Source organism: Molothrus ater, chromosome 5 (genome assembly GCF_012460135.2).
Source record: "Molothrus ater isolate BHLD 08-10-18 breed brown headed cowbird chromosome 5, BPBGC_Mater_1.1, whole genome shotgun sequence".
NCBI lineage: Eukaryota > Metazoa > Chordata > Aves > Passeriformes > Icteridae > Molothrus > Molothrus ater.
In genome coordinates this window covers 21,893,484-21,963,384 of record NC_050482.2, presented here as the reverse complement: position 1 = coordinate 21,963,384, position 69,901 = coordinate 21,893,484, and the positions used below count along the sequence as shown (strand labels likewise).

General features: G+C 39.8%; 1 protein-coding gene across 1 annotated transcript; it reads right to left on the bottom strand.

Moving 5' to 3' along the window:
* Nucleotides 1-10,846: 10,846 nt before the first annotated feature.
* On the bottom strand, nt 10,847-64,203 carry WASL (WASP like actin nucleation promoting factor). Its single transcript, XM_036400930.2, has 11 exons — nt 63,788-64,203; nt 38,430-38,564; nt 37,085-37,171; nt 36,482-36,578; nt 31,528-31,551; nt 26,461-26,629; nt 20,433-20,475; nt 19,881-20,034; nt 16,266-16,786; nt 15,049-15,157; nt 10,847-13,636 (listed from the first exon to the last, which is right to left on the bottom strand). The coding sequence occupies exons 1-11, from the start codon at nt 63,899-63,901 to the stop codon at nt 13,575-13,577; spliced, it is 1,515 nt and encodes a 504-aa protein (XP_036256823.1). The 5' UTR covers nt 63,902-64,203; the 3' UTR covers nt 10,847-13,574.
* Nucleotides 64,204-69,901: the final 5,698 nt, after the last annotated feature.

The following is a 69,901-nucleotide window of genomic DNA, read 5'->3' as shown; positions in this document are numbered from 1 at the left end:
AAGTGACTAAAATCAGTCTGAGATCCAATCACTCCAAACATCCCAGTAGCTGGATTTTAGGTGCAACACCAGCTGGTGCAGCTCCAGGACAATTTTGCAGATCTGGATGTGCACTGTAGGAAAAAAAATCAACCAACAAAAAGGAAGACTGTTCCAGTTTTCTTCTCTAGATGTCTCACTGCAGTTTCAGAGCTGTGTTGCTGGTGGAAAGGAGATGCTGGGAACCTCTAGCTAGGAACAGAGGGAGGACAGTATTGGGCAGCATGGGTTTAGCTTGGATTTAATTTTTCTGGATCAGTACCCTAAGCTCTCAGTGACTCCAGAGCCACAGATGTTGATAGTTGATAGGCCAGCACAGCTGAGCAGCCTGAATAACCCCCCGTGCCACTGGCTCCCACTCTCGAATTCCCACTGCAAAGAATCCCACAGGTCACATGGAGAACTGAGCTCACAGCTGGGTGCCAGACAATCCTGAGCCCTAATCCTGCTCTGACAGCTCCCTGTTACAAGACATGGTGTTACCTCAAGGGCACTGAGCACGTTTTGTCAGCTTCCTGTCTGCAGAGCATAAAAACTCCTCCAGACTGGCCTTTGCTCCTAGAAAACATCAAACATAATTAAACTGGTTCTTAAAAATACATAGTAGATGGGGCTCCCAGTCTCCCTAAACAATGTCCATTGGGAAGTCTTAGTTCTTTGTCATCTTCTTAGGTGAAAATTAAGGTCATTGATATCAACCACACTGGACATGGAGGACCATTCACAACTGATAGCTATTGTTTGACTACCTCAGAGTGGCAATGAATGGCCTTATCTGTGAGTGACTGAGCAGCATGGCACTACTACAACTTGCTGTGTCTCGTTCTAATGCCTAATTAAACGCAGGGTGAGCAAACCTGTTCAATGCAGGGGGCACTAGGTCCTCAGACAACCACCCTCAGGGCCCTCAGCTCCCTGCCCTGTCAGCCAGCTGTGATCCCACTACAGACTGATCCTGAGGCTGTCACACTGATCCTGAGGCAGTCACACTGATCCTGAGGCAGTCAGCTTTCCCCCCTGCAGCACCTTTCTCCTCAGCTTTATTCCTCACCAGAGGAGATGTGGTGCTGAGTAACTGGGAATGTGGGGTCCTCATCCCATTTGGGGGGATGTGGGGTCCTCATCCCATTTGGGGATCTGCATTACCCAAGACTGCTCTCCCATCACCTGCTCTGCCTGTTGACTGTCTGATACTGTCTCATCATTGCACTGACATTAGCAGTGCCACCTGGGATAAAGAGGCAATGGGGTGATAGATGCAGAGGTTCTTTCATTAGAGATGGGTCAATTCATTACTTCCAAGGTGGAATTTCTGGGTCTCCAGTGCTGCTGTTGTGGTGAGACTCACATGCCTGAGATGGTTCGAAGCAAAGACCTGAACTTCACTGTCATATTTCAATGAATGTTTAAACACCTGCTTTCCAAATCAGCTTCTTTCCAAGATGATAAATATTTAACCCCTCCTCCAAATGGAGCAGTGGTCTCAAAAGATTTTCAATTTGACCATAGCTTTGTTTATAGGATATTTTCTTCTTTGAAATTCGAGGTTAATGAATCTCTTGGGCAGACTCAGGGTCTCTCATTTGATTTGAAATGAAGAAGTCTGGAGAGTTCATTACTTCTGGGGCAAATGGTAAAACTGCTCAGTTCTTCAACAAGCCATGAGGTGGAAAACTGCAGGGCTGTTCAGTCCTCTTTCTGAGTCTGGGGGAGCTGCAATGATCTGTGAAAAGAAGATTCAAATGTGTTCACCTTGTTCCAGTATTTGTCAGCAAAAGATGCAGCCTCCTGTCCTGAGGTCATGGGAGGATTCCAGGGCCCTCCCTGGCATTTAAAAGCAACCAGTGGGCTTGAGTAGTTATTTCTGACACAGAATCCCATTCTTTAAAGCAGAACATCTGGTTTAGTTGAAACCAGCTGGGGATGACCTGAAGGCAAATCAGGAGTTGCATAATTACACTTAGCTTCTAAGTGAATTAGGGATTTAGTCTGGAAATTCTGTTGAAGCTCTCGCTCTACTCTGATCTGCCTCTTACACCAGTTATATTATAATCCTTCCAAATGCAAACACTGAGCTAACGAGTGCTGGCAGAATTTCCTTCACAGTATCTGTATAGCTGCTTTTGAGTTGGGCCCACACTGTGCTGCAGAGGGGAAGGCTGCATTCAAATATATGAGGAGGAAAAGATGCTACAGTAAGGACATCTACCTTGAAGCGATTCCAGATGAGGCCATCAAGTTGATTAGAGGGATGGAACACCTTTTCTATGTGAAAAAGCTGAGAGAAATGGGATTGTACAGCTTGGAAAAAAGGTGGCTTGGGGTGACCTAATTGCAGCCTTCTGAAGGGAACCTATAAGAAGGTTGGAGGGGACTTTTGTAGATCAGGTAGTGACAGAACAAGGGGAATGGCTTCAAACTGAAAGACAGCAGATTTAGATTAGATATTAGGAATAAATTCTTTACTGTGAGGGTGGTGAAACACTGAACAGGTTGCTAAGTGGATTATTATTTGTGGATGCCCCATCCCTAGAAATCTTTAAGGCCAGGTTGGATGGACCTCTAAGAAACCTGGTCCAGTGCAAGGTGTCCCTGTCCATGCCAGGGGGCTGGAACTAAATGATCTTTAAGGACCCTTCCAGTTCAGGCTCTATGACTCTGTGGTTTTATTTGCCTTTCCCCCAAGTGGTGTGTGAAGGATCACCTTGCTGTGGGGCAGAGGTGAGCACCATCCTGCCAGGGACCTGACTTCTCACTTGAAGAGCTTTTTCACCAGCTTGGCCTCCTTGCTGCAGAGCACCAAATAACGCTTGACTGTGGTCAGCTTTTCTTTTTCCTTTCCATATCTCTTGCCATTCCTCCAATAAACACTTTTAAAATATGGAGGAATATCTCCATCCCTTCCATTTTCTTCTGCTGACCCTTCCCTTCATTGCAGTGTTTTACATAGAAGAAGCTTGATTTCTTTTCCACATTTGCTGCTTTGGGTCTGTTTAGTAACTCTCTCAGAGACAAAATCAGTGTGATTCAGTGTTATCAGCTTGGGCTCAGGGGCTCTCATCAGTGTCAATCCTCACATGTCTCTCTGCTGAAGTCCACATTTTCATGTCAAAAGACACCCTACAACTATTTTTTCCCCTCTTTAATCCTCATCTGGCATTGCTTAGGTAATGGGAGATGAAAGCAACTGAGGTAAGGAAAAGCCAAGCCTAACCCATGAAGACAGTCTGAATCAAAGCTTCATCACACTGCTTTTTCCTTCCCACTGGCTCTGAACAAAAACAAAGAATAAGACATCTTTTCATCTTATGTCTCACTAGTGATGAAGAATATTCCCTCCTAGTAGATATCACACAATCCCTCAGTTGACATCCCTCACTGTGTTTCAGGTAAAGGGTCGTATCCTAGTGGATATCAAGCCCCCCAAAATTTGAATCAAATTGAATTTTTTTTGTTGTTAATCGGTAGCTAGAGCTGGACATTTATGATTAAGCAATTGCATTGTGAACATTGTGTGCTTGACTAATCAATCTTTCAAGGGAAAGGGAAGACAGTCCCAGGCTGAATGGGCTGTTTGGACAAGAGCCACCAGGAATGAAGTCAGCAGAACTGAGCAGTAACTGGGGGAAAGGTAATTCCAGCAGTGGGAGATCCTGACCACCAACCCATCGACCACATACTCAAAATGAACCAACTCAAATGGAGGGAAGAACTGTGCATGCAGCCTAATTAGAATGAGAATGAGAGGTAAAACTTGGCAATAGGTGTTTCAGTACTAATTAATGAAAAAGTTATGTAATCTGTAACCAATGAATGCTGATGCCTTTGTGAAAATGTATAAATAGCACAATGTTTTGATGATTGAAGAGCCAGCTTTTTGTGAGTTATGTCCCACCTTCATACTTTGCACAAACTAGTATAAAAAATAGAAATCACACCTCATCTTGGTGTGAATTGGTACTGTGCACCTGATAACAAGCCTGTGTTTGAGACAACAGCTGGAAATGTGATAAACATAAATGGGAGACTTCCTTGGTATATAAAGATAAAACTGAAACTTCCACTCTAAGTAAATGTTCTTCAGCATTAATTTCTCAAAAGCAAAAAATTCACAAAGCATTTTTAATATAGATTTGCTTCTGTTCTGTATTCTAAAAATCTTTTTTATAGCTTTTATTGGAAAGCAGCAGTTAAAACACCTGCACCACATTTAAAACATGTGATTGTATCTTGGAGGACAAAATAGGCTTGTTCTGGTAATAAAAATTGTCTATCAGTAGAATTTTATAAATACAATGCAGCATGCAGAATCAGCCTTTTTTTAAAAAGCCTTCTCCAGTACTACAGAGGTACGTCCTTTATACAGCTCCAGTCTCTGGTCAGCCTGACAATGACCAACCCCTGTTACTAATGCCAAATGCTTTGCCAGTTTGCAAGAACCACCAAAACTGTAACAGGAGCTTGTGGAACTCTTGATATAACCTTGTACATACTGATATCCTTCTGTGTGATGGGGCACTGCTTCAGATAGCCTAGCAAACCCCTTCTGAACTCTGTAACTCCAGTCTGTTTTGCCCTGTGCATTCTGCCACGCCCTCGTGTGCCATGGCAGAGAGAAGGGGGCTTTGTACACACATTGCTCCAGATGCTCCCATCTGCAGTGTCAGCTTGTGTCTTGTGCATCAGCTACGTGCTTCTCTGAGCTAGCATACACTTCAGAGGAGAAACAGTGATGAAATGCAGAGACAACCTCGTGGCACAAGTCCCCAGCAAGGTAGCTGTGGCACAGGAGAGCTGCTCGGTGGTCATTATGTAAACTAATCCTACAGGGACTCTCTCTCTGCAGACTAATAGTTCTATTCCTGTGTTTGAAGTACCACACCAATTAAACACATATTCTTCTCTGGGACTGAGACTGTTGCTAGGGCAGTACAACTGTACCTCTGCACTGGCTGCTGTACATCCTGTACATCCTGGCTGTTTCCAGGACATCCCAACAGCATGCCCATGCATGCACAGGACAACCAATATTTAAACTAAATGAAAAAATTTGGTGCAAGTACCTCTATGAGCTTCTGCTCAGCAAGACCTGAAGAGATTTTGTAGGGCAGAAACATTTTGTCAGTTTCACTCAAATTAGCAACACAAAGGACAAAGATTTTCTTTCTTTTTTCCTTCTTTAATGCAACAATATAGATGCTGCTAAATAAGCACCCATCTTCATAGTAGTAAAACAGGAGGTCAGATTTTAAGAGCTGTGCTTGCCCTTGTGTTTCTTAGAAGCCTTCTCTGTCTCCATGTTGACAGTGCAGCTGTTCACTGAAAATTATGCAGAAAGATTAATAAAATCTTAGATGGAATCTAAAAATGTATGGCAAGTCCAAAAGTTTTTTAAGTAAGCATGGATCGTGTTGTTCAGATGCAATAGCTGACACATTTTTACCTTATGGCTGTAGTAGTTATCAAGTGCAAATTGTAAAAAAAAAAAATTTAATAGGGGAAAGTAAATCAATCTGACTTCAGCCACATCCTGTCACAATTTCTCCTAATGTTCCATGATGATCCAAGGGACTGGGGAATAAAGTGTGACTACCATCCAGCAGCAAAAATATTATCACACACTTCAGAGCTACTGGCTGCCTTTCCTCTAACAAAGTCAGAGCTCTAACGTGCACCCTGATGAAGACAGGATGGCCCCTTTCAAACTGAGATGACAGACGAGGCAGTAAGACGAAACCAGCCGAAGCCAGCACACGCAGAGCTGCAGTAAATCTAAGCCATAAACAGAATGCCTCCTGCACTTCAAATCCTCCAGGGGCCCTGCACTTTCTGAAAGCACCGCAGCAGCACTGCTGCACCTCTGACCTTGCAGACCTATGGGCACTCAGAGAAGCAACGATTCTGGAGATTTTCAAATGACTCACACCCATGAAACTGTCGCTTTTCACAGTTTGGGGAGGACCGTGTGGCTGTCGCTGGGCAGCTGGGGAGGCAGCCTGGTGCAGCCCAGGCACAGCCATCCGATAGGGCTGCCCACACACTGCTGCTGCAGCACTCCCTGTTCGGGATCAGTTAAGCTTCTGACACCGTCACTCACAGCAAAGTGCTCCTGATGGGAGCTGTGCTGCAAACCTGGCTTGCAAACCAGGGGATTAGCAACTAGGCTGTAGGTCCCAAACCTCATGTCTTTCACACAGCGTCTTAAAACATTTTTAGTTTATTAAAACTAAATCCATGGGGAACTGCATGCTGTGCCTGGGTTTCCAAAATATTAAATCAAAAACCAGTTTGATGCAACACTAGAGCATGACCCAATATTTGCACACACAAGTAATCAAACTGCTCAGATTAACTGCTCTACAGACATGATTCATTGTTTTGGTTTTCATTTTGAGAACTTAAAAATGGCTACTGATTCTGAAAACTAGACCTTGTAGAAATGAAGAAGTCTTACCTAATGTTCTTGTTCTGAGAACTGAGATAACTAAATTTGAACAAGAAAAACCACATTTAAAAATATTTTAAGTGTCACATGTCTGGACTGCAGTACATGTCTGGACTAGATGTATTTATATGCATTATGCTATTAGCACCATTAGACAAATGAGCAACTGAGGCACAGGGCAAAACAGATTTGGTTTCAGTTAAAACACCTGCATCTAAGCGCCTGAAGTGCAAGATGGCACCTGCTCAGTGTCTACACGCTGGTTACAGGGGGTGGAGATGAGCAAGGGTCAGAAGAGTGACTGAGTTGGACAAATGCAGGATTCCACTTTGCACTGCATCCCTGATTGCTCAGTTACACATCACATATTTCTGAGGGAGCACAGCTTCCCCTCCTGAAGGCTGGGCCATGGGCCTGGTGCATGGGACACAACCCCCACGCTGTTCTACTTTCTGTGCACACCACTGACATACCCCGTGCAGACCATCTGCCCTGATGGCCTGGAGACTCTTTGAAGCCACCTTCAAAAGAGCACCAACAGAGAGCCTGCTTGAGGTTGGACAAGATGCTTCTGTCACTCACAGCAGCAGTTTCATTCAGGGCTCTGTCCTCCTGCTAACAACCTGAATTTGTTTTATGGCAAAGAATGGACAAGACAGCAAATGTACAGATAGCTTGACTTTTCTGTGTCTTTCAAAAGGCACTAGTTCTATCTAGGCAGAGAAGGAGTATTTGAAGAATGGGCCAAAGGCTAAGAGGCTTACTGCTGAAAATGGCCTGGGGAAGGACAGAGGGAAGCATATAACCTAGTTTTGGTGGAAATTCAGAAACTACAAAGATCTGTAATAATTTCATACTGTAATGAATTCATATTGCATCACTCTTCTGGAGGATTTTAGGACCAACAGGAAGGCTGTTGTGACTGAACACACAAGGGATGGAACTAACAACTTGATCTACCACAGCATTTGATTTCAATTGGGAGGCTGAAATTACAGCCTTTCAGAAAACAAAGATACCTTGTGTCTACAAGTAACACTGTGACAATTCACTTCTGCTTGGCACAATACACAGGTCCCACCAAATCCTCCCCACTGCAGCACAGCTGAAGATAACTCAGGTAAAACCTGTCATCCAGGGCACAAAGTACAAGGGATCTGCTCTAAGCTCACTCCCAATCCAGGTATCATCTCTAGACTGCACAGGCAGCTTAACTGAGGATCCTATATATAAAATGTCAGAATGATGATGATCAGCCTGCATGGCTGCTGCCCGAGGTGTGCATGGTTTCCCGAGGTTCATAGCCAGCAGAGTGAGCACACACAATGAATCAGGCAATGTGCCCATTACCAAAGAGACTGTAGTGTTTTTTTGTTTTCTATGTCAGCAGTGATCTATGTTGGGTTGATTCCTGGAAAAATGCTTCTTGGATTACATCTATCCTTTAATCAGCCACCCACCTCTCACAGTGCTTTTGAGAGCAACCAGCATGGTGTTTTCCCAATTGGTCATTTAGGATCTCTGTTGTTCTTCACCTTGACACATGAGTAAGACATTATTGTCCCAAAGAGGAATCCACATCAGGACCACTTGTGTTTCCTTGAAATGTGCTGAACAACAGCTGTGTGCTGTAAGCTGCTGACGGTATTTGTGCTGACTGTATTTCTACCAGGAGGTTTAGGGGCACTGTTAGTGAAGACAAGAATGGTCAAATAGTAAGGGCTGAGATGTGATAACTTCTGAGTTATCCAGGACATTAGTGCAGTAAGAGTCAGAAGAGTATCACAGCTCCTGTAAGGCAAGCATAGAAGATACTACCGTACAAAAGAGATCCTTTAACGTTGCAAAATTATTTGATACTGTTTTTCTTCTAACCACTGCAGGCCTGAGCACTGTGAGCACAACTGAGAGCAAAGAGATTTGCTCTCCAAAAACTCCTACACTTCTTACCTGACACAGCAGGTGCATTTCAGTAACACCTCTAGGGATTAGGTACTAGTAGCTACTACAGGTAAAAAAGACTACTACTAACTAGCAGATTTCTGCTTTAACCATGGGCCTTTCTCATTCATACACAGGAGATAAACCACAAAAAACACATTTTATGTTAATTGGGTGTAGTCTGCTTTTTCCATTTCATTTTGAATTTAAAAATAAAGCCATATTCTCTGCTGACAGTTGGAGAGCCATAATTCTGAGTGACTATATTCTGAGGATTACTTCTTCTCTTATTAAATAAGCACTGCTTTGGTCCAAAGGACTACTACTCTGTAGTATTAGCCAGAAAAGAAAGAGAACATAAAATGTGCAAGCTTCTCTGCAATTTGTCAGTCCATGCTCCTTGAATAACAAGCATCTGGGAATGACCCATCTACCAAAAAAGTGCTCCAAATCCAGCTCAGATGCTCCAGCAGTTCCTTGGTTCTTGGCATCAACATCCAGAAGAGCCAATTCCCAATTCTCTGCTCCTGCCAATGTCATTTAAGCAAATACTTTGTGTCTGATACATGATACAATCATTATCCTATTTCTTAAGCTTTAAACATCAGATTTCAATTGTGTTCCCAAAGTGGTACATACAAAAATATAGTAGCTGGTAATGGCTGTTTTTAAGCAAAAAATACCCAGCTGGTAATGGCTGTTTTTCAAGCAAAACTTGCACTCCCTCATCTAGTCCTTAAGTAATAAATTTAGAATTCATACTGCACAAGTAACCAAACTCAAGATGATTAAGCTTCAGGGAGGAAAAAGCACACACATGAAGTAATGGCTCAAGAATTTCACTCCAGAGAAACTCCAAAAACCCTTCAGAGCACAAGGAAAAAGACCTTAAAGTATATTTGTTGAAAATAATAGATCAAAAAAACCCAAACCAACCCCACAATAATGTAAAATATAAAACTTCCTAATTTCACGCACTCTTTATAAATGGGTAAGTCTTACAGTTATTACTTAAAAGTATGTAAGAGAAAAATTTGAGTAACAGAAAAATTACTAGTCTAATTCCTTTTAGCAGGTTACACCTGCAAATACTGTAAAATTCAGCATAAAATAAAATTTGTCAGAAAAACATCCCACTACTTATATTTGGGCAATGATTCTATTCCTCAACATGTATCTGAATTGTTTCCAAACCTGTGATTTCAAACAACCAGTGTTTTATTTTTTTCAAGCACAATATAACAGACAAGCCATAGCAATTTGGCCATTAAAAAAACAAACCAAAAAGGCTCCTTCACAACGGGATAAACATCCTCAAACTTTCAAAGACTGTCTTAGACTTGTCAGGCTAGAGTCACTGACAAGGTAGTTAAAACATGGTGTTAAACCTCCCCAGCTCACATTCTAGTTCTTACTACCCCATCCTTTCCAACTTCTCACTCACAAGACAATTCCAGGCAGGAAACAAATACATAGCAACAGGAGTCCTTACTGCAGTGCTAGAGGATGACACTGGTCCTTTGAGAGACAAAGGCTGAGTATCGTCTAAGCTTCCCTAAACCATTTTCACTTTTCTATAAATAAAGCTACTTATCACTGTACTTAAGCTTCAGGAACTTTAATTAGACCAAGAATTCCTCTAATGATTAGATAAAGGCTGTTGCAGTGGACTGCTAACAGTCTTAAAAGCAATAGGATCTTTCCTCCCTTTTCCTCCTTACAAGAATGTTGGGAAAGTAACCACTATCAAATAAAAAAAGGCTCATTTCAAAAGCATATTTTGACCTTCTGCTCATGAAGTGGAAAAGAAATGATTATATACCTCAGCTGATCCTGCAATGAACAATTCCAACTTTGCCCCATGCTTAACACTGAGAAATCAAATAAGCACTAAACCCCAAAACAAAGTATTGTACATCAGGTAAGTTTGAAATGCTGGACTCAGATGCTTTAGGAGAGAGAAGCAAACTTCTGAAGTATCCTGATCTCAAACTCTATAGCATGCAGGACAAAGATTTACATCTGTATAATCCAGGTTCAGTTAGAGCATCCACCAACAAGAGTTAATTATTTAGAACTTCTTCTAGAATGTTTATTAATGATCCCATGTTTGTTTGACCTTGAAATGTTGCTGGTTTATTGCACTTGCCTGCAGCAGTGGCTGTTTCCAAGGAGGCTGCTTAGCAGCGGTGAGATCTGCCAGGAGGACGAGGTGTCACATTCTTACTCATTGTGTTTACTCAACAGCACAATCCAACTTTCCAGAGACATGAAACTTCTGCGATTTGACAGTGGCTATTTACTGCTTTGTGAACTTGGCCAGGTGGCCAAAGTCACTTTTAAAGTGTGTAATCAATCTACAGATCTATTTTAAAACCCGTGCCACAATCAGCACTTAAAAACCACACAGTTTTACACTAGTTGGGTCAAATTAATTTTATTATGCTTCATGATGAATTGCCACCAGTGCAACATCCTATTCACTGTACATTTCAAAAATTCACATACTAAAAATTTCAGTTTGATAAATGGAAAACTGAATGATTGAGAAGTTCTTACGAATTTCATACGTACAAGTGGCTAGCTGATATTGTCTATGCACATAGAGTGTTGAGATACAAAAGCCTCATGCTAGTTTGTTAATTGCTAAGGCTATCTGGACAGTCAATTAACCAGAATATATAAGAGGCCTTCATTACAATGTTTAGCAACAATGCACCAGTATCATGAAATGCTGTCTTCTGCTTGGAGCAAAAGTGGCAGAGTGCTGAAGCATGCAGCTATGACTAACTTAACTGCCATTGCAGTCTGTATGCCTGAAATTTATCATGAACAAACACTACTTGAAAGTAAATATTAACCTGGACACCACAGGTGTGAGTGTACTTTTTATATGAAGAAACAGAAAACCCAAAAACTTTCTTTGGCCAGTATCTACAAATCAAAGTTTTATTCAATAATGCAACTTCAGAGCTCCCAAAATCCAGAATAGAAATTTGATTAATGAACTGTGATGCCTAATTATTAACTATATTACAGAAATTCCAATCCTGGGAACATAACAGCTAAACATATCTAGTAAGTAGCATGTTAAGAAAACCTCTAGGCCTCATCTGCTTAATTTTAAAATGCCCTATATGCAATAAAAATAAGAGTGCAGTGCCAGAAGTTATATGAAAGCCATACAAATATTTTCCTTATACACAAGTTGCTAACTCCACTGCCATTAGCTACACCAGGCTGCACTTGCACTTGATCCAAAGCTCAAGCCATTACAGCAGCAAAGCTAGCAGGAAGTGTTTCCAGCAGCAGAGGCCAATGAGAAAGTTACTGCAAGAAAATGAGACCACTTGGCAATTTTTTTCCTCAAGTTATGTGCTTAAATTACTCTTGGAAGGAAGTTAGCATCCTATGAATAATTTAACTACAACCTTACCTCTCCCACTACTTTTCAGCAACTTTCTTTTCTCCTCTACAACTAAATTAATTTGCTAAAGACTAGGTTATAACTGGGTTAGAAATCCAAGCCATATCATGCAGGTCCAGCCTGTCAAGATCAGGTCAACACTGGGTTTCAGTCAACACTTTTCTGATAACTTAAATTTTGTTTGATACCCTGGACTACAGTCAAAGACCCAGGACACTATGCATTAACTACACTCCAAATGTAACTGACTTTAATGAACATTCTGTGTCCGATAATGTGGTTTTTAAAAAGATTTTCTACCTGAAAATTACAGTAAGTACAGTAATTAATGCTGCAGATATTAAATACCCACTTAGCATAGATTAGTATTTCATAATAGGCAGATGTGCCAATGTTTACTGCACTACAAAGTACAATGTATATAAATGTGCAAGCTGTGAAATGAAAATCCCATGTTCTGTCCACTTATTCAAATACTATTCTTGTGAATCAGGTTCTTGATCTTCATCACAACCCTTGGTCTTAAAGCCAACATATGAAGACAAAATACTGCCATAAACTTCAGTACTTTACACTCCATAGTGTATAATTCTGAGTTAATGAGACTTTCCAACCTACAGGATGTAGGATTGGTGTTTCAGCATCTGCTGTGTACCATAAAGCAAAGACTGCAAAGTAATACCATTTGTGTTTATTAGTACACCAATGTCCTACAAATTTTAAAAAGTAATTAAATGCTATTGAAGCAAGCCTTAAATGCAGCCCTTCAGCCTAAAAACCACAAAAAATTTATTTTAAAAATAGATCAAACTGCAGCGATTGCCAGCCTCCAGTATCGCCCCCAGTAATTTAGACATCTTCATTCTGAAAGTAAGAGCAGGGAACGAAAAAAAAACCAAAACCAAAAAAAACAGTGAACCAACAAAACCCAATCCCCCCAAAATCCCCCAGAAACCCTCCCTAAAACCCCAAACCAAAACCAACTGAAAGTTGAACTTGTTTGCATCAAAGTTGCCTTTACCACTATGACAATACAGAGCCACCCTGTTTAACTTCAGTTAGAGGTCCCCATTGAAGAATTTGATTTCTACTGCTGTTCAAGAGCAGTCAGTACTATAGTTAGGACAGGTAATTTTCACAACTAGCTGTGCATTTCTGCAGTGCTTTTGTGTTATGTAAAGCAGACTGCTAACATTTGACCTGCAATGTTTTGATGTATTTGAAACCATGCAATAGTATAAATCAGCCTCAACATTCATACAGCATTTCATTTGAAATCAAGGGGCTAAATAAACTAAGAGCTGCATCACTTAAAGAACATAGTGCTATACTAGGCTTTAATAAGAAAATTTAGATACAGAAAAAGTAGGGTATGAAAATAGTGTTTTCCTTCTTGCATTATAACTAAATTACATTAAGGTTTTTGTCAGTCTCACATATTACATTTAAACTCCCTTATTGATGGAATGGAAAGTATTCACATGTACATTATCATCCAGGTGTAAACTTGCACACATTAACAGGGAGTAGCTTTGTAGAGGATTATGACAAACCTTTACAGATTAAATGAGGTATTGCACAGATTAATAAAAAAGCAAAAGGCAACAAAAATATACAGCAAATTGGTAGAACATTTACATGATAATTTTACAGAATCCATAGACAGAAAGCAGTGTTTAGTATATCATTCACCTTAAAAAATATATATATAATAATATATGATCAATCATCCCATTCGTCATCATCCTCAAAGTCTTCTTCATCATCTTCATCCTCATCTTCATCTGTAAGATAGGAAAAGCAAGTCACTTGCATGCACAGAATTAACATGATCAAAGTATTACTGATTTCTATCACAATTTTCTGAAAAGAGAACCATCACTCAAGGTCGTCATGACAATACATTTAGTAATACTCTATTTTAAGATTGCTAGACATGACATCCAGTTCAGATAGTTACTAGCTGGAAGTTAAATCTAATTTGTTTCTTTACTCACTCCTTTCTTCACAAAGGAAAAATGTGTTTTGTTCACAAAGAGAACAAGAATCAGAAGTTCTTGTTTAACAGTTACTATTTATTACTGTTGCTTAAAGAATGTGCAAGTTGCCAGCTTGTTCCAGACTGGGTTTTAAACTTCAGGAACAGATTAATTTCTGGAATGTAAGAACTGCTTCCCCAGGTTTGTTACATAATGGAATTTGTTTACTTTACAAGCAGGTAAAAAACCAGCCCTCCAAAAAAGGTCTGGTGAGCTAAAGACCATTGTGGATACTGGAATATTCAAAGCTGTGTAATGAACATCAATTTCAAAGTCAATGCTTGCTGACTTTATTCAGCCTTCCACTTTTTTTATATGCATCATTTAAAAATGTACTCTGATGAAATTAAACTACTTATTTGTTGGACAAGAGCATTTCCTTCCCAGAGGAAGAAACTGTAAGGGAGCATTTAGCTCCCTTCAGGTATTTAATTTCTCTATTGGCAATTATCACATAGGGCAGCATATCAACTAACCATAGTGCACTTGGTGAGATGCTCTGTAGACTGCATATACAGTTCTGATATCAAGGCAAGCTCCAGAAATGTATCAAAGTCTAAGCAGAATAGATGTACTCAAACAGCTGCATTGCAGCTACTGAACTGCAATTTCAACTACATTACAAGTTGGTATTTCAGAAATGCAAATCCTCTTGCAGCCCTTATTTTTCCCAGCACTTAAGCATGGGAAGTTGATTCAGTCCTGGCAGAAGCCTGGTCAAGTAACATTGCTTATCCAGGAGGTGGCAGCCAAAGCCCACCAGAACTGACAGCACGGGAGCTGAATGATGGCAAGAGATTTAGCGTCAACAAACAGAAAACATCAAAAACTTTCTTCCAAAACATTTTGACCACTTATTTCATCAGACAGCTAGTAAACAAAAACAAATCAGTTGCAACAACAACAGAAATGTTTTTCTAAGGATATTAACCTTGCTTAGTAACTCAGTTGAGGATTACTGTGAGTTGCTTAACCCCAGTAACTCAAAGCAGCATGAAGGAACCATTCAGCCCATCACCAGGGCACTGCTAAGGGCAGTCTGCCCTGCACTATTTGCTGGAATCCATGCTTTTCTCCAGAAGTATTTTACAAAAAATAGAAGTGTTAACTCTTGAAAACCTGACACTATGAAGTCAGAAAAATTCCATCAGACGCACCTGAAGAATGAATGGCTTTGCTCCTTTTCTGCATAACTTCCATTAATGCACCCACAATCCCTGAGGTGGGTGCAGGTGTAGGTGGTGCACTTTCCTGACCATCAGATACCTAGGAAAAAGGTTACAACAGAAAGATGCAATTAGCAAAGCAGAACCTCTGTATTTTGAGACAAACTTCCTTGTACGACTATTGAGTTTATTTTCCACCGGAAGAAAGTGTGGAACAGTTTATTGTGGAACCTTTAGCTCAAACTGCAAAATCTTTAGTAAAAATAGTCAACTTTTTAACCATGTAACAGAACTGTAGCCATACCCAAGTTTAAATATTTCAGCTTTGATGAAGTGAACACTCATCTAAAAGAAAGCTTCTTAATATGGTTGGACAGGCATGACTTGTATGGCTGCACAACCATTATTTGTTTTATCTTTGGAATAGACCACAACGTATTTTTCATTGCTTGGGTTTGTAAACTGAGTCTGCTTTGGGCTGATAATACCTTCTGAAGTAATGAACTCTGATAATGCCTACCTCTAATGGCAAATAAATATGAACGCTTTTTACAGCAGAAGCCTTGAGTGCAGAGGAGTGGCAAAAAATAAGTATCAACAGGCAAAACAGTTTTAAGAGATTATTTTTAAGATACTCAGTGGCATCAGTAAGAAACAGTAATAGCCTGTTCTGCAGCAGTGACAGCTACAGCATCTCTTATGGGCAGCACTTGTCAAAACAGAAGCAGACACCTTCTTACAACCCTCAATATTTGCAGAACACAGGTCCGTCTTAAGATGAAAATAAAAACAGATTAATAAATCTAGTGTTTGCCTTCTACTACTGTTACTCCTAAACTCATCTCCTGAAGTTTAGATTATTTAACTGAATAGTCAGGAAAGCAGCAATCTTTTCACAATCCTTGCAAAAGTTCAGTACAGCCATGATACTACGGCATCATCACTGTAGGATTTATGGATTTTACTCAAAAGTGAGAATTGAGTTTGAAAGGGTGATTTCATGCACCAAAACTCATCTATAGCAAACGTGTGTTCTTTGCATTTTCTTAGTACTACTGTTCTTTGCATTTTCTTAGTACTACTGTTTAGTCATGGCTTCAGAAACTCTAAAACTTACAATCCAGCCCCCAAAGCAGAGCCACATTTTACTGTTCACACTGCATTTGCAAGTCCCAAGGGAACCTGGGTGCCAAACACCTTTTACTCACAGATTTCAACTGTATACCCTGTCGTATCTGGTCTAGCAGTGCATCTCTTCCTGAGCAGGACACTGGTCGACTGTTCTGTTCTACCTTCTTCAACTGAGCTCCTTCTCTGATTTGATCCAAGAGTGCTGCTTTGTTTCCCGCAGGAACTGGAAGCTGGTGATCAACCTCTGAAGGAAGGCCTGGCGGTGGAGGAGGACCAGGAGGGGGCGGAGGAGGTGGAGGGGGCGGAGGAACAGATGAGCCGCTTGCGGGTGGCGGCGGGGGCGGAGGAGGGCCGGGTGGTGCGGCTGAGGAATGCACGGGCGGCGGAGGAGGATACATCCGGTTGGGAGGAGGCGGGGGCACCGTCGCACCAGGTCTGGATGGAGGTGGGGGTGGAGGCGCTGCTGTGGGAGCCCTTGAAGGAGGTGGAGGTGGTGCCCCTCGGCCCCTAGCAGGGGGAGGAGGAGGGCCCGAGCTATGGGGAGGGGGAGGTGGAGGTGGAGGGGGTCCTCCTCTGCACGGTGGTGGCGGAGGTGGAGCTGAAATGAAACAAAACAACTTTGAATTACCTGCTACTCAACACCTGAAAATCTTTCAGAGACCAGCAGAAAAAGAACACAGGCTGTGCCTTGCCTTTTGCAAGGATCTCTGTGCCTGTGCAAATTTCACCAATTCTGGATTAAAATGGATACAGCTGAATATAAGCTGTGCCTATAGGGCAAACCAAGCGAAACAAAGCCTATGTCAGTTGTATATTTTGTAAAAGAGTCAATGACTGCAGGAAGCAGGTACAAGACTTAGAATGACTGATTAAAGTTCATAAGAATCCTGTAAAATTTTGTTGAGCTAGGACACAACAAAAGAGAAAAACTTTTCAGAAATACACTTAAAGTGAAATACAGAATTTCCACTTTCTAATCTATCCCTTATTTTAAGTAATTACAGAATCAAGCATTTTTTAAAGTAGTATTTTCTAGTAACAACCCCCTCCCCCCCAACAATGCATTATAATGCAGCATAAACTGACTCTTAGTCTCTTTTACTGAAAATTACTTCCAACAGTATCTTTATGGCAGGGGCTGTCAGAAGGAAACAACTTTAGGGCTACACACAGGATCATTTCTCTGTGAAGTGGCCTTGAAATGTACTTGCTTTGCTAATGGCATTTTAAGTAGCACTGTTTCATTTCCTCTTCCATTAAACATCTAATGGCTCATGGTACTTTAGGTTGTGTGGTTGCTACACATAACTACTTAATAATCCAGGTGCCATTGTATAATGGCACCTGGATTATAAAATTCATGTTTGATTTCACATGTCTTTATAACAAAAGGGGTATTACACTCAAGAAGATCCTTCTCTACCTGTTCTATTATCCCCTTCACGTTACTGGCAAAGAAAGCAGTTTGGCTGCACTGGCATAGAATAGGGAACATCCATAAAAATAAGATTTTGGGGAAGCAGAAGTCACTAGTACCTCAATGCCTCCTTCCCTGCTTATCTTTAGATACAACTCTTAAAAGCATGTATTATGTTCTTGAGTTCCACGAGTTGCTGAGTTTTTTTCTACCCCTTCACAAGAACAACATAGAGAGAACTGGATCTGAAATGCCATGTATTTTCCAAGAGACATACTGCTAACATTCTTGATTTTAAAAAAGTGCCGTTTTTGGCTGGCATGGCTGTAGTTCCGCTTAGGGCCACTGGAGGGCGGTGTTACCAAGTGCCACAACCTGCCAAGCACTACGGACGGGTTTTTGCAATACTGAGAAAATCGACGTGATCGTGGCTCTAGACTCTATACTCTCCCTAGATTTCTAACACAAGGTTTAGGTTTTCCTGTGGGGAAATAGTTTATTCGCATTATAACTAGAGAGAGATATGCCACATCCAATCTGTGGGAACAGCATTCTGCCTGTCAGCTGTAGTGAATGAGGAAGGAGCAGCAAGGGGAGAGCACTATTAACTTACCCTCTCTCTCCCTTCCCCCTCAAACAGATGGTACAAGCAAAGCAAGAAAATAAATTTAGTTTTTTTATAAATGCACACTAATCTGTACACTGATATTAACAATAAAATTTGTACAATTATCTATAGATGGTACTGTCACCAAAAAAATAACCACCAGTGCCAAAACTAGGGAAAGGGCAGGGAAAACAGGAAAATAATTTCCATCTCAGCAGAATGGCTTTTCTGCAACTCTCTAGTCAGCATGCTAGCAGGGTGAATATGTAAGCACAGAAATTCTTGCAATAAACACAGAAAAATGTTTTTCAGTTGAGGAAGAACACTTCAAACAGCAGTCAAGCCCATACATCAAATAACGCAGTAGTGGATAAACCCACTGAAATACTGGAATATTTTATCTACCTCTATAAAAAAGCACAGAAGTAGATTATCATCATGCATATTATAGATGAGGCAGTTTTCTTTAATTGCATACATGCAAATGGTCATAATGTGAAGTTAACACATACAAAATAGAAAAATATAGAAAAATAGGCATTTAAAAATATTTTAAGCTAGTCATAAGACTCCAAGGCAAGTGTCCTCAATGTAGTTTTAAAGTTAGCAATATTGGATCAACACTCTTGTAAACATTTAAACTGAGTTTATTCTGTAGAGAAAGTGACAGATTTCTTACTGAGAAAAAAATTCATAATTGGAGTTTTGTTTGCAATTTAACTACGAAGTTCAAACATAATTTTTAATATTGCATTCAAACAGATGCAGATTAAGGTATCATCTAGGAAAGAAATCACACAACAGCATGGATACTTTGAAGCATATGCTTAGATGCCAGCACAAGTACATACCGCTCCACCGAGGCGGACCTAAGAAATAAATGTAACAAGTCATTGTACCCTGATTCTGTATCTCTTCAGTCACTGAACAACTTACTCACTGCTTTCAAAATGTTATAATTTCACCTTAGATAATTTTTCTCTTGAGAAGAGCTCTAAGCAAATTTTTGAAAGTTTGACGCTGGCAGTATAATTTTAAACTGACTTGCTATCTTCCACCAGATAATGCATCAGCTGAGGTCACATTTAAAGGTTAGGCAGGCAGCAGCTTATTTGAGAATTTTTACCCAGCAGAAGCATGCTCAAAACTAGTATTTTTTTATTTCAAATGAGAAAAAGACTAATTTTAAAATATATAAAAATTGCAGGTCTGTTGCTGTTTCAAGGCTCTCTACAGAGTTCTGCCAGGGTACACATGCAGCAGACATATCTGCCAGCCTGTCTACTACCAATACAGCTGACAACAGCATTATGTCTTCCAACATTTTCATTTATTTATAAGATTGAGATTATAAATAAATATTTAACATACACAATCTGAAAAAGCTGTATCAAACATACTGTGTAGCTTTGCATTCAGACTAAGTGCTACTGGAAATTACTTAATTGGCATAAATATCCTTATTCATCAGGGACAAGTACACTCATGGGTCATGCCTGAACATTTTTACATAGTGTACAGTGTATGGAAACATGATCCAGTGCAACTGCAGTGACATGAAGCCCAGAGAAGAGAATCAAAAACTGCTCACCATCAGCAGTTTCTACTCTAATCCTTAAGGCAAAAAATACCCTGTTAATTTTTACATGGAAGTGAAAGGAATCCCACCTTGTCTGCGCAGCTCGTTTTTAACAGCTTCCACACCTCCTGTTTTCTCAATGAAATCATATATGACCTTTGAAGTTTCTTTGTCTTTTAGCTGAGCCTCTGAAATTCCACACAGATCAAACAGATTTTTCAGTTCCGGGTCTAAGTTGTTCACCTGCAAGTGAGATACATTGGTTTTAAGTAGCTTGGAATGTGGAGATATTTTAAAACTATCACTTATATTAGGGAAAGAAAATGCTAACAAACCATATAGTTAAAAGGAACAGCAAAGTGATGTATAGGTCTCTGAGTTGACTTTTCAAGTCAGAAAGTACTACTTTAGGAGAAGTAAGTACCCTGCATGAAAAACTTATGGTTTTGAATCTTTTCCCCCCCTCAGTCCCCCATGCCTACTCCCTTCTATTCCAACATCCCCCTGTTTACATCACATCATAAAATCCCAATTTATAACTATTTAATGTACAGTTAACTTGTTCTTTTAATGCAAATCTTTAGTGCAAAAAGTCTCTAAAGTTTAAATCATTGTCTTCAGCAACTTATTAAATTACTTACATCAAAACCTGTGTTTGGATCCCAACCAACATGTCCAATGTGTCTAAAAAAAGCAGAAAAGTCCATTTAATCAGCATAAAAAGGATCCTGTTAACTAAAATAAGAGGACACCAAGATAACCAGAGATACCAGCTTCTAAATAATTCTTATTCCTCAGTGCCCCACTTGAGAATGGAATAGTAAAATGTCTTAATTTTCACTTTTTGTCTCGTGTCAAGAAGACAAAATGAAGAATTTCTCTCCTTAGGTTGCAATCTGTGGCAAAACATGAAGGCTTCATGCCACCCTGTGGTGCATACGGACAATGATGGAAGAACTGCTCAGAGATCAAGGAGAAGTTTTGCCTTTACACAGCAACTGGACCTTGAGCTATTGCCAAATTTTTCAGTGCCAGGCAGCTGGAAAGCCTCATCCTCCCTGTCACCAGTGTGTATCACTCCTTTCTCATTCACATCTTTCAAAGATAAGGCAAGACTGTTTTCAGCTGCCATCTTCCTAAGCTTCTAGCAGCCATTTCATGTGACTACTGAAGTATTATTTGATGTGATGCTATCACCAGTTAGAACACAGACGAGTTTGGTGCCCCTCCAAGCTACTTGACAATACTGCTATTGGATATGGAAAAGAGAACCATAATGTTACCAGGAATCCACGTTTTGTGATTCTTTGCACACATGGTGACTTCTAGAAGGAAGATACAGTTCTCAGGAAGTTCAGCTCAGAGTTATAAAAAATACCAGGTCAGCTGTTAGTAGCCACTATGCAGTCTAGGCTACACTTGATAAATTACTAAGGCCGTTTGGCTGCTGTTAAACAGTGCCTTGCACAACAGACCTTGTATTCTTGCTTGGGTCTGTTTTCATCAGCAGCATAAGTTTTCTTCATTAAAATACTGAAGTACAATGATCAGTTTTGGTTTTGGTATAACTATGGCTAGTTAACTACTTATTTTAAGAAGCAAGTAAAAGGTTTGGTTTGAAGTGCCTTTTTTTATGCCATAAAAAAGGAAAACCAACCAAGTCCCTGTTTTACCTAATTATTTAAATGCCTTTAACTAACTACCAAAATATGGGATGATTTGTTTACAGGATTCTGAATGCTAAGATACAGCTAGCTTCACATAAATTAGACATGCATTTCCTAACAGGGTCTCACAGCTGATCACAATGTATTACCCTGGCATATGTAAATTGACATTAGTTTACCACTAATACGATCTTAGCCACATATTTGTGCACATCTGTATGACTTGGGATGCTCCTTTACAGGATCACAGAATTTCTAGGTTGTAAGAGACCTTTAAGATCATTGAGTCCAACCCATGTTCTAACACCTCAACTAGATCATGGCACCAAGTGCCACAGCCTTTCTTTTTTTAAACACATCGAGGGATGGTGACTCCACCACCTCCCTGGGTAGATGATTCCAGTATTTGACCACTCTTTCTGTGAAAAACTTCCTCCTTAATTCTAGCCTGTATCTCCCTTGGCGCAGCTTGAGACTGTGGCCTCTTGTTCTGTCTGTTGTTGCCCAGAGAAAGAGACCAACCCCCAGCTCACCACAGTCACCCTTCAGAACTTGAAGAGAGTGATAAGGTCACCTCTGAGTCTCCTTTTCTCCAGGCTGAACACCCCCAGCTCCCTCAGTCGTTCCTCACAGGGTTTGTGTTCCCAGCCCCTCTCCAGCCTCGTTGCCTCCTCTGGACATGCTCAAGCATCTCAACGTCCCTCCTAAACTGAGGGGCCAGAACTGGGCACAGCACTCAAGGTGTGGCCTCACCAGTGCCGAGTACAGGGGAAGAATGACCTCCCTGCTCCTGCTGGCCACACTGTTCCTGACACAGCCCAGGATGCCATTGGCCTCCTTGGCCACCAGGGCACACTGCTGGCTCATGTTCAGCCGACTGTCAACCAGCACGCCCAGGTCCCTTTCCTCCTGAGCACTGTCCAGCCACACCGTCCCCAGCCTATAACACTGCAGGGGGTTATTGTGGCCAAAGTGCAGGACTCTGCACTTGGACTTACTTAACTTCATCCCATTAGATTCTGCCCATCCATCCAACTGTTCCAAGTCCCTCTGCAAAGCCCTCCGTCCCTCTAACAGAGCCACACATGCTCCCAGCTTAGTGTCATCTGCAATTTGCTAATGAAAGACTCTAAAGCCTCATCCATGTCATCAATAAAAATATTGAACAGAACTGGCCCCAGCACAGACCCCTGAGGGACACCACTGGTGACTGGCCGCCAGCTGGATGCAGGCACCATTCACCATCGCTCTCTGGCCATCCAGCCAGTTCCTAACCCAGCACAGAGTGCTCCTGTCCAAGCCACGGGCTGCCAGCTTGTCTGGAGTGTGCTGTGGGAGACAGTGCCAAAGGCCCTGCTGAAGTCCAAATAAACAACATCTACTGCCTTCCCTGCATCACTAGGCAGGGTTACCTGGTCATAAAAGGTGACCAGGTTGGTCAAACATGACCTACCCCTCCTAAACCCATGCTGACTGGGTCTGATACCCTGGCCATCCTGTCAATTCTGTGTGATGGCACTTAATATAAACTGTTCCATTATCTTGCCAGGTACTGAGGTCAGCCTGACTGGTCTATAATTACCAGGATCCTCCTTTGCACCCTTTTTGTGAATGGCTATCACACTGGCCAGCTTCCAGTCATCTGGAACCTCACCAGTGAGCCAGGACTGTTGGTGAATGATGGAGAGTGGCTTTGCAAGCTCATTTGCCAGCTCTCATTACCCTGGGGTGGATCCTGACTGGTCCCATAGATTTATGAACATCCAAGCATTTCAGTAGTTCTTTGACTGCCTCCTCTTGGATAATGGGGGGACCATTCTGCTCCCTGACACCATCAACCATTCCAGGCGGGCAGGTGTCTTGAGGGCAAGTCATCTTCCCACTAAAAACTGAGGCAAAGTAGGCATTAAGCACTTCTGCCTTCTCCTCATCTGCAGATGCTAAGTTCCCTCCCTTGTCCAATAAAGAACAAAGGCTGGTCTCACCCTTCCTTCTAGCATTAAGGTATTTGTAAAAACATTTTTTATTATCCTTTACAGAAGTCGCCATTCTAAGTTCAAAATGAGCTTTGGCCTCCCTAATTTTTTTTCTGCATGCTCCAGCAGCCTTCTTGAATACTTCCTTAGAGACCTGACCCTCCTTCCAACAGCTGATACTTCCTCTTTTTATTCCTAAGTACCTCCAAAACCTCCTTGCCCAGCCAGGCTGGACGTTCACCCCTGTTGACTGATCTTTCAGCACACAGGGACAGTCTGTTCCTGTGCCCTCAAGATCCCTGTTTTGAGGCATGCCCACCTTTCCTGAACTCCTTTGTTTTTAAGGGCTGTTTCCCGAGGGACGCTCTGAATAAGTCTCCTAAACAGGCCAAAGTCTGCCCTCTGGAAGTTCAGTGTAAGAGTCTTCCTGGTGCTCCTCCTGACTTCACCAAATATTGAGAACTCTATTGAGATCACTCTGCCCCAAGCGACCTCCAACCACCACATCTCCCACCAGCCCATCTCTATTGGCAAACAGCAGATCTAACATAGCCCCTCTCCTGGTGGGTTCACCCACCAGCTGCGACAGAAAGTTGTCCTCCATACATTCTAAGAATTTCCTGCACTGCCTCTTTACTGCTCTATTAAGCTCCCAGCAGATGTCTGGTAGGTTGAAGTCACCCACAAGAACAAGGGCTGATGATCTTGAAACATTACCTAGCTGCTTATAGACTAAGTCATCTACCTCTTCTTCCTGGTTAGATGGATGATAACAGACTCCCAGCAGGGTGTCAGCCTTGTTGGCCTTCCCCTTAATTCTTACCCATAGGCATTCAACTCCATCTTCCTTAGTTTCAATTTCTACGGCATCGAAAGTCTGCTTAATATAAAGGGGCACCCCTCCTCCTCTTCTTCCTTTCCTGTCTCTTCTGAGGAGCTTGTATCCATCCAGTGCAGCACTCCTGCTATGTGAGTCATCCCACCATGGTTCCGTGATGGCAACTACATCATAGCTCTGCAGTTGCACCATGGCCTTTAAGAGGTTGTGAGCATACAACTCAATTTAGTGCACTTAATTGACTCTGAAGTTTTATATGCCATAGTTCTAGCATTATTTTTTGTTCATTTTTCACCCTTCAAAGTAAATTACTGGTACACACTGACTATAACACACGTTTTCACACTTCTTTTCAATGCAAATACATATTATCAGATAACCCCAAATCTTATGCTGCTTAGAAGAATGTATACAGTAATAAGTTCCATTAATTTTGAGTACAGACTGTTGTTTTTTTCTCAAAACACTGCAACTCCTTATCTGTCTAACAAAAGACATTCAAAAATTTTATCTACTGATTGTAACTTTGATCTGGCATAAACAGTGACCATGTTGGTCTTCACAAATATCATAGCACAAATGATACAATTATCCTACTGGCTTATTTGCCTAACAGTACCAAATGCCAGTTTCCATATGTTTGTACAAAATCAGTAGTTAAAGTATCTTACATGGTAAGATCGCACATATCTGTTGCACTCTACAGGAAACTTAAACAGACCTCAAGCCAAAAGGACTTTCAACAGACTTCTTTTGTAAAGGGTCACCATTTACAACTTAAGGTTACATTATATGATACTAGAACATATCTTTTGTTTGAATGTCATTAAGTATCTTATCACCTTACTCTCAGCTTCCCTAAGTCACAATCTGATAGGCCTCATAAACAAAGTCTCAAAGTAATTTTATATCTATGCTGCTGCACAACCCCTTCCACAAATTCCAACAGAAGTCTGACAGGGTAATGCAAATTTTGTCCACATATGCTCAAGTCTGCATCAGTACAGTCATAACAATGACCAGCTACCAAGCACTCTTCATTTTTGTTTCCCTCTCCTTCTTTTCTGTATTTTTCTATTCAAGTGACACTAACAGATGCAGCACTTCACTTGATACTCAGACCAGTAAGAACAAGGTTGATGCCTGAATTTTCTAAGCAGAGTTTGTTTAGGGAAGTATTTTGGCCCACCTCTTTTATGTTCCACCCACTATCCCATTCTACAGAGCACTGTTCCAAAACACTGTGCAGTAATGTTACTGTAACTAGTAATGCCAACATTACTTTAATGGAATTATATTCTGGGAAAACACATCAGCGTAATGATGCAACATATCACTTCAAAAGAATAAGACATTCACTTGGCATGTAAACTTCACACTGCTTTTCTCATGCTTCACAGAAACTGATCTCTCTTGTAACTAACTCAAGCTCTAAGTTCCTGTTGCTTCAGCAAATAAAGTACATTTATTTTAAAAGGCAGAAGATTATTACAACAATTAATGTTCAGGAAAGCAACAGTTAATTGAGTAAAGTGACCAAAACCAAGTTTCATGAAAGTGAAGCTCAAAGTGGTACATCGTAACTAGTCCAAAAGATTAAAGATACATAAGAAATGACAATAGGAAAAATTTCTGAAGGATGTATGCTGTACTTTGATCAAAAGGTACAGGTCCTAGCCTACACAACAGAAAGCTTGTAAACAGAAAGCCAAAGATGAAATCATGGCAAGTAATTTCTGCAGTTATGACAAGTCAGGACAAAAATGTGTACTCCACATGACACATGCACAGCTAAATATGTGCAGGAGTAGGAATTACAGTGTTAAAGAGTTGACCACTGAGGTTGAATGAGTCTTCACTGAGCTGACAACTTCAATATGGCACCTCTATGCAGCTGAAGTCTTTTCTAAGCTGATTTTCCATAGCAAATTACTTTTTGTTCACAGCTGCAGGAAAATCCTCATCTATGTATAAGCTAACCTCCTTTTAAACCCCACAGCATTCCAGCTAGCATTTACTTAGTTTAGGTTACACAGGTTCAAGAGTTGACCATTTTCAAGTGTAACTGACACAAAAAAAAAAAAAAAAAAAAATCAGAAAAGCAAGACGGCAACATCCTTCCCCACCACCCCAAGCCACAAAACTCCCACCCATCCAAAACCAAACTCAAACTCATGAAAATACTTACTGGAAATTAGAGGGAGTTCCAATATCTGCCTTTGTCAATCTTCTCTTTTTAGTTTTTCCTTTCTTCTTTTCTTTGGTATATGAAATATTGTTGACTTGTGGAGTATAAAATCTGTTAGTTGTAATTTCTGGGTTTTTGATATCAACAGTTGCCATTGGTAGATTTGGGCCTGTGAAAGTAAAGTACAGGAGTTTTACTATTGTGTTTCACCAATGCCATGTTCAATCCACAAACTTTGGGAGTTGTTTTTGACCCGTAAAACATTTGTACTCTAGCTGTAGCTCCTCATGCCACATGCATCCAGATGGGTTCTGGATGTCAGATGCATAAACTAAGATATTTGATTAAAAAAAATGTTGCTAGAGCAGAGCAACAGGAATATTTTCTGAACTACGACGTGTTTTTTGCAACATGCATGGAACACATGGAATGACGAGACACATTAAGATACAACATAGCTACAATCCTAGATAAAATCAAAGATGTAACTCTCATAAACAGTTAGACCCAAAGAGCCAGCAGGCCATTACCTGGGCAGCATACTAAACTGATCCTTCAGGAGATAGAACCTTCCCTTAATAAACCCCAAGTGGGAATGCTTTCTGCCATCACACACAACCTGAACATCACAACGGCTTCAAAAGGCTGCTCTGGACACACTACTGTCTTTAAATACAAGACAATATCTGTGGAACTATTCAGGGTTTCTTATGTCTCACTCTTCGACAGGTTTTCAAAACAGTGAAGTCCCAGATAAGAAACAGCTTGCAGAGACAGTAAAAAGAGCACTAGAAATACAATTTGTAATCTTTGTGTTTCACATAAATTCTCAAACTTTGCTTTTAATTCTAAATAATTCTGAATTATTATTCTAATTATTTAAAATGCATCTGAATTATAATCCTGCTAATTTAAGCATCTTAATATTATGTTACTTGCATAATGCTAGCAAACTAACATACCTAGAACATGTTCCACTCAGGTTTTTTAGCTTTGACAGAAGATAATTCCAGACATAAGCACATGATAGCAGTACTTAAATGCTAAGAGGCAACTTATGCATTTATCATACACATACACATATACACAGGTGTATGTTTATAGAAACCTACAAAAAGGGTAAGTAATTTCAGTTTTGGAAGAATGAGATTAGGCAGGTCATTTAAAACCAGTTTGGCCAGAAATAGTTTGAAAACATTCTCTACTTCCCTGTGAGTTAGGACCCAGTAGTTAACAAATGAACTAAAGACACAGTCTTACTGGGCAGATGATAAAAAAGTATAATTAGACTTTGATAAATTTGAATCTTGTTTTGACACTATTTTTTCATAACTGCATTCAGAAAGAAGCAACAAGCCTTATGTTTACAGTGCAGTATAAAAATCAGAAAGGACAAGTAGACAACACAACAGGTAACATAGCTGACACTTGCATTTAAACACCTCAGGGGAGGCACCTAGTATTGGCCAGGACAAAAAACAAAACCAGAAACATGACACTGGGCTAGACAAAACTCATCTAAAACATACGACAACTCCAACACCCCTGTAGGAGTCTTAAAAGACAAGATTAAAAACTGCATTGAAACTGCATGAAAAGAATTCTAGAATGTTTTCTCTGCTAAGCAGAAATGCTTTTATCTAGAAATGTTTTCATCTAGACAACTGTCCTTTGAGAATACCCAAACATAAACTGACCACGTAAGACTACACAAAACAATCTGCATTGTTAAGAGTTTCACTTAAAAGTAGCACTGAATTGACTAATCATCAAATATTATCAACTCTAAACTTAACAATAAGTTCAGTAAAATCTTCAGAATTAATTGCAAATCACAGTCTTGGTACCAAACACTAGGAGTTAATATTCACTTTAATCTCCTATTGCATTTTTTGTTATATTCTGTCCATTTTTACCTATTACATTGGTATTTACAGTTTCAATAGCTGTATTGACATTCAAAAAAGAAACAGGTATGTCTGTAATGCTAGTAAGTTGGTGACATTCTTCTCCCAGTTTCTAACAGTCTTTGAAGTGCATCTTTCTGTACATAAAATTCTGAACTAACCAAACATGGTCAGTTGCCTGTAAAGCAGCAGCAATTTGCAAACAGAAGTTGAATTCAGCTGAGCTAAAATCAAGGATGATAGCCTGATTCCTAGACAATAATATTCATACAATATTCAGCTGAGCTAAAAATCAAGGATGATAGCCTGATTCCTAGACAATAATATTCATACAAGAGGTCGCAGTAAAATTAAAGATGAAAATTTTTCTTACCGTCCGGTTTAGACCTTTGATGTCCACGAGGGATAAAAGAACCTTGCAAAGAACTGTACTCTTCTAGAACTGCCATATTTATATCCAGTAAAATTTTTCCCATCATTACACATGCACCTTCCCCAGCAGGTGCAGACAGCTCAATAAACGAAGATGAGAGAGGCATATAGAGCTCATCATTAGGAAGTACCTGACAGTACAGTGGCCTTAAGCATCCACTGTTATCAATATCTGTGACATCTTCAGAAGGGGCTCCAGAAAACGTTGTACAGAACATTTTGAAATGTTAATTCTAGTCTGTATTTTATTTAGAGTCTCTCTAGGTATGTCTCAGACTACAGACAGCTCTACAAGAAATGCAAACTGTTCTAGTTAACAGCTGAAACAAAATTCTGCCACATGGTTCCTCAAGATTCTCTCAAAACCTAATACTCTGACAAATCCTCATTTCATCCAGTACTCCACTACGAGGTCAGTTCAACCACAATAACTCTTCTTTATTTGCATAAAGAGACCTAGCAATTACAAATGAGTAGAACACAAATCCCAGGAAATTACAGACTAATACATTTTACATAACTGTTAATGCCAATTTGAGTTTAATCCTGCAATTCTACAAAAAAAACCAACAAACCCAAAACCCTTAAATCCCTATCACTGAAAACATTATACAAAAGACCAAGTGCTTTTTCCATGCAGCTTCAATGTATGCAGAGAATCCAGACTAACAAGCCCCAGTAAAACAAAATTCCTCACAGTATTTCAACCATGGGTCATGTGAGTACAGAAATGTGACTGTTCTCATTTTACAGTTTTAGAGCTAGTAATACATTAGCACAAAAAACACCAGCACAAAAAAGCAGGTGTTTAATCTTTTCTTCTCAACAGAATTTCTGAGAAGCAAATGCATATAGACAGTAAAATAAAAAGCAGCTGTTTTTACATTAGATGTGCTTTTTTCATCCAGTTACATGCTGCTAGTATGTATCTGCTCTAGTCTTAATTCCAAATACTGAAATGCAAAGTCTGTGTAGGGTGTAACAACCTGAGGCTATAATCCATGCCTTGACCACATCTTATCTGTGACTGTTGAGGATGTGGCACAACTTCTCACCAGCAGAGAAGACAGGCATTACAGAATTTGATAAAATCAGAAAAAGAAAAGGTTTTGATAGGTTTTGAAAGAGTATGTGGACGTCCCAAGGAAACAGTTTATTAAAAAACAGATGCTGAAACCTGTATATAACCTGAGGTGATTATAAATCTAAAAAGACTGAGTATAAACCCTATGTCTTCCACAGAACACTCAGGATAAATCCAGCATATGGATAATGACTGCAAGTTTAGTATGAGATATTTTTTTCTCAGAAAAATATTGTTCCCAAGGTCTTACAGCATGAGTTACGGAGAGTATTTTAAGCACAAAAATTTTTGCAGGCTTAGTTTTCTTAAATCTTATTCTATTCAAGGATAGCAAACTAGACCAATAAATTGTTTGTGCTATAACAGAGACAAAGGCTAATTTTTGTTTTGTGGGAGGTGTTACTATATGATCACTGCTGCTGTAATTCCCATCTGCTCCGCAGACACTGCTATCAGGGATGTGCTGTTTAGGTAACCAGAGCACTTAAAGGCTTTTGAAAGCTCAGAAAAGCTGGCAAGACCATCACACATGGTACTACTCTGAGTGTTTCAAAACTTAACAGCCCAGTCAAAGTTTAATCTATACTAAAAATGCCTGACCTAAACTGATGACTGCCTGAATTTCCTCAAAACTTAAAGTTTGTGAAAAAAAGGAAAAACAATTTTTTGAGAAGTATTCCATATGAGGGAAGTTTTATCTGGGTATGTAAAAGGAATCATTAGTTCCCATAATTCAGGCTTAGTTATGAATTACCTGTTTTGGTGACCTACAGAGAACTGCTTGAATGACTTGGTCAGAACAAATTTTAAGGCGACCACCTCAAACCATAAGCAGATTTCAGAAGATCAGTTGACTCTACCCTTGCTCAAGCAGCAAACTCACAAATACATGCTATGACCTGTATGATCTGGCTCACCAACTGAAATATGACAGGAGAAATCCCTCTTTAACTTCAGTGTGAATTCAGAAATCAAAAGCACCAAACTTGATATTCATTGATGCACCTTTTTCATGATTTTAGAATGGATGGTAAAAAAGTTCTGTATCAAACTGATACATAGTTTGACTCCTTCCATCAAGTTAATAAGAGGATCTCCTGAGGAACCTGTATCTTCATGCTAGTGAGACACATTCCTGAGAGGCAAGGAGATTCAAATAATTCTTCATTCAAAAGGAGTTTAATATTGATGAACATATGACATAAACCCAAAAGACTATGTTACATGGTTAGCCAGATATACTGAAATTGAAATATTATATTCTATTAAATCCATCATTATTATACCTGCCATTAAGACAAATGGACTAACTTTGTACTGTGATCCTATACATGCAAATTATGAAGATCAAGCAGCAAGTGAATACTACAAGGTTTTCTCAGTTTAAGCTGAAGGGTCCTCTCTCCTACTTGCAACAAAACATGCTTCTCCAGAAACATTGTTTACAAATGCCAGCTAAGCCACAAAGTTTTCAAGCCACAACAAATACCAAAGAACATAAACAAAAAGAATACTGTAACCTCCAGTTTACTGCTTTTGTCACTACATGACTATCCTGAACAAATCTGAAACAAAGCTATGCATAAACAGTAAATGACAGCAGAAGGAAAAAATAAAATGCAGTGATTCATGCAAAAAGCTTACCATTTGGTGGGTCTCGTCTTTTTTCTGTTGAAAAAGAAAAAGAGCCATTTAAACATAGGTATCACAGGAAAAATTAATTCTAAAGTTTAGTGTCTAGTGAAGCTTTCAATGACCTTGACCTCAAACTTAGGAATCTATTAAAATCCTTCAAGTCTACTTGTGCAGTTGAAAAGTAGTATTACAGAACAAAAAAACCCCAATCTTAGATAACAAGCACTGATTTAAGGTGTACAAACTGAGCAGGAGCATATAAGGCAATAGCTACTGACTAGGTTTCAGGCATTTCAACTGTGAAGTAGAATGAAATATTCAAAAATAATCTGTTTTAAATACAACCTATCAAAGTAAGATTTTTGAAGCATTATGCTTTCTGATGTCCACTGAATGAAACTGCTCTTTCATTTTTATCTGAAAGGTAATTAACACTTTTATAGAGTATTGTTCCCTTACAGAACCTAAAATTCAAATCATTTTTGCTCTATGCCTAAAAAATAGGACACATGGGGATAAGACACTTCACCTATGTTATCCAACAGATAACTGAACAATATGGAAAGAACTAGAACCTCCTTGATACTATGATATTCTATTCACAGCACCAGTGTTTCACAGACTATGAAGAATCTGGCTTAATGATTTCAAATGTAAAGTTTTTACACCTCAATATTCTCAGCCTATATTAAGTTCCCCTTCAAAGGAGATTTCCCTCACTTACTATTAATTACTATCCACCCCCAGTATATATTTACACACAGTACATCTACACACACACTCTTAAGAAATTTGGATTTAGCGGCACCCAGAAAGGCAAGCAGTTTATCATCTCACTCTGTAAGGATCACAACTCTATAAGGATTTGGAGTATCTCTAGTCTAACAGGGGCTCTCAAGAGTTGTATAGTTAAGAATTTGTAACAGGCATTTCACTTTCCAGCAAGTCCAAGAAAAACTTAACTTCTTGTATTTTTCCAGACTCACAAACATAAGAAGCAAGAGGGTGACTCCACAGATGGTGCTGACCTTGTCCTAGGAATACTTATAACCCCAAAAATATACAATCCTTAGTATGCAAGGCGAGTCAGCCTCATGACAGTCTGCTGATCTTCAGGTAGGAATAAAGGGATGTGTCAAGATCAAACCTTCATGGGAAAGTGATCAAAATCCATTGAGAGTTAACTTTTGATGAAGAAGCCTTCCAAAGACAGTTGATTTTTAGTTCACAGCAGGTTAGTTTCAGGCACAGAGGTGGAGCACCTCTGCAAGGGTGCCTCAGCATAAGCTATCAGGTCTGAGGTGAAAAAAAGAAAAAAGGCTCTTTGACTAAGTACCATGCTCTCTCTTCCTACAAGATTCACTTTAAAAAAACCACACCTTGTACTGTCCCCTAGAAAGAAATTTTTAAAAAAATCCACCACCAACTCAACCTTTGGACCATAATTAGAGTTCTGGGCAGCAACTTAGAGACAGCAAAGGAGAGTGGAGGACTGGTTGCAAATCTGTCCTGGGATGGGAAGATACAAAAGCAGGAAGCATTCATAGAAGTGTTAGGTGGCCTTGAGTCAAATCATGGGAATCCTTTACAATTTTCATTATAATAAATAGTTCAAGAGAAAAAATAGTGGGAAACAACCCAAAACATTATATACGCTTCCTGTAATTTTTACTGGCTAGATTAATTTGTGGCCCAAAGAGACTAGCTCTGTTTTTCTGTGGTTACCACTGCTGACAAGAAAGTATGAACTTTTGTTCCTGAAGCACAGATGACCTGATGAGAGTGGCAGATTTTCCGGTTTTTGAAGATGAACATGCCTACTGATCTAAAACAGATGAATATCAGGAGCTGCCTATTTACAAAAAACACGGCTCCATCCAATGAGCATTCCTGGAAATGAGAATAATCTCTGCCAAGACTTGAATCCAATGAAAGCTGAGCAGGTTAGAGATGTCCTTGTCACCCAGGCAGCAAAAACAAGAGCTGTGACCAAAGATGAAAGAAAAAAAAGCAAATAAAAAAAAATCCTCTCCATATGAAGTATCTACCTTGAAACTTATGAAGTCCATTATGAAGGTACTCAGGAGCTAAAAGCTTGTGAAGGAAAAAAGCACTTTCATGGAAGGTTAACAGCTCCCACCCATGAGCTACAAGCAGTACACAAAATTAGTCAAGAAGCCTCCTATTTCAGAAAGAACTACTTGCAGTTAAGAACAAGTGTCTGTTTCTCTTTTAGGGATGAGTGCTCAGCATGTGGAGAAGGCACTTGTGTTAGTACACACATGAACATTTCCGAGGCAAGATAATAAAAATAAAAACTAATGGTATCTATGTGCAATACCTGAAGTGAGAGTGCACTACAGTGACAAGCACTGAGAAGAGACACAGTGTGTTCAGCTGTTTACTGGGGGAACTATTTGGATTGGTTTAAGAAGTAAATGGAGAGATTATTTAAGTAAATCTACTGACAAATTAATGAATTAAAGCAATTTCTTTCTAATCTAAGGTAAAGAATTTGACTAAAAAAAACCAAACCCAAAGAGAAAAACCCAAAGCCCCCAAAATGAAAAGGCCAACCCAAGCCAGAGTTTAGTTAGATAAAATCCTGCACTATTATAAAGATTTAGACAACAGATCAAAAATTCTTTCTCTACCTTTGTCCCTCATTCTTGATATTTTTTGTCCTTCACTCTACTTGATATTTTGTACATTTTAAGCTTTTGTACATTCTCTGTTTGGAGCCAAACTTTCACCTCTCTGGAACTCCAGATGCACTTACTCAGGGTTTGTCTGTATACTGGAGTGCATTTCATGCTGAGTGAGGAAGAGCAGAACCCTGTTGTGTCTTCTCTTTGCTGTCAGACACTATTTTGTGTACTAACCTCAGCACCAAGCCATAGCATTGTGAGCCAGAACTGCTGTTACTGCTACCTTTCAACAACGTAAGTTTTCCATAAGGCTCCTGGAGAAGTCTAGCAAGCCCTGAATGGTATAACAGGCAGCTAAATGATCCCATGGAGTACTTGGTTGAGTTTAAAGCATCTCAAGTGACACTGCTATGTGAAACATAGTTTGGAAGGCAGGAAAGTAAAAATCCCGTTAAAACAGAAAAGCATCAAAATTATCAGACTATTACCTCTGTGACTGAGAAATTAAGATGTATTAGTATTATAGATGATATACAACTCTGGTATCATTTGTGTGTATATATGTATACATCTATATGTAAATTAATATGTGTTTCATATAAGCATATGAAAGTTTATATATATAAGTTTATTTATAAATAAATAAACACATAAACACCAACAGCAAATCAGCTTTGATTTGAGCAGTGCAAAGCCTGTTATTTTCGAAGCACAATTAATCAGTCACAAGGACAAATACAGAACTCCATCTGGTGGCTTGACTAAGGAATCTTGTAACTATTTTAAATTCTTGGTTTGCAGCTCTTAACAAGGAAAAATCTGAAGTGTTTTGTTTTGAAGGTTATTTTTTGGTTTTCATTTAATTTTCTTTTTTAAATAAAAGCTGTCTTGAAGTTGCAAGTGTTTGGGGAGGTGGAGTTGTTTGTTAAAACAATATACAAAGTAACATGAGCTTTAGCATACAAACAAAGGTATTAGTTCAGAGAGTAAACAAGAAAAACTTAATCTGGTCCTGTGGAAAAAAATCACTATGTGGAAGAAAAACTCTGTGAGCAGAAGGTTTGACTGAACCACTATTTTCAAACAAAGTTTGCTACAGCCACTAATGCAAATATACTTCTTCCCATGTCACGTCTGTGCATTGTAGCATTGCATTTCAGATGTAACAGAGTAAAATTTCAGGAACAGTAGATGCAAAATTACTTTTGCAATGTGAGTATGAGAAACTTTATAATTGCCAGTTCTTAATGATCCCCCTTCTTCTCATGAAACCTTATGAAACCTCTCATGAAACTTATTCTGAGCTGAGGGAATCTTAAAGAAGTCATTTAAGCTCCTGGAACAAGTGGTCTTCTCCTGAGTCACCATGCCTTGGTGAAATCCAAGTGAATACATACAGATCGTGCACATTTGCAAGAGCACTTGCAAGGGCAGCTCTCCAGGATGAAGGCCTCCTCCTTCTACAGAAGCCTCCACTGCATTGCTAGTGTGACTCCAGAATGGATTACGAAAACGCATCCTGTAGCTCGCACACAAGTCCACCCTACATCTTAGAGCAACCCTGAGCACATCTACTTGTTCCAAGCCTGTATTTTGTGTCACTTTATGCTTCACGGACATATGGCTGTCAAGACAGAAAAGTTGGTTATGGGCTCCCTGGAAAATGACCAAGACAAGATCTGTAGGGAGCCTGAGCTGCCTTTAAAGCACTAACCACATTCCCAAGGTATCTTGCAGCTGGCAAAAAGCCTGCTGTGCTTCATTGGCTGTCCTGTGCTCCTAAGGATAGTCTAGGCACATTAGGTCTTCTGTTCTTGGCCTGAGCCAAGATCACTAGTTCTGAATAAAAGATATTTCTCTATTAACTGCTGGATCAATGCCAAAAATTCATGAACTACTGAACATACCAGATGGTAAAATTTTTGTTACAACCCACTTGGGCTGAATTTAACAAATCAGTTATAAACAGCCCAGGGCTAAAAGAGGGTTTATTCAAATATGAAAATAACTTAGAGAAAGATTTCTAGTTTTCCTGATGTTAGCGTACAATTTTTGTTTCCCCCAGTCTGTATTTTCAAATCACAACCTTGGGGTCTCAGCTTACACTTACAGAACAGAACACCAAGATGAGTTGTTTCAGAAAAGTACTAACTTTTGCACACTAGAGAAAGAAGAACAGTTTAATAGCATAATTACTTCAAAATATAAATATGGCAGTAGTGCCTCCAGTGGCTTTCAAATATAGCAGTAGCTTCCTGCCTCCCCCCCAAAATAACATAAACAAGCCTGAATTTAAGATTAATTTGAATATTTACCAGATTTTCTCTGCCGTCGTCCAAGTAAATCTGTTACTGTTTTGCGGAATAGTTTAGCTTCTTCTTCATTAGCAAAATTAAGACCAACTTGACATGTCTGAAAAACATTAATATTTCCCCCCCCATGACTAAGAAAATGTTTTAAAGGCTTTCTTAAATATTGTCTTACACCCTTCTAAAGGTCTGACAAGAAAAAAATCACCGCAAATCAGGAACCAAGTCTTAGTGCAACATTATATCTTAGGAACATCTGTCTACTAATCAAGTTTCTAAAGATCATGGCTAATAGATATAAGCAAAATCTTGTAGCTTCGAATCAAAGAGGGGAGGGGAAAGGAAAATTTGTGCTTTAAGAATATATGATATGTCATAATCTGCAAGTCAAAATGCAATTTCATTAAAGAAATTTGAAAATAAAGAACCACATTGTAGCCTTCTGTACTATATATTACATTTTCTAGTTGAGATGACAAACATTTCTTTAATAAATAAGCTTTTACAAAGAATTCATAGAATTAATTAATAATTTCAGTTACACTAAAAGAAAATACTGCTCAAACTGAAGGCATTTTAAAATAGGTATTCAAAGACATTGAGACTCACATCTCCAGCAAAGGTATGAAAATATCCTCTAGGACTATTATATACAAAGTTATTGTACAGCTCCTGCTCCCACAATAATTTCCCATCCTGAAAAGAAGAAAACAAATAAAAAGACTAAAAAACTTCAGATGAAATTGCAGTGTTTAATTTCTTTTACAATAGAACCTATTAAGAATTGGACACAGCATAGCATTAAACATCTGCCTTGCTATTATATTAACCCAATGGATAAGCTCAATCAAAATCAAAGTACACCAGAGCTTGTGGAAGGGCTGTGAAGGCCTATTCCATAGGGTCACTGTGTTCTGTTCAAATTCCAGGTGCTTCCAAAAACTTCTTTCAAGTTCTATAATCCTGCAACAGTGATACTGACAGCAGTAATAGTGACCAGTTACAAGAATACAGTGACAAAACAACAAGTGCCATAATGGAGACTTCCAGTCTCCTGTTCTTATCTCAGGCTTGACTTGAAAATAGTTAACTAAAGAGAACAAAAATCTCACCTTTTTAAAAAGTCCCACGTATTTAAATGACATTATAGCTCTGCACCCAAGGAAGAGGTTTCTGGCAGAGTCTTAACAATCAAGTGACCAAATCAAAGTCAAATGCAAGTGCCAACTGGCAATACTTAACAAATCTGAGAGACTTCGAGCACTGAATGCTGACAGATAAGGAGCTGTTTCCTGGCTGCAGAGATAATGGGAAACTTTCCAAAGTCTCAGCACAGTCAGTAGGACTTAGGTTTCTCAGTACCATTTTTGTTACAAAAACACATCTTGGACACTTTGTCTCTCAGTTCCCACTCTCTTGATCAGAATATTATAATAGGACAAAGAACTTCAGTATGAGTCTATTTTTTGTGGAGGGGAATGAAAGAAAAAGCCACCCACCCCACCCCCAGAAAGTCAGAACACACAACTTGTTTATCCAGCAGTTTTCACATGCACCACACTGACCAAAAACATTGTTTCCATCCATACATAAGACAGCATCTATTTCTTTAAACCATCCAAAGTAATGACACCCACTAGACTTTTGACAGCTATCCATATCTGTGACACTATACTAATTTCCACTAATCAGATCTGTAGAGGACAGCTTCTGAGAGCTGTGAGAATAGTTAATATTTATTTCATCCATTAAAGATGACATATATGAAATTGTTTAAATTTAGAGTACCTGAAAAAGTTATAATTAGCTATTGATAACAACTCCAACTGCACAGCTTAAAGCACAACCACTTGAGAATTTCTGAGTGCACAGCTACAACCTAACTCATTGAATTCAAAATGGAGAATGAATACAACCCAACTTAAAGGTTCTGAAAATGAAAAAGAATGCTTACCTTAATGTCAAATATTCTGATAAAATATGACCTCTGTGGATTGTCCTTTACAAGGCAAGCTACGCCACAGCACTTCTTTGACCACACGGCATTGCGATCTGCTGCGTATATCTGAACGACTGCTGAAGACATTGTCTAAAAAGAAAAGGTAGCTATTACTTTTAATGAAAAAAAAAATCATAAATTCTATAACTGATCCTTTCCCAAAGCATCTCTTAGATTTGTTCCTTGCTCTAGGCAGCAACTTTGCTGATTTCCCAGGCAGTTAACACCATAAGGTTCAAATGACCCCAAATCACTCCTGTACTTTAGATTTTCACTTCTATACAAGATTTAGACACCTTAGGAACCCAAATGAACTTACCATTCTTTTTCATGAAAAATAGCAAAGAAATTTTGCCTCTAGGAAGCAGATCAGTAACTATGGTGGTCACACAAAGTAGCCCTACTGTGCAAGGAAATGTCTGTTTAATACTTCAAACTGAATACATAGACAATACTCAAGATGAAACTGTACATTGCACAGTTCCTGGACACACTCCTGGGTACTGGAATGCAACTGGAAGACATTGCTTAATTGTTTAAGTGGTCTCTGGCACAATTTTAACCTATGCCAACTAGCAAACTCCAAAAATTCCTGGGCACAGTTTGAGAATTCACATGAGCTAGGCTCATTCCCAGCTGGCAACCAGAAACTGTCCGGTTTTCAAACTGAGAGATTCTAGTAAGAGATGAAGAATATTCCAAACCAGATTGCTTCAGTCACTAGAATATTCTTGAGCATATTTTCTAATATATATGTGGTTTACCTTAAGAGTCCCCTAAGGAAAGGAAAATGGAAGCCCTCAGAATATTTAACAGCCAAGTCATAGGGACATAAAGTTTAAATGATCTGTAATAGGCCAAACCAGAGGCTATCTAGCCTAAGATCTATGCTCCAGCAGCACCAGCTGCCAAAAGAAGGTAAGAATACAAGAATATACCATTACAACTATGGAAGCATGTCCCCAGGAACTGCCAGGCTGGAGCTCAAAGCTCCCCAGGCCAGCAGCACATACTGCATTGTTCCTTTGTGAATTTGTCTATTCGCTCTTCAGACCCACAAGAAATTCTGAGCATGATAACACTGCATAGGATTGTGTTTCACAGTTTTCTTATGTGTTGTGTGAATAATTAGCTCCTTTTATCTAGACTTTTGCCACCTGCTAGTTTCAGTTATCGTCCCTCCTTGGTCTTCCACTAAGAGATGGTGTTGATGGCTTCACAGTTGTTCCTTTATGCTGCACATCCTTTTATAGATATTTGCCACACTTCTTTGGCCTCTACACTCTCTTTAGCAAGCAACACTAGTTGCAACACAAGAAAAAAAAATATATTACACATTACCCTTGTCACTTTTACATGGATATTAACTAGTCCTACTATGTCCTTCTTTGCATAGAGATGAGACTTGTGCTGTATGAATCCAGTTTGTTAGCCCTTTGAACATAGGGTCACAATAATAGTTTTCAGCTTTGTTCTCTACTTATTTCACTATCAGTCAAAAAGCTGTATTTCCTTTATCACTATGAAATATTAAGCAGATGTTATTTTAGATCTGTTATAGTTTCAAGACCTTTCTGGATGACTTATACCTAATCTGAGTAATGGGCTCTCCATTAGGTTTTCCCCACCTGCTCCACAAGGATTACTCTGCCTTCATCAACACTGACTACTTGCCAAAACAGCAGACATCTAGAATGCAGGCATGCCTTCTTGCATTATAAGATTATCTACTAAATATCATTGTCACCATGGTCATACTTTTCATATGGCTTAAAACTCCAAAAGAATACCCTAAGTTTCATTGGATTTTTTTTTAATCAAAAACCCTTCAGTTTTGTTAAAATAGAGTCAACATAATATAGTCAGACTGACGGCTACACCTTTGGGAAGCTGAATTACCCTTGCCCAAGCACTGTGATGCTAACTTTCACAAACCAACATATATTTGTGATTCTTTTTGCAGCCACCTTGTCAGAAGTTGTCAGACTGACTACTAATCTTGCTGGTAACCTACAGAAGAAGTTAAAGCAGGTTTGTCTGATGAAAAGAGTGCTTTGTAGTCACTTCCTCAAATGCTCTACAACTAAGTGTGGAGTAAAACTTCTCTCCCTATAATCTGCAGAGTAATACGAGTAATTTAACCATAACTGCACTTGTCAGAGAAGTAAAAAGGGACCTAAAGAACTACCCATGCTACCACAACAAAACAGTTATATCTGCAACTTAATGTCATCTAAGACATGCCATTTTCTCCTCTACGTTGCAAACAGGCAATGACCTGATTTTGGACACAGCCAGGCAGATTTTGTTCAAAATCTTTGCTTCTCTAACAGCCTCTCCCACTCATTTCTCCAATACTGTCTACTTAAATTGATAACCTTATAGACACAAGATAGCACACTGGAGCAAAATGGAGCATTCTACAGTTCACATTTAAGCACAGCAACTATCTCTCCACCCCTGCAAGAAACCTTCTCACTACTCCAAGAGAAGTCCAGTTCCACTAACCTCTACCCAACAGGACTGCTCACAGAGGTGGTCTTGGTAGGAACTATACAACTTAAATTCAAGGCACAGGAGACAGTGACTTATGTCAAGACATGGCTCCTATACATTGCTGATTATCACATCTAACAGCAAAAGCACCAACTGGAGTATCTGGGTAAACCAGTAACTGTTGTAACTTGACAAGTGCTTATAAAAGCATGAACCAACGCCTACCTCATGAGTACAAAGAAGAATATTACACAGAGTGTGTCCTCATTCTGCATAATCATAATATATTTAATATATACTTGGTTACCCTGTGAGTAGAGCTTGATTTAGAAGATAGAAAACAATTTCACTGGATCTAAAGTAGGTTTTGTTTTGAGGTCTACCAAGTTTAGAGCTCAATTGCATTTTAACTTGCTCATTAGCTTCGTACAAATTCCTAATGTTGACAGTTGCAATGAGGCTTTTGCATATTAGAATATAAAGCTACAAATTCTGCTGTCATACCACTCAGGTTTTTTTATTAAAAGGGTGATAAAGGAAAAAAAAAAAGTATATTTTGGGGACCAGAGGGAGGAGGACAAAAATCCAACTCCTTTTACTTCATCCCCTGTTCATTTTCATTATGTACAGCAGTGGTGCCAAGCCTTCTGCTATTCAGCTTCTGGAACAAAGATGGTTAAAGTAATGATCCACACGATTTGGAAATTCACAGACTCATGGCAAAATTTAAAACTTGAGAAAATAAAACTTCATCTACTGCTATTCAATATAAATCCTAGCCACATAAATTCAATTTTAAAAGTTCAAATTTAATTGCATAATTACAGCATCTGAGAACATTTACACAAATATCATATTTGAATATTCTACTGCATTTACTGAGTATTTACTGTCTATTTTGAAGATCATTAATGTAGTTAATTGTTTCAGTTTCTCACAGCATTCTTGAAGAGAATCTTGCATTTAAAAGTACAGGTTCTTTTATACATAAGTATTTCTTCAGAGTAGGTCAGACCACTGATTCAACATAATGATTGTATTTTTTTCTGACATGTAGTAGGTTCCTTGTTACTACTGTATTTTCAGGAGGAGGATTTTCAAGTTGTCACTACTGCTTTTTTTAAGAGCTTTGGTGAAGCTCTTGTCCTTTTTATACAGCTATATATCTAGAAAAGGTGCATAGGGGAAAGAAATAAGGTAGTCCACCAAAAACTGCTGGGCTGTGGAGGTGAAAACCAACCTGGCTCAGCTCCCTCTATTTTTTCCACAGTCAACCTCCAGCTGGAGGACATACCATTGATTCCAGGAACCTGTCACACCCTTCAAGCTGATGAGCTATGAAGCAGCAAGTCTGTGCTGTCAGCTGTACACTGGCTGCCTCACTGGAAGAGCTGGTCTTACCCTCGGACCCATACTGCAGGATATGTGGTACCAACAAAAGGCTCGTGAAAACACCTTCTGCCTGCAAAACATAGCCACAGCCAGTCACCACACATCTGCAGAATGTGATCACAGCAGCCACTGACAGTTCCGACTGGGCAGCAGAGAGATGCGTACTTTGATCAGCTTCTGGTGTGAACATTTGCTGCAGTGGCCTGTCATGTTAATGACTAGCTGTAACTCAAGTGTTTCTCAAAAAACAGTGAAGCAAGCCAACCCAGACAGTGGCACAGCTCATCACAAAAAAGAATTATTACAATGCATGGCTTATGGCTGACAGACATTAAACACAGTGGGCCAAAAGTCACAACGAAGAGTGGCAGCAAGATTAAAGCTTCAAGATATTCAGCCACCTCAGTATACAGTAGAAGAGAAAGCAAGACCCATTTGAATGTTTTTCCCCAGTGTTTACATACAGCTGACAACAGGTTGTGGTGCAAAGATCAAAGGCTCACAAAATGACTTTGGTTGGATGTGACCTCTGTAAGTATTCCAGGCCAAGCTCCTGCTCACAAAAAGGCTAATTAAAAGCCTAGAGTTTATTTATTCAGTGTTCTGTCCAGTTAAGTTTAAGGGCTACAAAATCACCTCTGTACTTAATAATTCCCATTTTGGTGCTTGTACAAATGCATCTAGGTTTCATGCATTTCTCTAATGGTTCAGTATTGTTATGTGTTACACGTTGACAGTACTCTGAAAACACACTAGCACTAACTTTCAACCTTTTCCTAATTTTAAGAGTGATGGATTTTTTCCCATAAAGGGGCAGAACTATACATACACACAAGTTAATCACATGACAGGCTTGCTTTTCTCAAGTTATCCTTCCCAGCCCCTGAAAACGTCTTACAAATAAAACCAGGAAAAAAAGATTAAAAAAAAAAAAAGAAAATACTTTGTTCTGTAATGCAAGAATGCAAGTAGTAGCAGATGCTTTCAAGCAGAGTAACCTCTTGAAAAAACCAATGCCTATACAATGGCTGTAGCTTCTTCACCAAGTCAGTCTGAGGACCTTCAGCTCAATTAGCTAATTTTACATTTCTGTGGGAAAAAGCAAGCTATGGTGAATAGTTGTGTGCAATCCAAACCCTGTAAGAATAGAAATCAGTATTTCTCTTCTCTTTTCCATAAAGCAAGTATCTGGAAATGTTGTCCTAATCAATACTAGAGCTGGTGAGAAGACACCTATGGCAGGTATTTTTAAGACATGCTATGGTGGAAATCTTATAACTAAGCCAACATGTTGCAGCCTGACCAGGTGATGCTGGCTGGGTGCTCCTGGGTGACACATTTCTTCTTTGATACAAGACCAGGAAGACAGCCCGCAGTTTGCTCCTAGGGTAGCTGTTCCAGAATGTAGAGCTTTTGCTATTCTCTGATGCCACAACAGCTGTAATAGTTTTCCTCAGAGAGCAGGGCTCAGGAACACAGGCATGCTATCAAGTACCATTTCACTGCAGAAATGCTTAGTAAGGCCTAACTTTAATCTTGACCACAAGAACAGCAGGAAGCTTAAGTACCAAAGGAAGCTTAAGTACCAAAGCAATCTCTAATAGCCTGGCATAAGCTGAGTCAGGAAAGAACATACAGAAACAACACCATTAAGACTTGTGAATGAGAATAACAAGAAGAAGAAGTGAGACCAGGTTCTATAGAAAATTGACCTTCATTCACAGAAAATGAGGCAATTAGATAGAATTCAGTGGCTGACATTTTTTTCTCCAGATGACAAATATTCCGAAGGAAAAAAACAACCAGAATATAGCACTGACTAATCAAGCAGAGACAGCTCTTGAAATCTTAGGTGCTCTTCTAAAATAAGCTTAGGTTTTAGCAATTACACTTTTAAATGTTGGTACTTAAAATTAATTCATGTAATTCAATGCAAATGCAATTGTAATTAGACAGTGATAATAATTCCCTGTTGTTTTGCAATTGCCTTATCTTCAGTGTCATAAATACATGGAGATTCCAAAAATATTTCTGTAGTGCTCAATACAGCTATACATTTTATTTCATCACTCAATACAGAAACATAAAACCTGCTGAAGGGACAAGGCACCAGAACTTCCACCCCTTTCTCAAGGGAAGATTTCAGTGCCCTACACAAGCAAGCTATACTTGCTCTTTCTGGCAGTTTAATTTTCCTTCTGCACAGTGGTCCTGTTTCAAGAAAAAAAAAATGTAGCTTTTTTTCTTGGCATTGAGGAGTCTCCTGTCATGTGGGAACAGTCTGTTATGTTCCCTTCCTGCTAGGAAGGGCTAATAACCCACTTCTAGGGGGAACGTTCTCTCCACCATGCACTCCTACAGAAGGCATGCACTGCAACCTCTCCCAACAGCATTTTAAACAGATTGACTAAGCCTGCCACTATTGAAATGACCCCTAAGTAATTAAGCCACATAAAAAACATGCAAGTACGCTTCCCTAACAATTGCAACATTTCAAGTAGCAGAGGCATTTGCTAGAGTAGACAAAAAGACTTCCTAGCATTTTCACAAAACTTAGAAGAGTTTAATTAGGTTCAGAATCTTGCAATATTTATAAGCCCTGAAGAGTAGGTAAGCCAACCTTCTTAAGCATGGGTGTCTAGCATGATGGTAGAGGTGCAATTCAGGCCTAACAGTGAGAAATATGAACACAAATTAACATCACCACTAAATTTTAAAAAGCTCAGGAAGTATTTACAAGTGTCAACTTGTAATTGCTTTTCAGTTACACATGGGAAAGGATTGAGATGGGAAGAAATTGGAGAGAGAAAGGACCGGTGATGCTGAAGGCGCACTACTCTTGCTTACTGCTGATACCTTTATCTGAAGGACTGCAAGGATTAGGGCCCCAGACAATGGAATAAGTAAAATACATGCATCTGTCTTTTTAGGCTTTTCCCCTCTAAAAACAGTGTATCAGGCAGTGTATGGTTACTGCATCTTGTACAAGAAGTGTGATGATACTGTCTTGATAGCATGCACACACACATTCGTGCTAAAAATATTCTTCTAAGACTCCACAATATTTTTACTACAAAATTAGGTTTTTGTCAGATTTTGCAACTCTAACTGGTGTATAATTTGTTTTCACACCAGGTTGCCTCTAGAATCTTCACAACTGAGTCCAAATGTGACAGCATTCCTCCACTAGGGATTTGACTACTACTTTATTTTTAATTTGGACAAACTGTGATTACTTCAATTTTTAAAGCTATTACAACTTCTGAAGATATATTTAGCAAATTCTTAAGAATCTCATCCTTAAAGACAATTGTGTATTGCAAAAAAGCGAGCTTCAGATGTTACCAACATGATTTTAAACTAGTTTCCCATAGAAAGAAGACAAAGAACTTCAGAAGTTTGCTGACAGACTTCAGTAAGTTAGGCAGCTAGAAACAATCTTCTAATTTTTATGTCCTTTACAGGATATTGTTTTCCAAAGACCAACTGACTGCTCCGAAGACAGGAACGCTAAAGCAAGACTTCACATTATTTGACAGAACTGACAAAAGAAAGCCTTTTGTAAATATCCAATCACCTAAGTAAAACTTTATTTTGTGCAAATCAAGAAATTACTCACTTGAAAACACTGAGGCCTCACCAGTTCTACTGCTTGTGAAATTATTTGCTACAATTACCAAGTGTTCAATTTTAAGCTTATAGATTGCTTTTCATTAAATTAATTCTCCATGATTACCCACTGATTTTAAAATGCCGTGTATACAGACATCAAGAAAATAGTAATTTTTTCCAAAAAGTTAGGCTGTTAGAAATAAAGCTACTGTGTAAGAGATGCTGCTTTTTCTTATTTGAAGGCAGAAGGAAGTCAGAACTTTTTTCAGAAATAACAAAGCCACTTCAGGTATTTCCTATCGCTTCTGAAACATGAGAAGACAACTCCACATATTGCATAGTGTTATGTAGAAAAATTTAAGGAATTAAGAGACCAAAAATTCGACACTTAAGAACAGAATCCCTGTCTTGCCTGTGCCCTGATAACCAGACAAGTCAGCTGCAATATCCTCACTGAAGATATTTTATTGATGTGAATAAAGTACCAGTGATGATTAAGTGATGTTAGAACAAAATGGGATGAAACAAGGGACTGCTGTTTGACAAATCTAAGCCTTAAAAGTGCTTGTCTGAACTTAGTGTGCTGTTGTCCAGTAAAGAGATCCTTCACTCCTAATCCTCAGTCAGCCAGTTACAGACAGCTCACATTTTAATGAGTGTCTTCAGATAAAAATTCATTTGCCTTTCCAGTACCTCCCACAACCCCACAGTTCAGTTAGAGCTGGCCAACTCCTTTTCAAAACATTGCTCAATGGTGGATCACAGAAAACCAACAATTAAGGTGTGGGCAAACAGCACAGCATATAAAGCCTAATCAAACAGCACGTGATTAAGAGAGACATTCTTTTACCAGACACAGCATGAAGATATTTTTAAATCCTACAACCTCCATTCAGGACAGCACATGGAAGACTTCAGCCTTCCTGAGATGTGACATAACCATACCCACAAGCATGCTGCAGATTATAATATTCCAAGCTATCTCATCTAGCAGATCATTTACCAGCTGACATACACAACCTGGGATTTCCACCGATGAGCAAACTGAACACTGTCACTTCCTGTTTACCTGCACAGCATCACTCACTGAGCTGCACCTCGCTGCTTAATGCTGCTGAAACCTTGGCTGGCCACACAACAGCGCACACAGCAAAACAGTTACCTGTGTTCTGGAGCTGAAGTTGTTCATACAGATATAGATAATATGCTGCATACAGGCTTTCCATAAATTTGTCACTGTCTACTGCCATGGAACAGAAATTCTCGCTAAAGATGACATTTTGTCTTGCAGTTGCACAGCCTCTCCAGCCTTCCACGAAACGCTCAAAGCATGTAAGACTGTTCTTGCCAAAGCTTGGGGAATTTTTAGATGAAATGCTGAAGTTTACCTTTCAATTTTGATCCATTTTAAATTTATCAAGACTCCCAAGACTAGGATGAACCTTACATAACCATGTAAGAGATTGTACAGATACACAGATTAACCAGTTCTCAAAACTATGTTTCATGGTCATACACAAATTGCAGATTCAAGTAAAGAATCAAAAGTTTCATGCAATGCACAGGATAAAATTTGAGTTCTCCTCTGTTTTGTCCTGTTCCACTGCCCATCCAGCTATAAGAAAACCCAGCCTCTTGCCCTCAACATTCCCTTCTCTTCTACAGCAACTCACTGCCTTCATGCACTAAGGTCCTCTTCCTTCAGCCATTCCATTCTCTGCACAGTAACATTTTTGTAGATGCTACATACTAGCTGCATATTAAATGTAGATCCTTATAAAAAAATCTTCATACCCACTTTGAAGATATGAGAGTGCTTTGAGAAAAAAACCATCAGAATTCAGGCCCATTTTTTTAAAGTTAGATCCACGCAGTTCCTTATCAATCCACTTAGTGATATAGGTATCATGAAGTTTACAATTAAAAATCTGAAGAACAACAGTAAATTGAGTAAGGAAAGGATGTGAAACATAAACCTCAGGAATTCATGAATTATCCCAGCTCTGGAACACTCAATTAATGAGCCCTTGAAAATGCTATTCAGCATCCACTTGGTACTCCCAGGCCCAGATTTAAAAAACTCGTTAAAAAAAATGAGTATTTTCTTTGCAGACATGATATTTAGGTGAACTTCACTTATGAGCTCTACACTTGAAGACAGAAAATGACATAGAATTTTGACTTTTGATACTTAGGGAAGATTGAAATAAAGCAGCTTCATTTGTTTTAAAAGAACTCTTTTATAAGAGCACATTAATTACATGCCAACATAAAACAAAGAACTCCCTTCAAAATATTAGGAAATATGAGAAAAGGCTATTAAAAGTAAAACCTCTTTGAGTAATAGCCAGCAACTGGTCTCGCAATTGAGTATACAACTTGTGTCCTGTCCTGTAAAGCACACTCAATCCACTTACATAAAGGTACTTAGAGATGCAACCCCCCTCACACTTTCACCATGCCACAATTCAACATGTATTAATTCCTCCTTGAGCAGTTCACATTTAAACAGAATAGTTATGGCAATTCAAGTCAGATACAAGAAAACATAACTACATGTAAGATTTTTTTTTTTAAAAATATATACCAGCAACTTACTTTGCTATGAATAGTTATTCCCAGTGACAAGTCTTAAAAAGTTGCTATACTATGGCAGGAAATAAAGGCATGAAGATGTGTTAGTTCTATGATCCCTTGCCATATTCAAAGTTTACTGCAGGATAAAACATTAGACACCGCTGAATGCCCAGGAGATTGCTGGTTTTCATTTTGTTCTAGCAATAAGAATTTGCATGCTAATGTTTGTTTGTCCCCCATGCCTCAGTTTCCTCATGTGTAACATGTAAGGGAGACACTGACCTGCATCACTGTAAAGTGCTTTGAGAAATACTGATGAAGAAGTATTATGCTGTCACAGACAAATTATTTTTGGAGGGTGTGGGATATGTGTCAATAGCTCCTAATTGCTGCTAATAGCAAAGGTTAAGACAGGTTAATTTCCACATATGTTTTAGGTAAGAAAATGGAGATATTCTTTCACTATGGGGGGGATGCCCCTTGAGTCTAGTGACATTTATTACAGCTAACAGTTTCAATTATCACTGCCCAAAGGGGCTCCTTCTTTACAGATACCAGCACTACTTTTACCAACATGCTGTGGAGGAAAAAAGCCACTTAAATTCACCTGTCAGTAAACAAACTCTAGTTTGGAAGCAGTGTCACAGAACAGTGGTCTTAGATGCCCGAATGTACATAGATCTCAGGCTTACAATTTAAATCCCCTATTTCTATTCTAGACCAACCATGGCTGCAAATTCTTAGTAACAAAATTACTAATGCTTTTGTAAGACACCATCACACTTATTTTACACAGTACATTTAACTTGTGATTCTTAAGATGGAAGACTAAAGAGCACAATGAATACGACTCAAAACTTCCCATGTACCTGGAATGTCTCAGTCCTCTATTCCATGAAAACCCCTGAGCAATAATAATCGGTGCAGTCTCAGTATGTAGGCATTGAAAAAAAATATAAAGCAACGCACCAAAAAACAAGCAGTTTTGAAAACTAGGCACTCTAGCCTAGTTCTGAAACAGCATGTCAATAAGGGCAATCTCACCATCCTCATATATCTAGGTTCATTTACAAAGAATTCAGGCTACATAGAAAAATGCTAGGGAGAGTTTACTTTAGCTTTTGGCATTGCTACTTGGTCCCCTAAACTCCCCTAGGAGCTGAAAACTCCACTGTAATATGGCCTTTGCAGGTAAAGATTTATGTTTATACTCTCAGGTCAGGTATTACAAACCTTCAATTTCTACTACTAAAGAAAAGCCCCCACTAAAAAATAATTTGTGTTTTTGTTACATTCTCTCTGACTGTCTAAATGAGTAGTACAAAGGTAATTTAGTGTGGTTTATTGAAGGGAAAAAACCCTTAAGGAAAGAATTGCTGAGTTTGCAATATTCAACCTCCAGGGTGAAAAAAGAAATACAACCGAGCTCTGCCAAACTGGGACTTAATAAAAAGTTCAGATTAAGAATTATTTTGAAATTCGGATATTAACAATGGAGTTGACAATTTCGTTTCTGAACTTACTACCCACTATCTGAAAATAAATGCAGAGGGCTGCTGAATGGGAAAGCTCTGTCCCTGAAGCCAAAATTCTTCTGTAACTCCTTATGGTGCCAGAATATTTCTTATAATGAAGCTGCCTGCCTTACTGAACACACCAAGAAAAGCAAAAACTGTAAAGAATCTACTATTTCAAGTTAATGAAAAAGTGTTAATTTATACAAGTAAAATGTTGTAGAAAGAGGGCAGCAGGATGTTATTTTTCTACTGCACTTAACACGTCAGTGTCCATATCCAGTCACCAGTTTCCAGTTTAAGAATAAAATTAAAATATCATGCAATACTTATTTTTTCTTTCAGTGCAGAGCTGGTAGTACAAGTTCACACAGCAAAGGGAAGGAACAGATACAGTGATACTGTTCTCAATCTTAATTCTTAATGTCTGGATAATGAGAACAAAATCACCCTCATCGTAATTTGAAGATAGCTAGCTCCCCTTAACTGCTGTGTTCCTGTGTGTAGCTTGTGAGCATTGTTCAACAGCAGTAACACATATACTATATGAAAAGTTACGTGTACCCACCTGAATTTACAAGTAAAATAAAAATTATTTCACTCTACTTACACCAGTACTAGTAGTACTAGACTCATGTGAGAAACAAAGCTTACAATAAAGAAAATCAATATTTATTAGACCAATATAAGATTTTAGAATCCACAAAGTCACACAAATATAATTAACATGGACACGGTAAAGATATTTTAACAACTCTTAGGACAGAAAACATTTGTTTCAAAGAACAGCTAAAAGAATCATCTGGTCTGAAACTGACCTCTAAGCTTTTTGGTGAGTATTTTCTGAATTAATATGGAGCCAAAATATAAACTTAAATTAAAAAGATGTTAAGATAGCTTTGCTTGTGATCACAGTGAAGCTGTAACACTGGTAACTACCAATCTGTATTGCACTGCAGTCCAATCAATCAGTATTATTATCCTAATCAAGCATCAGATTTGAAGCAATACATGCTTCAGTTTCTGAACTACTTTTCTGCAAGTCTCCAAGTCTGTTCTGGAGCTGAAAGAGGCTCACATACTCAATGTTACTGGTTCCTGCTGCTTGGGAGAACTGGCAACTGCTTTCTTGTCAGGTCAAGTGTTTGTCACTATTTGAAAACCTCCACTTATGCAATAAATTACAGTGCTTTTATGACAGCATAAAATCAGTATGTAAATTGTTACACCACACTAACATAAAAATGTACATAATAAATGTTATGCTAGTTACCATCATTGAACAGATAAAAGTTATTGTGACATAATGATTATTTTTTCAGGTGTGTAACACTTTTGGAAACAAGATATTCTTTGTAAGGGCAATGATGCACCTTAAATCCCAATGGGTGAAAGAAGGTACCCCTTGTCAAAGCAGACTTTGGATTTCAGTTTTTGTGTGGATATTCCCTTCCTTTGTGGTAAACTACTTCAGCTGCTCTGAGTACCTGAACAGCCTCAATCTGTTAATATAGAAACAGAAAACTCTAGATGTTGAGCGTATGAAAGATAATATCACTCCCATGAATATGCAGTTTAGACAAAAAACAAGCTGGTTACCTCATTAGATAGAATTCAAGAAAAATTACACCCTCCTCAAGAGACTTTACATGAATATAGAAACAGGATACCTCTCCCAGTCTCCTGCAATAAATTATTACAGGTGTGGGACCTACATAATAGCAACACATTACTAGAAATTCAGTATGGTTGATACGTATCAGATTTAAGTCTGTATAACTGGGTCCTCAAAAGACCTAGAAGATACATTGCCAGAAGCTTTAAGACTGTGGTACAAGCACTCCTATAGGAAGATGGTGATGGAGAGTGCCAGTAACACAGCTGGATCTTGAGAAAGCCTTGCAGGGGGATGAGGGGTTTGGGGTAAATAAAAAAGAAAATCTTGTTTTCCTGATAGTCTCGTATCCATTCCTGGACACACAGAGCAGATTTAGAGAATAAATTGAAAGCTACTCAGCTTCACCAATGAAGTGCCCCATTGAACATCTGTTACTCAAAAGTGCATCCTTCAGAATGCCACTGCCATCCACCAGGTGCAATATTATACACAGCTTGAGAGCTTTTTACTAGATTATGTGAACTAACATCTCTAAATCTGCCAATCCCTACATAAAACCTTCGGTTCTGCAAGAAATGCAACAGTCCTCTGCAGAATTCCAGACTCCAAGAAGTCACATGTCAGTCAGCTCATTCCAGGACTAGGTTACTCTCACAAACCAGGCACCATGCTGCACTTAAAGTGCCCAGAGCACCTGAATTAAAAAACAGCCTTGATAACGCATGGCAGACATCTGTATTCAAGGCTGATTTGTTTATCTGAAGTAAGCCAGCTATGTAACAACACCCTTTGCTAATTCAGACTTGCATCATAGTGATATTTTTTTCTGTATGTGGTGTCCTTGGAGAAGTTATTTTCAGTCAAATGGATATTGGTACTGCATCATCTCATTGCTAAAACAATTACTGCAGCCAGAATAGACACGCAAGCCACCATCCTGAAATAAAGCCTAAAATCACTCAGCTGCTCTGAACCTGTTGTAGGAGAAAACTGCTTGCACAGCACCAAGCCTCATCAGGGGACTGGTTCCTGCCAGTCCTGACTTATAAAAGTGATACTGGGAAAAAATATAGCCTGAAGGGAGAGAGAGATAACCAGACACTCAAGGGGAAAAAACGGTAAAATAAAAACTTGAGAGAAGTGCTTACAGAACTGAGGCATACAAACACTATCTAGCAGATCTTGTGGACATAGAAGACAGAACAAACTGAAGTTTCCTGAACTCATACCTTTATACACCAGACAGAACCAACGACTAAGGTGAGATATCAGCACAGACAGAATATTTGATGATCAAACTGTCACTAATTACAGTACTTGACACCCTAGAATGGTCTCTGGAGCTCAATCAGGAAACAAATTACTGCATCTGAGCTGATGGGAAACTGTCATGACACTCCAAAATGCAGTTAAGATTCTAAGAGAACTAAGCACATCCCTAGAGGCTCTGAAGATGCACAGAACTTTTCTTAAATTACTTACAAACTACTCATCAGAAAAGAACCCTTCAGACAGGATACATTTTCTTAGGCCATTGTTCTGCAAACAAGGAGTGAAGTAAAAGAAATGCAGCATCCTTTAAGGTCATCTGTGCTGTACCTCACGAAGTCTGTAGAAGCAAAGCTACAAGTCAGCTACATCTCTTGACCAGAAGGCAAAATCTTTTTTTCCCTCCTGGAATCAGAGATCAGAAACCTTATGAGCTTGTAGTCACAGTATCAGTATCAAATAGACTTGGTAATTTATCCACTGCAGCAGGTGATTACGTGCACAGGCACACTTTGGTCTGCTGTAAACTTCTAGGCACCTACATTTTCTCCAGTTTCCAAAAGCAATTTCTAGGAGCAGAAAGACATTACTGAATTTTGCTGCTGGCAGGAAAAACCGGTTTGACTTGAACTTAATGTCAAAATAGACAGTTACGTGCACAGCAGCAGAGTTGACGCTTATTCTGTGATCTACATGCTACTGACAATGCAAGAAGAGATAGTTCACATCTCCCCAGCCCCAAAGCTGCTTGCAGATTTCCCTGGTTGTGCAAATATGAGTTAATAAGACCTGGGCCACTTTGTGGATATGATGGGAAATGGTGAAAAATGCATATATACATAGAGGAATAAACTCTCTTCCCAACACAACACAAATAGGGTGGTGATGGCCCTACCCCATTTGATGTACCAGGAGCTGTTAATACAACTCCAATCTCAAAACCACACTCATACTAATTTGAGAAACTACTAGACTACCACTCAAAACTGTGCCAGGAAGTGTGCCAACAAATTGAACAGCATGGATGGTCATGGAACAGTGCCTGAGTTCATGCTACTGCCCCACTTCGGTTTGTTAGCACAGCTGGCTGACACACCACAGTGAGAAAAAAGACAAGATGCATCCTTCTGCCACTAAGCTTAAATGTTATCAGCAACATAAAGGTATGGTCCAGACAGGTATGGGCAGTGTGAGAGATGGACTCCTTGGTGACACACATGAAGCCTGGACTAGCAGCATGAACACTTTTTTGATAAATAAATTTCCATAAACAATATGAAAAGAGGACAGAGAAACAAACAGGATTTTTTCTGTCATTTACAGGCAGAAAAGACCAGAGGTGTTCAAAGAGGCTGTTAAGCAAAAGCCTCAATGATGAACTGAAGCATTCAAAGTATGACTTTCTAAATGACATAAAAAGATGACGTTAAAACCATGACATGGAGTGAGATCTACATATCCCAGCAAAACATTTAGCACCAAATCCATCTTCATGCATCCTATCAAATAAAACTGTCGCACAACTATAGGTATGTTGCATCTAGATGTTTGAATTAAGGCAAGGAAGGTTGTGACCTGAGCAGAGGCAACAGCTGTTATTATCAGTCTCTCAGGTACAGAAATACTGGCACCTAAATATGATATGGGACAAATCTCTTAAAGACAAAACTATTTTCTAAAATAAAGAAATGGTGCATGGAATCGCTGAGTTCTAGACACCACGTGCAACCACCACTTTCTGCCACAATCACACTTTAGATTTAAAGCTATACAAGGTTTTAAAGTTCCAGCTACACAAACTGAGCCCTGTGCCACCAGTACAGTGTAACACAAAGAGGCCAACATTGTTTAAGAAAGGTCAAAATTACATACTATTGTATGGCTAAAAGATACTGGTTCACATAACATTAACACAAAATTAAGACCAAACCCTTAATATCAGGTTGATAAAAATATAAACGCTAATAAATGCATATCCAGTTATAAAATGAATTCCATACCTGAGACACTCTTAACTAAAACCTAAAACAAATAAAGAAAAAAATAGCCCTGCATTTAATTTGTTAGAAACTACTTCTTCCTTCTCTGCAAACGCAAGGGGAAGCTTTTGCCTGTGGTATTGCACAGAGTGCACACCACTACAGGATGTTCATAGTTTTCTTCCTCTTTTTACTTAACCACAAGAATCAAGCACAGTTTTAGAGAGAGGAGCTTATTTGGATGCCTCTGTGTATATTTAGTGTCATAAGCCAAGTGATGTTTCTGTTTGCTTTGGCTGACTGAGGGGGAGTAAAGGGAAAAAATGTCTACTTAGAAAGAATGACCACATCTTAGCTGTGCTCACAGAGAGCTGTCACATGGTTAGAGGAGCAGGAAATAACTTACAGTTCAGTCGAAGCAGGACTAAGCAATTCTGTGGTTTCAAATCTGAGCTTGTATAGTTGATGAAGCTGTATCTTCCAGTATACAGTTTCTTAATAGAGCAGTTTACAAACTGGAGAGTCCAGTCCTGCCTGGAGAAGCAGCAGCGAAGGGTGGAGCAGTGCAAGAAACCTGAGGAATACCATACTCCTGTTTCTGTGTACACTTCTCATATCCACCAGAAGTTCTCTTCCCTATAACAACATTAACAATGTCTTTGGCCAGTGAAGACAAATACAGGTGAGAAATGAGTAATGGCCAGGTCTCAGGCTCTAGTGCACTCCATGTCTGCAGCAGCAAAAGCTGCCTGGCATAGACATTGCCTCCTCTCCTCATGACTTTCCTTATGCAGTGCTCTGCTGAGCTACAACACAAATGCCATGTCTGTCCCAGCACTGCGTATGGGTAGGACTACACATCTGATGTGACAAATCAGATCCTTCCTTGCTCATCCTTAAGAACAAAGGAGCTGAGGAACTGAGGAGGGGGAATAAGGGAGTGGAGGGGAGAATGGTGAGGAAGAGAGCCAGTCCTACCTGGAGATCTTTGTGCAGATGATGGATGCAGGAGCTGAAGGGAGAAAGGGAAATTCTGGAAGCACTTGAGGTGCAAGAAGAAAACAGGAAAGGAGGAAACCCTGCTACTGGGACAGGGCAGAAAACTTACTAAAAACATAAAAAGCACGTGTGTTAAGAGTACAAGGAGAACATGATGAAAGCAGACGTGAGATTTGGAGGGAAGAGGTCACTATGCAGGACTTCAAGGTACATCAGCAGGATGCGGCTTACAAAAGAAATAGTGGTTACATTGATTCCTAAAATAGAAAATTCTTTTAAAGTCAATAAATTACTGCTTCTGTTACAAAATGTACTAGGGAGGATGTAAAATAATCGGTCACTTTTCTTTATCCCCAACACAGAAAAATATTAAAATAACAAATTAATATTAATTTCTTATCCACAAATCACACACATGTAAATTAGCTGCCACCTCAAGAGGGGAGAAAATATTTAAAATTTACTGCCAATTTCCCACTTCCAAATATTATTGCTCTTCAGCCTACACAGCAAGACAAGCACTAGGGCTCATTACTTAATCTCAGCAAGTGCTGGCTAACTTTTGGGACAGCCATTACCATCAGTAATACTTGAAGTAAACGCATTTCTTAAAAGTATCTGCAATCTTAAAGGCAAGAGTTACCTTTGCATAATTGAGAGTCCAAATAATGAAAAACAGTTTTCAAAGTTGTTCAAAACTGTGAAAGTCACACTTTCTTTTGCTAAGTTGGTGTTTCTCAAATTGCAGGCATGGTACCTTCAGATACAAAATGTGCTTATATGGGAGCATATCTGTGCTTATTAAATACACCCCCCTTATGCTGCATAGTGGCTAATAAACAAGGGGAGATAAAGGCAAAATAACACATTTGCATTGAAGGTAAAGGAAATGAATGCAGGGAAATTCTGAATTACAAGATATTCTGTAGGGGAAAATGATATGTGAAACTGTCTTACAGAAATGGAAACACAACCTTAGTGTGATCTTTCAGCTTTCAACTAGACACACTGGAGGACTGAAAAATGTATTAACACTGTTTCTTAAAAAACCTAAAAAGAAAACACTGTGTTAAGAGTGAGGATTTTAAGGACAGCTAAATAAACAGTAGAGGGAAAAACAGCCTCACCAAGGTGGGGATGCATGTATGAAAGCAAGTGCCTAAAGTGAGAAGCAATCTGCAAATGTGTCGTGGAGCTCTGCAGCCAGCAACAGTTTTCTTGCCAGCAATGATAATCTCCACAGAACATTATGTCTACAGGAATTGAGTAATTCATTTAATGAACTTATTCCAGAATCATATGTTCTTAACACAGACATTCTAATTTGAGATACCTAAAGTGTCATTTACTGCACAAAGAGGTGTCAGCAAAACTGTCTACCTTTAACTCAGAAGTGTCTGAGAAAACACTACTAAATTTTAAGAATTAAGCAAGTGAGTGGCTTTCTAAGAAAGTGTCCCAATGATTGTTTGAACTGCATCTTTTCTTTTTCTATTTGGACCTTTGAGAACACCGCTCCTGTGATGATCACAGTACACTTCAGGATCTTCAAATTTAACTACAATTGACCTGAAGGTCACACCTATTGTTCCCATTTTATTGGATATCCGGGCACCAACAACATGTCTGGAAGCCACAAAAGATGGTGTGGCAGTGCACCCAAGCAAATATGGAGAAACTAAACTATCTTGTACAGCATCTGAGTCATGTCCCAGGTAGAGCGGGCTGTTTAAAACCACCCATGAAGTAGAACTTCTAGTTCTACTAAATCCACTCTGCAATATTTACTGTTACAAGGAGAACCAACTAGCCAAAAAAAAAAAAAAAAATCCCTCTGTGCTTGTCAGCCTTTCTTCAAGAAACTGTACCCTAACCTACCAATCAGCAACTCTGTCTAAGTGCCTGTGACACATTTTCGTTGCTTCCTGTATTTTATTATCTAGGTATTAGGTAATGAAACCATAAGTCTCCTGTATACTAAGTTTTATTTCTGTACTACAAAGATTCCTCAAGAGACAAGCCTATGAAACACACTCACTGGAGGAGAGGACACTATAAATCTTACCACACAGCTTCAAGTCAATGGCAAATTTTCTCAGCAAACAGAGCATTTAGAGCTCTACAAACCCCATGTACAGACAGTTCTGCCTATAAAAAGTCAATGACAGGATCAGGCCTTTTTTCACGTTGGTTAATGAACTAGTACAAAGTTCCTAGGTGGCACTCACTCATCACATACAAATATCTTCAACACTTCACTCCATCCATTCCAGCACTAAGCACGAAGCTGCCAGCGGCAATTGCTGCCACTGCTGGCACCTGCAGCCACTATCAATGAAAGCAGTAGATGAGTTCTTAATGCTGGCACAAAGTAGAGCAATAAGGGTCATAGGAAGTTCTAAAGAAAAAACAGGTGAGTTTTTTCAGGCAGAAGTACCAGAACTCTTTCAAAAAAAGAAATTCAAGATCTAAAATTAGAGCATTCCCCATTTTCATGTTTTTAGCCTGAAACTGCATGGTTCTTACAAGATTAATCTTACACTCTTCACTTGCAACAAATTCGGCTAGTACTACATCTTTCAGAACCCCAGAAGAAATAAGCAGAGAGAAACACATTCTAGTGATAAAATATTCAAAACAATATTTACAAGCAGGTAATGCCAAGAAATCACATCAATTTTCCATTAAAGGAAGAACAAAGTAGTCTTTACATTTAGAAGTTTGCATGAAATAGCAAACTCAATGCTTATCTTCTAACAAGAACCTACCTCTTCCTTGGGCGCGCTCCTAAGCAATCTGAACTAGGCTATCTGAACATCTTGGTGAAAAACTTGCAATCAAAACTTGACTGTGCATCTGAATCCTTAATCAAAACTCTGCCCTCTTCTAAATTCCTTAATATGACTCTTAGCTGTGAAAAACCAGTAAGTTACAACACAATACCTTGTGACTACAAATTGTTTTCATCCTGTTGTGTATGTATACCATAGGATTCCAGAGCACTTATCAGGAGCATGAGTGGCATACTTGACCATCTGATTAACCACAGAGATGCTGAGAGACTTCTGGCACTTGACTGCCTCCAAAACAGATAAAATATATCTACAAAGATGCTCAGAAGAGCTTAATGTTGAAGCCTTAACAGAGTGAGGTACAGGTTGTGCTTGCCTTAGATCACCCTTCATTCAGCAATACTTAATGCTTCACAGCAGATACACAGTGACTGAAACTTGTAGCAGGACTCACTCCTCATATCAAGACACAATTTGTCTAGCACATGAGGTACAAGAACAGCCAGGAGAGATATAACCACTACAGCCACTGAACAAAAAAACTTCTGTTAGCTGAGTTTCTATCTTAAAGTCAGTTGAATACGAGATTTAGATTACTGACAGTGAAGTTTATTGACAATTTTGGGATTTTAAGACCTAAATTTCTGTCTTTTTCACCTTAACCATAGCCCACACTTCGTGAATTGATGCTTTGTCTCAAATGCATACAGCTACGAGATGCAGTGCCTTCTAGACTGTTCCCAAGCAGTCTCAGAACATTTCTCATCCATGGGTAAATAAGCTAAGGCAGTGAACTATGCTGTAAAGACATTAATAGCAAGCTGTGAGCATGAGAAACATACTATTATAAGGACAATGGTTGTACCTCTTGTTCTACAGTCTGATATGATCCATTACTGTGAAAATCAGTTTTGTAGGCACAGGTTTGGTTCAAAGGAACTGTCAAAACCCCACTGTCATTTTCTCTACAATGGAAGATTATCACCAATAAGTTGTTCAGAGAACTCACTCTAGTGGATACTAGTGAGGTGTCCAAAGATGCTACATGTCTTTTGTAGAACAGGGCAGATCTCAAAAGAAATCCAAGTGTAATTCTCACTACTCTTCTCTTCCACAAGACCCCATCCTTTACACTTTATCTTTTCCCTCCACATCTCATTTAAAAACAAATGCAAAGATGAGAGAATCACCACTGAATTAATGTGTCAGTTCTCCATACTTGTACAGGGGATAAGTATTTTTTAAACTGCAATGTTAGCCTTTTTTGGATGTACAGACTGCAGCTAAACTCAAACTGAGGAGTCCCAACACTTCTCAGACACATAAGTTGCCCATTACTCACATCTGTAGTCTACCTTCAAGACCTAGTTCATGCTGTTTTCATAAGCACAAGTAATCTTACAAGTCCCTTCCTGATAAAACATTTAATTCTTATCAATTAAGAACTATAACTGCCACTCAAGTTTTTATTTTGTTTTATCTCAGCTATTACTGCAATTTGTTCTTTGGCTCTGATACACAAACTTATTCTGGTCACGTGCACTTTTAAAAGCAGCCAGAACAGTTTTCTTAGTTAGCTTACTGCTGTGTCACTTCTCTTTCTGCATCCTTCACCAGTTCCTGTTTACCATATGAACCACAGCGAGATCTCACAAAGAACAACATATTCCCAGCCTTATTCCTTGCACCTTATCCAAGTGTTGAGTCGCACTTCTAAGCAGCATAAAACATCCATACTCCATTCTACCTACTTCTAATGCTACCAAGTACATACTTCTCATGGTTTGTTTCTCAAAAATTATTTCTACAGAATAAACTAGTTTTTCATTACTGACATCTCTGACCAATATTAATAATGGAAATTACAAAAGTTACTTCTTTATTACAGACTATAAAATGGACACCTAGCATTTACTTTTTCTTACAAAACTAATCATTATTTAAAGTAATGATTAATAACTAACCAGAACTTATGCAAAAATTTTTAAGCTGGCCATAACCACAAAAATCATTAATATGCACAAAACTAATCTCATAGCTCCACTTAGTATAAGTGTACATAAAATTTTATTTCCACATTATTATTAGAAAGTTACTGAAAACTTTTTACAGAGAGCAAATTTTACACCTGACCTAGATAACAAAGGTCACAAACCTGAATGAAAATTAGTTACATGCCTAAACAATGGAAATCCTAAAGGGCTTTATGCTGGATATATTCTGCAAATAGTTCTACATCTGGATTCATATTTCAGCCAAATTAACTATAGCTACAGCTTTGACTATTAGCCAGTGGCTTGGTTTTGAATGCCTGATCTGTCATGGGCAAAGGTATTTTAATTGCTTGTAGATTCAGATAAACATTTTACAGCTCAGCAAGTAGAGGGGAAAAAAAGAGTAGATAAGAAAACCAATTACCCTCTGTATGTACACTTGCCTATTACTGAGTTTCTCAAAGTATCAGTAGTAGTGTGCAGAATGGTATCAACCTCAGCAACACATAGAGTGATGGCTCTTCAGCATTTCCCCCTCTCACAGGAAATTTTTCTATCAGGGATCACTTAAGAGGCCATTAGAACTGTGTCCATTTCCAAGTTCACAGACTGTGAGTACTCAAAGTTATACGCTACTTGATATATTCCTTTGCTTTCCCATAGAACAAAAATCAGATAATTGAATCCTCAATGTTACTTCAAAATAGCTGCCTTGTTACCAGTCAGAAATAAAGAAAAGACTGAAATAAATCAGGTTCAGAGCACCACATGCTTTCTTAACTAAGCCCTTCAGGTCTGATAGCAGCACTATGGAGTCCATTAAGAACTCTATAAATTATTACTACAGAGAGTATCTTAGGAGCATGGTTTAATGTCTCAACTTTCCTCTGGTGTTTGCTGCAGTAGTGATATAAACACGAGATTTAGCCAAACAAAACCTAAAATTATCTCAATGTGGCTGATACATCCAACAGCCTCTCTATGCCCCAGTGACAGAAACACCACCTGCACCAGCAAGGCAGCCCAGATATTTCAGGTGATTGCAAGAGCAAGCATTTAGCATCCTACAGAACTCACAACATTTTCCTTTCTTAAAAAGCAGCACTTAGAGTCAGAAACTTCACTAATGAGTAATTCAAACATGGATATTATGAGATCAAATATCATTAACAAAAAGGCATTTATCAGCATAGCATGTTGAGTCAAGCTAGAAGGTCATGAGCACCAAGAGTCCTACTGCACCCCAACAGATACTGTGGTTTCAAGTTAGACAGTTGAGGCTGTTACCATCTCCAGGTACCCATTCCACTTCCCTGCTTAAGACAGTGCCCTCCAAGGGGCAGAATATTCGATCTGTTCACTTGTTTCTGGATTTCTGGCACATGCCACACAGTAAGCCAAAAAAGCCTGGTTAAATACCTCTAGATCTTCAGTGCTTAAGTCCTCAAGACTGAGAAGAAAATAAGCCTATGATTAACTTAGAGAGCACAAAGGGATGGGAAAAGAGGAAACAACAGATCACAATTTAAGAACCTCAATTAGAAAGTCATCCAATATTCAGTGTAAATCAGAAGAATATCTACTTTCAAGCAAGCCATAAATCCCATGACACCCAGATCCTGTTAACATCTTTACCTCCAGTCTGCTTTCAACATACTACTTATGCAGAAAATTTGGGAGCTTAACTAGGTGAGTTTTACAGCTGAGTATAACAGAAATTAAAAGTGGGTTCACCTGACAAGAAAAACAATCAAGTTACAGAAAAGCAGACTGAAAATCAATTTACACACAAATTCATGCACTATTTTTTTATATTTAAAGAAAAACTGTTTTTTTCTTCTTTCTTAGCAAAGAAATAGAAGATATGAAACATTGCCTGAAACTAACTGAGGCATTTCTATAATTCTATACTTTTCAAAACATATACTTTAGGGTCATACCTTCTGACACACAACTTAGTTACTGTGAAAGCATCTTATCTAACCCACCGCAAAGTAAATATACTCTACTTCCCGTTCCCTTGGTGCATCTTATGTTTTCCTCACAGCAGTTTGATCAACCATACCATTTCAAAGTCCAGAGAGTTATGTGGAATCAATATAACTGCACGGATATCCTGCTTTAAGTCACAGTTTTAAGTTCATGAAACACTCTCCATAGCTATACAGCAAGTGCCTAACAGTATTTTAGGTACGAGACACAATGCACCAGAATAGTCATTGTTTTGAAAATCACTATTTTTAAAAAAGCAGCTTCTTTTCCAGTGAAAGTGTTCATCTTTTGAAGCTTTCGAATAGTTCTTTAATTTAGATAAGTAGTTTTAGTACAGTTTTATGTTACATGCAAGAAGGTATTCTGAAACCGAACTTACTGATATAGAAATAGGAAAATATGCAGTATTTGAGTACACGAACTTGTTTACGCTAAGAAAAGTACAGGCTGAACCCAAGGCAGGCCTAGCACTGATACGAGCCTTCCTACAACTTCGTCCAACACTGCTTTGTTGTACCGCCGGTGCACCTGGGGTCCGTCCCAGCCTCGTCGAGCCATGGAACTTGTACGGCCCCGGAGCCCCGCGGCTGCTGCTTTACGGCCGGCTTCCCCTGCAGCGCACGGGTCGGCGGCAGGGCAGCGGGAGCCCGGCCGGCCCCCGGGAGCTCCATATGCCGATGGACAGCGAGGCGCGGAAGGACGGCGCCCACACCGGTGCCCGAGTCGGTCTCGGAGCCGCCCGGCGCGCCCGGTTTCGAAGCGAGCGAAGCCGGGGCCGGCGCTCAGGGCCGGCAGCCCCGCCGGACCGGGCCGGCCAAGGGGCCGCTGCCGCCGCCGTTCATCGCTCCCCGCCCTGCGCTGCGGGCGAGCCGGGCGGACAGCGAGGCCTGCGAGGGCCGCCCCCCGCCCGACGCCAGGACGGGGCAGCGGAGCAGGATGAAACTTCCGCAGGCTCAACTTCCCAGCGCCCGGCCGGGCTGTCCTCACACGCCCCCGCCTGCCCCGGGCCCCGACCCGCCGCGCCCTGGTGGGCCGGCTGGGGGTGCCCCAGTCCCCTCGCCCCCCCGGTCAGGACTTACAACGCATTTCTTGCCGAGGAAGCCGAAGAGGCTCTCGTTCTCCTGCGGGGTGAGCAGCAGCGAGCCCACGTTAGTGACCCGCCGCTGGGGCTGCTGCTGCGGGGCGCCGCTCATGGCCGGGGCCGGCCCGGCGCTACCCTCGCCGCCCTGCGACCGATGGCGCCCGCGGCCCCTTCCTCCCCTTCCTCCTCCTCCGCCGCCGCCGGGGCCTCACAGCAGCCGCATCGCTGAGCCTCTTCGCGGGGCCGGGGAAGGAGGGAGGAAAAGAGGGGTGGCGGGGAGGGTGCCGGGGAGGGGGGCGGTCGGGAAAGGGGGTGCCGGGCAGCCGTGCAGCCGAGCCGGAGCCGCTCCGCGCCGGAGCCGATCCTGATCGCTCCCGCCCCTAAACTTCCAACTCCGGCCCGGCCCCAGCAGCCGCGCGATTCAACATGGCAGCGGGGGCGGGCGAGACCACGGCGCGCGGCAGCCAAGGGGGAGCCCGGCGAGCGCGCGGCCGCCGCGACCATGTGCTGTGCGGGGGGAGGGGAGGGCGTCGCCTTCCGCGCCCGCCCCCTCGGTACCTGCCGGGCCGGGCGGTGCCGGGGCTTCGGCGGCCCGCGGGGGCGAGAGGGGGAGAACAGGGGTGATCAGAGCACGAAGAAGAAGAAAGACAAGAAAATGACGAAAAGGAGGAGCGGTCGCCGCCGTAGGGACGCGGCCGCTGTCCCGGAGCCGTGGGAACCGCCGGGTCGCCGTCAGGGGCAGTGCCGCCCGGTGCTGGCTGAGGCCGTGGGGAGCTCGGGTCCGCGCTCGGAATCGCCCGGAGCGTGAAGGGGCCCCGACAACATCGCCTGAGCGCGGGGTACCCGGGCCGCCCGCGGGGGTGCGGGAACCAGCGTGTGCTGGAAGCTGTCAGGGGAGCCCGGTGTAGTTTGTAACCCAAAAGTCTTTTCTCGTTTTGTGGCAGAAAGGAAGCTTTTTGCCCAGCCGGCGTGTCGCTGTGCCAGCCAGCGGGGAGGCCGGGCGGGGGTGTCACCCACCCACGGCCAAACGCTGCCTGCCACAGTCTGAGGTGAATAGTAGGTATTTCGCGCTCTCCAGGAGCCAGCTGCTGAGGAGAAATCACGTATACAATCAACAGCCTTTGTCAGCCAGATTTCTCTTCCCCCTGCTTCTCTCCGTGTGACAGCAACCAGCTACGATGAAGGCTGAAGACATTTCAAAACCCCAAGACCCAAAGCGCTGCTACTTATACTCAGCTTTCAGCTGCACAAAAGAAATGTTCACGTTTCTCACGTGCAAAGGTGAAAAAAGTGAGCACTATGCTAGTTTTCTGTGGTTTTAGGTGAAGAGTGTCTCTCATACTCTGATAAATTAATTGTCTGTGTGGAAGGTGCTAGGTGAAAGAGGGAAGGTCCCCCACTGTAACTGTACTGTACATTGTACAGAAGAACTGAAGTATAAGAGGAAACAAACCAGGGAAGACAGAAAAAAAAACTGGGAACACAAGTCTTTATATGATGCTGTACTGACTTAGTATCTTCCAAAAGATCAGGTGGGGACAAGATGGCAGCCGCTTCTGCTCTGCTTACAGGCCCTTTTGCCTGTACTTAAAAGCTTGTAACTGTGTCCCAAAGTATAAGGAAGGGAGAATATGGAAGAAAATTCTGATTTTTACACCATAACAATAGTTTGAAATGGATGCATATACAAGACTCCTTAATCTGCAGGTTTCTCGGAAGTGACTTGAGCCTTGCCGTAAAGGAAAACCAGTAGGAACCAAGTGTTTCTAAAGTACTTCTCAGCAATCCTAGGTTCTTTAGTGCTACATACTTTCTGTAAAGTACACACTTTCTGTGTAAGCATGTGTGTATTTTACTGGGAAACGCTTAAGCTATAAAATATTGGCAGCATTTCTTTCATTGCAAATGTATGTAAAAAGATAAAACACTTGGAAGCACTTTACAAGACAGTATTTTTGTGGGTTTTATTTTTTTGAGGTTTGGTTGTTTGGCTTTTTTTTTATTTCATGAATGAAACAATTATTGACTAGCTGAAGCAATTTTGGGGAAATTTACATGTCTCCCTTGCTGGTGGTGTAAATAACAAATATAGTACATCTTCAATGGGTATATGTTGGTATTGTCCTCATCTTCTAATCACTTGTATTCTTTGATTTCTTTTTTTTTTTCTCTCTAAAAACTTTTGATATTTGTTCCTGTGTAGATCTTGCCATAGGGCCTGGGTGTTACAGGTAATGCATTTTGCTTCATACTGTTCTTTTCAGACCAGCTGGCTGGTAGATATTCTTAAGGGCCTTTTAACCTTCAGGCTCTATTGTTAAGATTTTGTTTGCTTTTTTAATAAGGGAAGGCAGGAAAGGGAAGAAAAGAGGTCTATTTTCAGTCCCTGTGTTTCATTAATTATTCAAAAGCTGTTTCTGTTTTCATATAATGGCTAAACAGTGAGTCCTGAAGGGATGGGGAAATACCAATATCTGTCGATACGTCCCTGGGATCCACTGAAAAATAGATGTTTTGCCTTGATATATATATTTGCAGTCATTTCAGCAAAAACCTGCTGTTTCTGCATAAAACATCCGATTTGAAGCAAAGTTCTCTCAAGGAATTTTTTAATTTTTCTAGTGCTATGAATCATACCTTAAAGATTTTATTAATGACTGAACTATATAAGTGAAAAAAAAAGTTATCCAAGGGTTTATTATTTTGTTGGTAGCATTTCCCAGGTCTTGATCTTGTCACAGTCCTGGTTTTAGGTCACAGTTTGGTTTTCTGGTTTTCCATAAAATGAAGAGAGAGTTGATTATATGGAAGAACAAGCAAGGGGAACAGAGAATATGGCTTTCCATGGGGAAAAAAAAATTCCTGCCATCTCTTCCATCTCATGTTATTTGCAGTGACAAGTGGTACGGTCTGGGACAAGTGCAAACCTCGCTGCAGTGAGCTGCAGCGACCACAAGAGCAGGGCTGGGGGAGATCAGGAGTGAGAGCTTATGATTACTGTGACCATGCAGGAGGGCAGCCTGGGAATGAACAAAAGTGAAGCAAGCTGCCTTTCCCTCAATACCCTTTTTGGCTGGGCCTGTAGAAAACACTGCTCTGCTCACTGCAAAACCGCTTGTGGTAACTGAAAATGAGGAACTGTCTTTGAGATTGGAAGTGGGTTTGCAGCTGTGAAGACGCAAGTTCTCTTTTTTGAGTAAATCATATTTTTCTCAACAGACACCCCATTGATGAGGGTTGGGTTTGCACTGCTACTGAATCGATGCCAAATAACATATTAATTATTTTACTGATAATAGACTCATTCCCTTCTGCTCTCTGTGTTCTTAGCCTTTGAAGTTGAGGAATCACAGCCCTGAGAAGTACCCCCAGAGGTAACTGAATCATCTATTAAGTTAGGGTTCATTTCAGATTCAGTCACTGTATTTCCTTTCTCAGAAATTTTGCATTATCTGTTTCAGGTGAGGAACAGTCTAGAAGAAAGAGGATCAAACCTATGGTGTTTTATTTGCTTTATATTGAATTTGTATGCTGTAGGTTTCAATAACAGAACGACATGATTTAGCAACAAAAGTTGCCAGAGATGACAGTTAAGTCTTATTTTAATTGGTCAGTAAAGCCTGTGCAGATTCCATGTGGACGTGGAAGTGTGTCAGTAGGAAGCAGCCTCCCCCTTGGTGGGCAGCAGTGTCCTTGCCGCAAGAGTGAGCAGGCTGCAGCCTGAGAACCAATGCTGTGGTACAATAAGTTCTTTCATTTCTTGCACGAATCCTATCTTAGGTGCCAGCTAGAACTTTTCCTCTAGTGCCCATTGTATATGTCTATTGTTTGTATCTTTTCTAGCCCTCATTTTCGACATCAGACTACTTACTTGAAGAAAAGAAATTTGTGCCCTTCCAGTTTACTCAACAAAGGAAAAGATTGGTTTTTCTTTGGATATAGAATTGTACTTTTGAGTTGTGAGGATATCTAGCTCTTTTCAAGAGCTCCTCAGCAATTCCCTTGTGGCCTGAAGCATCAGACTGTATTGCTCTCCTTTTCAAGACTGTGAGAAAGATGGACTAAAAACATACTGGAATTTGAGGTGTTCTCTCTCTCCTCTTACTTACTGATCACAGTTGCCTGCAGCAACTGTGCAACAGTTCTGTAGCTGCTCTACAAATTAGAGGAAAACATTTTTCTTTCCCCAGCCCAGGTAACATCTGGCCTTGCATTAGGGCTCATCTTCAAAATTGTATGGCGTAAGGTTTTCTGAAACACTCTTTTTATTCTCTTTGCTTGGTTTATAACTCAGCAAAGGTATGACTTTTTGAATTTTACACTCAGCAATAACCATGAGTGGAGTAAATAAGTAAATCTTGTTTTATTTGCAGGTATTAAAGTGAATATTTATACCTTCCTGTAAGTTTCCTGACAATTTTTGAATTCAATGTAATAAAATCCCCCTTCAGCCATTAGTCAGCCACCATGGAGCTCAAGAACCTCACCAGTTAAAAAAAGCAAAAGAGACACATGTTCTTTCCTTAGTGTGATCTGCAAATCTGTTGTTAGAGCACATTTCCTTAACAACAAAGATCTTGCTCTGGCTTTGAAACGTCAGTTCTTATTTGCAGCGTGACTGACCTCCCACCCTGATCAGCATGGTTCTGACCAGGAAGCCTCCTCTTTACTGAGAGGAGGGAAGCACAGGCAAGTGCATTCAAAATGCACCCTTTTTACTGTAAGTGCTAAGAACAAAGTACATGCTTGCCCTCTAAAATCTGCCTTGAGGTCAATAGTTTACTCCCAACAGGTCAATGAGCAACTGGCAAATATGTAATGCAACTCAGCAACAATTGCTTCTTGGATCCTTTTGATGGATGACTTAATAACTTTTATATCGTTTTTATTTATTTTCCCTTTTTTAAAAAAATATTTAATTCTCTATCTGGCACATAACAACCTTAATGGATTGGCATGAACTACATCTTTATTGTTTGCTGAGGTTGTGCTGGGGCTCACACCTGCAGATCCTTTCTGCAGCCCTGTGGTGTGTCAGGACTGGCTGTGTCCAGGCAGTCCTGCTTTGCTGCTGCTGCTCTCCAGGAGGCCAAAGACTGAGACCCTGTCAAAGGGCAGATTTGGGCACCTACCTGGGGCTTTTCTGTTGCATCATACTGTCTCTGGTACTTCTTTAACTGTTTTGCTTCTGTGTGGGTTTTGCCAGTTGATGCAAATATTTGGGAGGGAGGGGGAAAAGAGAGAGCAGTCTTTATGCATCAGTGTTCTTGCAGGTGTATGGCTCCACCTCATAAAGCAAGATTGAGAACATGCATATCTTGATCAGCCTGATTTTTGTGTTCAGGGAGGTCACTTATATAAGCTGCAGGCCAACTAGAGCAACTGGTACAGTGAATTATATTGGTTTTATAGGCAAAAGAGAATATACTTTAAAAATCTAAAAGCTTAACAAATGTATGCTGTAGGAGTTTAAACATATATAAACAAACAAAATTGTACATGCTTCAAACTGGCTTGAGAAGATGGATGAAAAGTATTAATTTAATTTTTTTTTCAAAACAATTATGTTGCTTAGAGCATATGACCCATCAGTAAGAAGATCTGTAGTCTGTGCAGTTGCTTCACCTCTGAGAGAATTAAGTCTAAAAGTACTTTTTTGTTTTCGATTGCATTCTAGTAAGTAAAGACAGTTTAATTTCCTTAAGACCTGAGGAATATTTGGGATTTAGGACAGACAGACAAGTTATTTTAATTGGTACATTCCTGGCTACTCTATTATTATTTTCAATTAAGGACTCTTCCTATGGTGTGTTAGGATGGGATATACAAATTATGTCAGTGCCTTATGTGGATATCTGCTTTGCTCATGCTCACCAACTCTACCTGAAGGAGTAGTTGTCCAATAAGAACATACCTACCTGACTTTTTATAACTAAAATGCTGGTATATGTGTAGCATAGCATTGCTTGAAGCCCTGTATAGTTTTGGTGCCCAACTGCCTTTTAAGCACATATGAGAACACAGTGGCTGATCTGGGGAGAAACTGTTAAACTTGGAGAACATCCACAGCAGTCCCTCTCCTAAAACTAACCGCCTTTAAATAAATACTGAT

Bases quoted from the DNA above. Each gene is read 5' to 3' on its own strand.
- WASL (XM_036400930.2), bottom strand. From the start codon at position 63,901: ATGAGCGGCGCCCCGCAGCAGCAGCCCCAGCGGCGGGTCACTAACGTG. The intron at 36,579-37,084 runs GTGAGTCTCAAT...AATGTTTTTCAG, and splicing joins TTCATACCTTTGCTGGAGAT to ACATGTCAAGTTGGTCTTAA. The intron at 31,552-36,481 runs GTAAATATTCAA...CTTTTTCAACAG, and splicing joins ACGACGGCAGAGAAAATCTG to AAAAAAGACGAGACCCACCA.